Below are 63,791 nucleotides of genomic sequence, written 5' to 3' on the forward strand. Positions count from 1 at the left end.
ATCGAAAATCCTGTCATTATTTTAGTCACCCTCATACACCTGTCATTCTAAACCTGTATGACTTATATAGAACAAAACAGTAGAATCTGTATTCTGATGAACATTTGGGTTTCAAACAACATATGGACCCAATTTACAACTGTATGTAACAACATTTTTTTCTGTGTCTCACAGAATGTGAGTAAATGTTAATGTTCATTTTGTGGGTGAACTTTCCCTTTGACTTATATATGTGAATATATTACTGAATGTTGGACTGACAAAAATTCAGATTAAACATTTTTTTGGCATTCATAGTATAATCTATTTCAGATAATCCCAGCATGGAGAACAAAAAAAAACCTGTGACCTGTGGATGGTCACTTTATTGTCAACCAAACCGGCTCTACCTGGAATATCTGGCTGTTCTCCACCAGAACAAGCTGCACTGTTCCACCAGATCATACGCCAAACGTCTGGATATCCAAGACTAATGATCCAGAGCAACAATAAGGATGGATCTGCTGGCTCTGGGCCGGTTTAAAAGTGTTTCAGGCCAGATGACAGAACTGTTACAAAATATTACATTCATTGATCATGTGCAACCAGTTTTTATGCTTTGAAAACAAATTCATAATGATTTCGTTATATGATTAAGTTCTAGCATTCTAGTTTCTAACAAATTTTCATAAATGAAAAATAAATAAATAAATAAATGAAATTTATTGCCAACAAATTTATGATTTTGTTATAGTTTTCCAACAAAATTGTTTTAATGAACTTATGTGGAGTTAGATAGCTGTATTTCTAACAAACAAACATTCATAAATAAATAATTTAATATCAAAATAAATATTTAAAAAAGTTCTGAATAATTTCATTATAGCTACTAACAAATTGTTTTAATGAATTTATGTGGATTAAGATACGTAGCTGTACAATGTCTAGCAAATTTTTAATTAAAATAAAATAAAAAAAAAATTAAATTAACAAAAAAAATTAAAATATATATAATTACTTAAAATTAAAAAAGTTAAAAAATAAAAGGAAAAAAATAGTGTGTATATATATATATATATATATATATATATATATATATATATATATATATACACACACACACACACACTATATATATATAATTGTGAACTTGAGCAAGGAATTGTACAACCATTCTGAGTGGAAACGCTCCCAACCAATGTGGACAAAATCCAGATGTCTATGGCACAGTGCATCACTCAATCCATCACTGAACTGAAAATACCCAAGTGTCATGATAACACTCCAGTGAACACCACTGCAGAGGGATAATAAATATTCATTCATTCTGTTGAATGGGCTTAATGCTGTGCTTACAGTCCCTGCGGCGGACCCAAGTATTCTCCTCCATCTAAGTGGCATGCATTTTTAATACTTTTTATCACATTCAGGGGTGTCGAGAAACAACTGTACGGCAATTCAGGACCATTAACCACTCGAGGGAGCCGAGATAACATTTGCGTTAACAGGTGTTTAGCGCGCCTCTAGTGAAATGGCTCAACGGCTTGCTTGGTAATTCAAATAAGCGGACCACGCGCAACTGCAATTTGTTGCAGGCAGTTCAAATTTCACATAAAGCTTTCATGCCATGGGCCAGACCAACAAATTAACCCTTAGCAGGAGGGTTGAGAAACACAAGGATAAAATCAATAATGAAAGAGTATATTTCCTCAATGTGTTCCAGCATGTCACAATTGAACTGTAAATCAACCTTGAGATTGTTTCCTGTTGGGGTCAGCCACACATTCTGTCAGTCTATGATTGACCTTATAGTTGAATATTCTCATCCCCATTCCCATGAGACCAAGCCCACACAGAGCTCCCTGATCTTTTTCTCGTTTCCAGCTGCTGCCGGGTCACTCCTGAAGGCTTCGTCTTCGCTGATGGGTTCGGTCACACAACACACTATAACGACAACATTGATCCAGCCCACACAGGCGGCAACCTGCTTCGGTTTACTCACCCTTTTGCCCTCTTTCCCTGGGTGCTCCTGGTTTACCTGGCAGGCCCGCCATCTCCCTGGGAAGATGGGTAAAAGATCAGGGTTTCAGTTTTCAGAAAGTATTTGCAGCAATAAAGCAGGCTGGTCCAAATCTAGGTTTCCACCTATCCATGGTCATTAATGCTCCCAAAAACATGATTACATCAAGAAGCAACATTTATGTTAAATATGAGGACATAGCAGCTGGCTCTGCCTGAATGGGTTTACATGCCGGCACTTACTAAACTGCTGAGAGACAGATGTTTAAACAGCATGTTGCAGCTCATGGGTAAACTTCATTATGGAAGACAACAAAATAAAATGATGAAATAAAAAAAAATTCAAGAAAATTAAGTAACATTTTCATTAAAAAACATATTAACTCTAATCTTTATTAAAATTACTTTATCCTAAAAATTTTTTAAAATTAATAAATTTAAAAATTTAAAAATACAAGTTATTTTAATTTAAAATAACTATTTTCTGTCTTAATATATTTTAAAATGTAATTTATTCCTGTTATGCAAAGCTGAATTTTCAGGCAGTCTTCAGTGTAACATGATCCTTCTAAAATCCTGATTTGATACTCAAGAAACATTTCTTAATAATGTTCTAAACAATTTTTTTTTTCAAAAGCATTTTTAACACAAACAATACAAGTCTTTATAACACATTATAAAAGCCTTCACTGTCACTTTTGTGAAGCAATTTAGTGGCATCCTTAAAGGCCTTGAATCATGAGAATATTCTTTAATAATAATTCTGTGTGAAGAAACGCATAACACAATATTGCCTTTTTAAGAAAATTAGATATGAAGACCAATCACAATTTTGAATGTACGAATTACAACTGATGCCATCATTTTGACTGCTGAACATTCTCAACAATTAAATAGTGACTTTCAGCTGAAAGTCACCTCTACAGAAATGATTTTGAGTCTGTGCGTTAGGAGTTTCGGAAATTTGTGGAAAAAAAAAAAAAAATTCGGAAGGAGCACCATCAGATCTTTATAGCGGTGTTTAATTAAAACACACGGAATAAAAATCACAATGCTTTTCGCTCTGAATCATCAAATTCAGGAAAATCAAGGAAAAGGTGGATTTCAGTAGTTAGTGCTGCCTTACCTCCACGAATGCAAAATTCTCAAGAAAAATCTGTCAAATATGCACTGCTACTTGATGAAATTCAGTTTATATTATAACAAAATGAAATGTTTTTTTACCTGGTCCCCTTTTTGAGTTTTGCTCTTCAACCTAGAAGAAAAGAGGAGGACAAATTATCATGTATTTCATCAAAGAAAGACGGCAATTAACTTCAGCTGTGTTACCACTGTTTAGAACAAAGGTCAGGGAAACATATCTTTACAGCACACTGACCCACTGAAAGGACAAAACGCATGACCAGTCCACATATACACAAGACACACACAGACCAGCCTTTCAGATGCAAAGAGATGCAAAGTTGTCATCTTCAGCTGGCATCCTCAAAAATACTGGTTAAATGCTATTTAGTTTAAACATATCAAGAATTTCAGCTGCTAAAGCTTGTTAAATGTTTTAGACTTGAATGATTTTACAACTTGACTACAAGAGGGAGTGGTGATGTGGCAGTGTGTTTATCGGCTCTCACATTTGAATCCCTGGTATTCCTCCTTGTCCTCATAAATGTAAAACTTAGCATGAGTAAATAACTGTTTACACCCCTGATATAGTTCCGCTGGGGTTTAGTTTAATGTTTATTTACATAAAAGGGCAGATCTGCATTACTATATCCCTCACACACATAGAGCATACATCCCATTCGGGTGTCTTATGAGATGTAGTAGAACGTGTCCCTCATATAATGTGTGGATTATTATCTCTCTACTTGCAGGACACAATCTACCCTCCACAGTCTGTCCACACTGCTGTTGGTTGCCCCTGACTGAGCCTGTTTGGGCTCTTCTGTGATTTTAAATTGTTAGTTCTTTAGTTGTAGATAACGAGAATGAATGCAGTATTTTTAGTATTAAAACAACATGAAACATCACAATACCATTTTATACTTGCATTTTCATGTAGTTTTTTTGTTGGTTGCAGTAAGAGTCAACAAGACATGCATTTATTCAGACCAAATACAGTAAACGTAAAAAATACAGTTTTCTATTATAAAAATTATAATTATTCCCGTAATGCCATGTTGCTATTTCTAGATTTTCCAGCCTCTTCAGTGGTCACATGAATTCTGGCAGAAAATCATTCTAATATGATGATTTGGTGATCAAGAAACACTTCATTCATATTATCTTGGTTGAAAACTGTTTTGCTGCTTAATATTTTTGTGGAAAGTTGGGAGTAATATTGTGAATTCTCTCTCAGCTTTGAAATTCCTGTTTTACTTGTTTGGTCCTATTGTATAAAGATTGCACGTATCAGTCACACACCCTTGGAGCACCTTTCCTCATCAGCTATTGGTCATGTTAACCATTTCCTAAAACCTTAGCAATGATTCTCCATAAATTTCAGTGCTTAATGCATATCATTAATAATGCAGATCATGCTTCATGATAGGTTTCATTTAAAAAGAGTCTGTTTCTACATTGAGGTTCTAACATAGAGCTCTGAAATAAAACACACAGTGAGATGGCGTACCAGAAGAGTGTTCCCGGACCTGGCAGACCTGGTTTCCCCCTGCAATAGAGTCAAGAAATACAGCGGAGTGATTTATTACTGTGCCAAATAAAAGCAAGTCATCTAAACTGCAAGCATTCTGTTCCTCCAGTTAACAACAGTCATGGTCGCATTATAAAAACCCCAGGACCATGAAGGTCCATCTATATAGTCTATTAGCATAAATGGCCAAGCAGCTTAAAGGGATATTTCACCCACTTATTACACAGTTTTAGTGGCGATTATACAAAAATTATCTGACCACTGCCAATCAATAATTAAATATTTCAGAAGGCGTTGTGAAATACTGAGAAATTATGCAAATACAAATGTAAATAATACACACTTAAAAATTATCTGTACTATTGTATTTTACTCATATTTTTACATAATTTGGGGAATAGTTCACACCAAAAAGAGAAAATACTGTTCCGACATTTTAACCAAAAAAAAAATAAAAACTACTGGGACACACCAAGCCGACGATTCCTTAAGCCTGGGACACACCAAGCCGACGATCGGACTTACCGGTAAAAAAAAAAAAAAAAGGACAAAATTTTAATTAAGGAAACCATACCTTTAAGATAATAATTAATTAATAATTCTGTGAGGAAAAACCTGAGAAAAATCTATAAATAAATAATTTGACCAGGCTGTCCCTATATGACTGTGCTTATCCTTGTTCTTAAATGAAGGACTTTCATATATTCAAGGTTATAAAATACAAGCAGGAGATATCAGTTTAAGTCAAAAGGCCTTTGACAAAAACAGGCAGAGGCATTCCTCAAAAGTTCAATTTAAATCCACAGAAACTCCACATCAAAGTTTGCAGAAATATAAAAGTGGTGAACACCTAAAGATTTTGAAGATATTCATAGAGAATTCTATGGTTTGAAGAGCATGACGTGGTCTTTCCGACTGTCAGTTTTCAATCCAAACTAACGGTTATCCTCCCCCCCTCTGTGCTGACTGGGAGCATTGAGATGAAAAGAAGCTGGTTATTCCCTGCTCTAACGCAGAGGAGCTCATTAGACTTCAAGGCTTGAAAACACTGCCATTGGACACCAATTACGTGAGCATGCAGGGAAACAAAGAACCTCAATACTGTAACAGACCAAATGGGTAAGTAGTGGCCAGCGTAATTACAGAATTAACATTGTGATATATTGTTTGCAAAGCAAGTCCCGCTGTGGTTCTGGTGCCACGTGAAACGCGTGTGTCTGTGGTGCACGGTGTGTTGGGGAATCAGATATCAGAGTAGGAAGCTCTTTCTACAACTGTTTCATAGAAAGTCACATCTTCCCTGCTGTGAAGGTCTGTCTGGATGAGCTGGAAATTCTGGACCGCATTTTAAAGGAAAGTTCTAGATTAAAGGGCTATTTGTGTTCTACTAACCACATCTGTGACATGCCATCTGTTACCACAGAAAAATAATGTGTTTGTGAAAACAAACAAAAATTGGGTTTATAGTATAGTCATGCACTTAAAAGCACTGCACTGGAACTTATAAATAAAAAATAAATCCTAATAATAATTATTTTTGTACTGTCTTGCATTGAAAATATCATTTACAAACTTTAAAAACCACACATGTTATACTTACTCATTTAAAAAAATTAGTAAAATAATTTATTTTAAAATGTAAACATAATTTAATTTTAATTCAATTTAATGTTTATTTGGACCATAAACTTGCAAAATGTTTTTAGTCTTGTTTTATACATCCATATTTTAGGGATATTTATGAAGACAATTTTCTCTGAGAACATTCTTATTTGTCTTGCAAACAAAAAATAGTACAATATAATTTGGTTTCCCCCCTTACAAAAATGTGAGCTTCCACATTTCTGTTCTGAAACCCTCTGGAATGCCTTGCTCTATAGACTCCCAGTGTAATGCTTTAATGTAAACCATGTTATTTCAAATGTTTTTTTTTGCAAATGAACTGTCAATACATTCCTTCAATAATTACATACTAGTCACACTCCGCATTTTGCCTGTTTTCTTATGTGTTCTCATATAGTGTACATTATGTTTTTCCCAGTCACTACATATGTGAAGGCCAGTAATAAAAATTGATTCCCACATCCCTCAAAATGAGCAACATTTCATCAGTCCTGAATTTACAGAGACATTTTACTAACATGGCTAAACTCAGCACAAGCAATATAAGCTAAATGATCAATGAATGGATATAGTGACAAGTTTCTTTGTAGCATCGTGATTGTGCTTCTAAAAAAAAAGCTGAACAGTCGTGACATTTGCCAAGTATGGTAACCCATACTATCGGAATTGGTGCTCTCCATTTAACCCCATCCAAGGGGAAATACAGACAGCGTGAGAAGTGAACACACCGTGAACACACACCCAGAGCCATATTTCAGGGCCCGGGGAGCAACTGGGGGTTCAGTGCCTTGCTCACAAGGGCACTTCAGCATCGGTACTGAGGGTGGAGAGAGCGCTGTTCATTCACTCCCTTCCACCAACTCCTGCCAGCACTGAGACTCGAACCTGCGACCTTCGGTGTTAAAAGTCCAACCCGGGCTACCAGTCCAACCTCTCTAACCATTAGGCAACAGTCTGCCCCAATTGCATAATCGAAAAGATCCCAAACTTTTTTAACATTAGTGTAAATATTTTACTCAGAATATCAGCCAATGCATGTCCATTCATAATCTTTGGCATTGGAAGTGCCCATATAATGGCAGTTTTTTTTGAGGTTCCCTATTTTGTTTTGGAGTCTTCTACAATAAGGAAAACAACAACTTGCATGCAAGGGTCGAAAAAAAGGCTTTCATTTTCTCAAAATGTGCATTGAATATCATCTCATTTTCCAACTATCCTCAAATGATTTGTTCAAAGCAGTTCTGAGATTCAGTCTCTCTAAACCTCTCCTTTCTGTGACCCCTAACCTTTGCTCTGATTGGTCAGATGGCCAAGTCTGTTTTGATTGTCAACCGCATACAGGGCGTGTCGGAAACGATACACCCATTTAGTTTCATATTTTAAATCCCCGAAGAAAATATAAACATTCTATTTTTTATCAAGGCTAGTGTTTGGGGCGGGTCAAGTTGTTTGCGGTTGGCCAACAATAGAATATAGGCGGGGATTATGCAAATGTGGTTATTTGGGATTCAAATTACTGATGACTCTTTCAGGCTGTTCAGAGTAGATTCTTTCTTCTGGGAGACCAGTAACTTTATTTATCATGCACTTTTCCAGGCTTTAAACAACTTTGCAGATCATTTACATATACGGCTACACTGCACACAAGGCAAGATCGAAATGGCATAATAGGGGGCACTTTAATGGCGTTACTACGAAGAAGAACTGCAAATAGGTAACTTCTAAAATTCAAATATATCATTTCAATATGTACTTTTTTAACGTGTTTTATGCAGCTTCTGATAAAATGCTAAAATCATGTTCATACTGTACCTAATTTTTTGGTCAACCCTATTATGCAGACATTTCCTCCCTGTTTGACCTTCAGACTCATATTTAAATTCTAACAAATAACTATGATATTTTGCAAGTTTATCCGTTGATTGCTATGCTGAATATTGGTCTGGAGGCGTCTCTGGGGTAGTAATGGCTGGAAACTGGGCTTTGTTGGAAATATGAGTTCTAGAAGTTTAAGCAGTGACATTTTTCAAACTTTTAAATGTTCAAAATGATAATTAATAATAAAAAAATGTTCAGCCAACAAATTTGCAGAGTTTTTCATAAGAATGACTCACATAATAGACCTCTAAGGCTTGCAATGTACAGGTATATAAAAAATTTAATGGAAACTCACTGTCTGAAAAACATAGAGACTTCTGCATCTATCTCTCTCTGTGCTACAGTTTTGTTAAGGTTGGTACAAGAAATCAAACTTCGCAGGGTGGACTTCTTTATCACCTTTGGACCAGGCAGGCCTTGAGGTCCAGAATCACCTTTCAAACCCTGAGGAGACACAAAGAACAGGAGCCAGTTTAATCACAGAGTTGGTCCTCCTCACAGCATCCTGACAAACAACTTAGAGCGAAATTCTTACCAGTTAAGCGACAATCGTACAGTCTGATGTACCCCAAGTTAGGAATTCAGCAGGGAGCCGCTCCAGCCATTTTTTTTAGTAAAAACCCCTCCATGTCGGGACCCGTCCGAGCACAAGCGGCTTATCTCACTGATGGCAAGAATGAGTGGTCTTAGGTGTTGAGATGGCCTCATTTAAATGACAAATCTGTTTTCCCTCACTTCTGTGCTTTTTAGAGAATGATTTGCACAAATAGCACACCCTTAATATAACACAAACAACACACTCTCTTTCTCATGCGTTCCCCGGCTGGAGCCGGGATTAGGAATTCCCATCCCACCTGCCTTGCCAGGGCTTTGTGAGAGTGAAATCTGATTGGAGATAAGGCAAAACCCACAGGCAAAACGTCCACAAACTCCTTGTGCTGACAAGCAAAGATAGAGGACATGTGGGGGAAAAAAAATAGAAGAAGGTTAAGGGTGAAACCGCCAGCCCCCCCACCCCCCCACCCCCCCCCCCCCCCCACCGCGCCAAGAACACCAGCCCCCGCGTGGCTGATAAATGAGGCCTGACCCGCCTCCCACCCCCCTCGACAGGCTAACATTTACAGCAAGCTCCTTTGTTTAGGTGTGACACATCAAGGACCGCCGCAGACTACACAGAGAGAGATCTCTGAAATAAGTCACGAGGTTACTTAGAGAGCCCGGAAACGCTGGCCCTGAAAATACAGCTATTTAGCCTCTTAGTTAGGGAACTTTCGAGTGAGACTATTAATACTGAAATTATATTATTGCCAGATGAGCACCTCGCCCTTTTTTTAATGTGTTTCCAAACTCACGGATAGAGATGCGACTTCTTTATTTTATGATGGGAGGAGTTTGTCAAGACAGTTGAGTGAAAGCTCAGTTAAGAGAGCCACTAATCTGTAAACCTTGTCCATAAAACAAGATCAATACAAATAAGATGTGTAAATCTGGGCAAAGCTCCTTTTGCATCAGCTGTCTTACTAGACTCTTTCTGTGAGAATGATGAGTGTGAGGCTTGAATTTGAATCAAATTTTAGATATGTAATTTTCCGCACTTCTCATTCTCTTGCAGATTTCTCTTGAAAATAGCCAATGAAATTGCAAGAGAGCATTGTTACTTGCATACTAATTGGGAATAATGCGCAAACCTGCCGATTGGTCAGGCATGATTTCAATGAAAATTCAATAAAGAACAAAAACAAAAATTTTATAAAGAACTAAAAAATACATAAAGATTTAAAAAAAATTAAAGGAAAAAAAAACAAATATAATACTAATAAATAATAATAATAATATAATAATAATACAAAAATAACATTTAAAATTAAATTAAAATATAATATCAATAAAAAATACAAAAATATGGAAGAATAGAAATAATCAAAAACAGAAATACGTAATAAAATAGAAAAAAAAAAATGTTGTATCCCACAATCTGAAGCATTTATGCATTGCATAATGCATAAAGAAAATAGGCCATAATGCAGTATGTATAACGTGCAGTGTTCAGTAAGTTAGTGTTCCATTCTTCTCAAGATATCCTCAATCCAGCAAGCGATAAACTTCGGCTGAGGCTATCGAAGATAAATGTAAGAAAGAATCTGCACTGAAACTTGATCAGGATTGCAGTACTGTGAAAACGCAGGTGAAGGGAAGCTCTCACTGGGACGGACGCATGATGGAGGTTAGACCACGGCTTGCTCTTACAGGTGTAATGATGTATGTTTGCAGAGGGGTCTTGGGAGAGATGCACTCCTTTCCTGCTTTTTGAGCACAATGCTAATGACTCCTTGAGGGAATCATGTGCACCTTGTGTCCTTGTTGTCCCAACATCCCCGAGAGCAGCCCCAGTTAAGAACAGCTGCATTTGCCCTTTTCAGATGGAGGACTTGATTTGAGCTCCAGGCATACACGGCTGTTCACGACCTCGGGGAAAGAAGAGATGAGGATGGAGCAGGCCCGAACTACTAAGTTAGGACCTGGTCGCGTAGCCAAGTCTGGGCATTGTCGAGCACAAGCGAGGAGGTCAAAGATGGGTTAGAATCAGGGCTGATAATCCTCTTTTCCGGGGTCCTCTTCACTGCCAGTTGGAGGTGCAAAAATTGCCGCACGGGAGTCTAGTGCTCACAATTGCGCAGCTCGATAATTATGTACTGCACAGTGCACATCCTGGCTGCAGATACAGGCCCAGTCACAATACAAATCTGGCATCTTCCCAATACAGAGACACCACACAACACCAGAGCGGTCCCAAAAAGCTGTTTGGACGCAATGTAGCAGCACTATATATGAACTATCATCACATCAGATGAAATACTAAATCAAGAGGCTTTTTGATTTTGTTTTTAAAGAAATATAGCATAAATAAAACATTTCACAAAAAAGATTTTCATATGGAACCATGGTTCTACCTTGTAGTAAAAATAAATAAAATCAAAAATCAAAATGGTGACTATTTATTCTTGTTTTTCAAAATTTAGTCAATATATTTCTTACATTTGTTTATTATTGTTTTAATTTAAACATAAAATAACATTGCACAACCAATTGGTTAAAATAAAAAGGCTTTACCACAGGGCTTCAAATTATAAAACAGTATATTGAAAATTGAGTAGAAATCTGGTTATTCTGCTAGGACACCTGTAAGACTTTACAAACACTGACATTGGCAACAAACCAAAAACAAACAATACTACCAAGCGAAACCAAACAAACAAAACCAAATGAAACCAAACTAAACAAAACCAGGCAAAACCAAATGAAACCAAGCAAAAACAAAACCTAAACAAATGAAACTGAAATGAAAAACCAAACAAAAAACAAGATGGAACCAAACAAAACAAATCCCAAACAAACCAATCCCAACCCACAAAATCAAACCAAACCTTCACATTGGACACCAATTGTTTAAAAATAAAATTTAGTTCTGAGACAAGCTGTTTGGGAGTTGCCACTTGATTCAGTGCTTTATTAAGTGTGACTTAAGTGTCCAAAAGTGTGCAAATCTGACTATGTCAGACATAAACCGCTCAGCAACATAATAGACATCCTACAACACCTCAAATAAACATTACATTTAATGTGCAGCAACAGACTTCAACAGCATACTTTTTTTTTCAGCTTTTGATTGAGATCAAATTTTAATTTAAATGAAAACAGCCCATCTCAGAGGCACGCATTGTTTTAAGCAGCAGAGAGAACTGTTGAGCATGGCTGAATGGCAGGCCTTCAAAGACCTCTGGAACAAAGATCCAGTGGTTAGTAACAGAGATATCTCAAGTTGCTGGCCACAAAATGCCAAGGGGGGATTACGCCAGGAAATGCTTTTGGGTGAGTTTCCCATTTGCCCACTCAGCCGATTCATTGCTGCAAACGTTTGGAAGTAAGTATGAGCTCAGGATGATACTATCTGAATTAAACTTTCACTTAGGAAAACATGCTGGGCTTCTTCACCACTGCCACTGGAATCTGTCTATCATAAATATCACTGAACTCTACATTTCAAATAAAAAAATGTAAGTACGTTCAGTATAAAAAATGTGTGGGGTTGTTTTGCACAACGGTGCAATAGTATCGCGAAAACACAATTTTCCTATCTTTTATCATAGCACTGGACATCTAAATTAACGCTACATGTAACCTGTCATATTCTGAGCATAGTGTAACTAACATGCCATGTTATGCTTTGAGTGTCGCAACAGACAAGTTATAAGACTGCTTCATGCACAGTTCCATTCTGAACGCTCTCATGTAACCCCTATGGGCCTTAGATATCAGGTATTAACTTTAAAAGACTTAAATTAGTCAGCCATTAGAATGTATTGACTCAAGGTGGTGACCTCTGAATAATGCCATATGTCCCTTGAGGTACAGTAAGATTAAACAAATTTCTTACATAAAACATTTTCCCAGGTATTCCCACAGGAATGGCTCTCCAGCTGCTGCCACTTTTCACCCTTACAATCAGAGTAATGATACACAGCACCAGAACACACAGTGAAAGCAACAGCTCCATGGCAAAAGAAGAGACGTTTTAGCAGAGTTGTGGCTTTGCCGTCTGAAATGGAGTGTGATGGTCACAAAGACTGGGTGTCACAAAATACTACCAAGACAACTAAACAGACAATTAATAGAGGAATGAGATCAATATTTCATGTGCAGTCACTTGCAGACAACAACAAACACCTCTGCGACGCGCGATATTGTGGCGCTAGACTGGTAGTTTGATTCACAAAAAAATGGGATGATTCATATGGAGCTGTGTTCTTTTAGTCAAAAGGAGACTCGAGAGTGTAGTGGCTGAATTAGCCACAAAAGACTCTTGAATATGTTTTAAATACAGAAATTAGCAGTGGATGCTAATCATTGAAATGACGTAAATTGTAACATCAGTATCAGTGACGGTGCTTGCGTCATTGTATTCTTGGTGAAAAAGTGTTACTTGTGTTACATACTGAAGCAAGCTCAGGACTGTGAAATGACTTTTATACAGGACTCAACACATAAAAGTAATATATAATGTGAAATGTGTGTGTGTGTTGTGTGTGTGTGTGTGTGTGTGTGTGTGTGTGTGTGTGTGTGTGTGTGTGTAGGGCTATATAGTTTCTTTGAAGAAGAAAATTCTGGGTTTTTTCAAAACACATGTTTGTTGATACTACATAATTTCAGTGTCTTCAGTATTAATATGCAAAATTGAACACAATGAAAATAAAGAAAAAAACAAAGAAGGTGTCAAACTTTTGACTGATAGTTATCATATATATATATATATATCCTATATATATACTAATATATATATATAGATGTATTCCAAGCAATTAACCTTCGCAAATCACACTTTTGCCACAAAATGATTGCAGTCATGCAAAAAACATTATTGATAAATTTTTAATTCCTATTTCTAATTCATGACAAACCCCATCACAAACATATTCTTGAAATCTAGACAAAAACCTTACCTAATTTTATTTAGCTGACAAACATAAAAAACCCTAAAGGTTTAAAACATAAAATGCATGTAAATTATTGAAAATGTACTATATGGTATAAAGAGCCAAATTGTATGGTGTGTAGTTAAAGAAATCTGAAACCATAATGTGCATAAAGCTTCATGTTCTGTACAGTGAACTAAATTAGGGCATTGGTATCCTATATCTATTTGCACCAGTTTGATTATGTATTTTTAACACTAGGAACGATGTGAACAAAATATCTACATGCGATGCAGCAAAATCAGTGCAAATGCACATTAGCGGGTCTGCCAATCTGCAATCAACATTTTACTGTACAAAAACAAAAGCTACTTCTTAATTAATGTGTGATTTGAAAGCACTTTAATAGTTAAGGAAAGTGTTGGAAACTCGAAAGTTCTGACTTTTCCAACATCAAGGGCAATTATGTGAATGTAATGAAGGGTAAGTTTGAAAAATGTCTCCATTGTGTTAAGAAAATGCAGCATATTTTCAAACAGCAGCTGACAGTAGCTTTGTTAAAGATAGTTATCTGTTCTCCCCTGCATCCATTCAAGCACGCCTTTTTCAGAGAAAGTAAACTTGAAAGTCTTGGCCGATGCTATATACAATCCATCTGCCAATTATATCTATGAATTAGCCATTCATTAACTACAGTAAGGATTTTCCCAAGGAAATGTCAAAAGTATTCTTTGTGTCCTCACATCTGATACTTGCACACTTGCATTCTTAAACAACTGCAACTCTCACACTGACGTCAAATAAATACCACTACAATCGAATACACGCCTCTGCCCAGATTTATCAACAAACCGTGTGTAAAACACTGGCACAAAATGAGTCATCTCACAGCTGCAAACTAAGCAGCAGTTTTTACATGTCTATATTTAAGTCTAGTAAGTGAAGCTGAGAAGGTTACATCTGCCATAAAGCATTTCTGAGTGGAAAAAAACAATATGAAGGGATTTACAAAAAATAAAGGACTCTCAAATGAGAATAACTTCACTGATAACTATGTAACTAATAACTATGTACAGAAATTTGCATTCCGCCAGGATTCAAAAACCAGTTTGTGCACTTAAATGTTTTTAATTTTGCTTATTTATATTTGATTTATGCAAGAACATAATATAAAAATACCCTCATTCTAATATTGATGAAAATTGATTATTTTAGATAACCGAAAACATGCCCTGCAGCAAAGAAAATTAGCATAATACACACCCAAACCTTCTCCATGTAAAAGGACTCTTTGCCCCAACCTCTCTTTTTAAACAGCTTTGTTGTCATGTTAGCATGCGTTCTTGTTTTCCGAAAACAACTTTAAAATTATTCAAATTGTAATTTCACAGGCAGTTTAAAAGAAAAAAAAAAAAGTTGGAAAACACAGAAAGAAAAGTTGCTTACACACCTGGAATTTAAAAACTAGAGCATGAATGGTCACGTTCGCCGCTTTACGAGAACATTTTTCCATACTTTTAATTGGTTATATAAATTTAAAAGAAAATAAAATAGAGGAAGAAAGAAGAATGGATCACAATGGTCGGCCAAAATACCAGCAACCTCAGCCTCATTCCTACATTACATTTGGGATAAGCAACCAAAGGAGAAGGGCCTCCTAAAATAAGCAATATACTTTCATCATGAGAAGATGTAAACCAGATCTGACAATCTATACATGCATCTCATTTTTCAAGTACAGGAAGCAGAAACATAAAGATGTTGATTAGAATGAGCGAAAAAACTCTCTCCTGCCTTTACATCAAATCAGTGAGAACAGCGGTCTGTGTTAAAAGTTCATTTTCCAATCAAAGCTTGATCAGGAATTGGCCATGAATGGGTGTTTCTTAGACACTTTAATGGCCAAGGGCATTGAATGACATGGGAGCTTGTTTCAGTCTCAACACATTCCCAAAAGTATGTCCTAAATCTATCAGACGGGCTGTAAAACTGCTGTCACCCACAAGCAATATAATCAAGGATGGGGCCACTGTACCCTGGCCAATGTCCCTCACTGTATAGAAAAACAAAAAAAACCCCCGACAGTCTACAAAAGAAAAGATGACAACCACTTTTTTCAGCTTTCTCTCTCCATTTGATCCATTATATACAACCAGTCTGTCCAGAGAAAAACAGGTCATATGCAAGTATTATAAACAGTAAAGTGCTCTGTCCTGAAACTATACACGCCGTGGTAAAAAATAAAAATATAAACAAAAAAAAAAAAACAAGTAATCCAACTTTTTCAAAAAGCACCCAGTGGTACAATATTTTGTATTTATGTCCTGCAGTAAAATGTCTGTGGAAAATACGCCGAATGCATTAAGTTTTAGTGTATTATGAAAGAAGCCTATTACGAATGATTCATTGATTGTTACATCTTTTCATCGACTCTGGAATGTGTACAGGATCTACTTCCAGTGTTATGCTGAAACTCCTGCACACATTTTCCATACAAACAAAAAAACATTTTTTGGCCTAACCTGTCATTTGCTCTAGCAAAGAACGTTGAAAAAAAAATAACATTCAAAAAAACACATCTCTTTATAATTCATGGATGTTTGCTTATCCAACCGTTACAGTCTTGAATGATTAACAAGAAAAAAATTATATTTTATAAGTCAACCCTCCAAGAACACGTCTTGTCCGACTTTTTCTAAAATACAAAGTGGAAGTTTGTGTTTTTAATTTTTTATTAATAAAAATCATGATAGCCTGGAGTCTTTGCATGATTTACCTGCGATCTCTGTCTCTGATTGAACAAATATATGTATCTGTATAAAAGGGTTTCAGACACAGATCTCAATAACAAACTACAGGTGGTGTGGTCATATCTGCCAACACAAGACAACATGATGTAGAGCGATGCTACACCATGTAACAGTTTTTTTATTCGTACCAAGTTCATGACAATAGTCTCATTTGCTTTCATTCTAAAAAAACTATAGGATAACAGGTCTTTTGGCAATTATTTCTTCTGAACCTTAAATTGAAAATAGAGACATAACAGCGTGAAACCAAGGATCAGATGTGCTTAACCGGGTCTAGCAGGTGAGGGACAGCTGCATGCCTGACCTCAGAAGACGCTAATATGTTGTGACAGCAGCGAGAAAATGATGCTGAGGGCTGAATCATATGTTTGCACCGTCTTGCTGAGCATTTGGTTTCTACAAAACAGTGTCACGACACCTCTCAGTTACGTTTGATTCATTGGTGGATCCACCCGATCCAGACTATTTGGCCTCTGGTTCATCAGTGTTGTGTAACAATGCTGTTCTGTACCGTGATGGACAAATAGTAATGTGAATAACTGGCTGCCTTTCAATCAATAAGAGGCTGTGAATTTAAAGGGAATTCGCAAAGCTGCACGGAATGCCAAATTGGAATTTCATGAAGTTGAATTCAGTATGATACAGTGGATGTAATTACCAGTTTAAGATATGTATCAATAATCTCTATATCAGACGATGTTTCCAAAAACAACATCATATGTTACATGATACAGATGTAGCTAGTAATGCAGGATGCTAGCAACATCTATTTTCACAGTGCATAATTCTGGTTCTTTACTGTAAGCTACCCTGTGTGAGTGTTTACTAAACCAGCCCTGTTGTTCACTAATGAGAATTCAGAATAAACTGTTTAGAGGTTCTACATCAGCTCATAATTATTACCAGTTTCACTCTCGCTGTGATGCACAAAGTGCCACACCCATGACCCGCACCTTAGAGGGGCCTACGGAAAGAAAAACCCAAATCTCTCTCTCTTTCTTTACACTCTCTACAAGTCCAGTTGTGTTCTTACATGGTCGGTCTAATCAGTTGGCTGAGGTATTGAATTGGACCATTCGTATTACAGCACAACGTTTAAATTGCCCATCTGCATAAAGGGATGCAGATGAGATTTGCATTGCAGGTCATTGCTTACTGCAAACTCCTAACAGAGCTGCATTGGTTTCCAAAGCTACAGCAGTCTATTGCAAATAGTGTTCGTTTATTTGGGCGTAACCGCAAAAAAAAGATAAAAAAAGAACGTAGGAGGAAAGGGAGTGTTTGCTTTTTAGAAGTACTGACAGCATGAACCCAGACTCCACTATAGCCGTGACTGTTTTGCAAGTAAATCAATATTAATAGCATGAAATGGAAATCAAACTTGTGAATTCTCCTGCATTCAAGGTGATAAACGAAGGCTGTTTACCTTTTCCCCTGCGATGCTCCTGCACTCCACGTCCAGGCCAGTTTACCCATTCACCAGAAGAAAACTAAACTAGATTCCTCTTTTGTGAAAATACTTTTCCAGTGTCTGGCAATGCCAGTAAAAGAATAGTGCTAAAGCTTAAGTAAAGCTAATTTTTATGTTACGACTGATCTGCAAAAAAAATATGTTTTAAAAATTGATGAGCCAGAGTGAATGACAGTGAACTGAATCCTTAAATACTGCAAACGAAGTTTTGAATGGTTTTTCCCCCCCCCCTTCCTATCAGAAAGGTCACATGGTTTTTTTTTTTTTTTTTATAAAGCATTTTACTGTTTTTGTTTTTAAAACAGTTTAAACGTTTTAATGAATTTACATCTTTTTTTTTTTTAAACAGTCAAAGGTAAAAAAAAAAAAGATGAAAAATGATTTTTACTATTTTGCAGTGGATTGCACAGTTGAAACTTTTCAAGTTCAAGTAAAGACTTTTTCAACAGATTGCTTTCTTACAGTTAAACAAATTCGAATGTCCCATTTTATTGCTACTTATTTTCTCTTAAAGCCGTACTAATGTTTAAAATATCTCAAATTTGGAGGCTGGTATTATGATTTATTGAACCAAGCCTATTGTCTGATATTAATTCATTTATAAACTTTCAATCACTTGACAGCCTAAATATAAAATATATAAAATACAGAGAGCTCAAAGTCTGAAATCGATCTAAAAACCATTAAACAGATTCAAGCTAAATAAGGGTGGTGAAGAAAAAAAGGAATTTCCAATTACAGCATTGCCTTGCAAAGCACTATTAAACCCACAAAAAAACCATTTCTACTCAACAAATAGGCCATATCAGTTTAGGACCTTAATATTTTTGACAGCCTAAACTCCCAGATGTCTTCAGTCAGAGTCCTGTTTAAACTTCACAGAACCCCAAACTGCATGGCCCCATTTCCAGCAGCTATAGCAGTTCCAGTAAGTTATTTCCCTTCAATCCAAAGCCTTTTCTCCCACAAAAGCACCACGCCGATTTAAGACGTCTAGAAAGTGAAAACCGATCAGTCCGAATACAAAGGAGGGGTAGCCAGGAATCCCTGCATCATATTTTTCACCGGGTGGGGCTGTCCAGTCATCTTAATCCCAAATGACTGATGAAAAAGATCCCATCGCAATAATCTGCTTTTCCAGGTCTCTCGAGACACCCCCGACTAAATATAAACCTTTCTAGCAGATTATACTTCCATCCTGGTGAATATCCACGTGGCATACAAAAGCAACACTTTCACAAAATGCCTCTCAAACAGAATGGAACAGCATTTGTGAAGAGAGCTAATCATAACCTACAGTATATGTGAAGACCACCATTTTCAGAACAGGAACAGAAACGCTCGATATTGGAAGGCCACTTTGTCGTGTTGTCACGATGCGTCTATTCAAAGTTCTCTAGAACACCCTATACTCTATTTTAAGAATTCAAAAAACATCCATTTACTCACATATACTCACCTTGCTGGTCAAAGAAGACTTCCATTCCTATCAGGAGAACCGCCTATACCCTCGCCACCCAGAAGAAAGGCAAATGACTTTATTTTTCAGCAGAAAACAAAACACCAAAATGCGGTGGCCATCAATACAAATGGGAACAAATACAGCTCTCACAGTTCATCAGGTTGATCTAAACAGAGGAAGGGAGTTCTTTATGTGTAAATTACTGCTTGGGAAAATTTACAAGTCGGAAATGGAGGAGATTTGCGATAAAACTCAATTAGGATAAATGGTGTCTCATAAGCGAGGTTCACAGGCAATTTTTCCCTACAGACGTTTTCTTACAGTTACAACGGTAAATAAAATTTTCTGGTATATGTGTCCACGTCTGCTGTGAAGCTATTAGAAAACTTAAAACATGCCTAAACTTTAAAAAACAAGACTTTGTGAAATTCCTCTAATGGACACACAATGTACTTTCTCATCGTGTTTAATATGCAGCTAAGCTTTTTTACTTCATAGATAAACTCATAAAAGGACCTCATAAATGAAGTATACTGTGTATCGTTATCAAGTATCCCAAGTAATGGAACTTCAAGTCACCACACTACTTGACTCCAGTTAGAGTTTGATGGTTCTCTAAAAAAAAAATGTCAGGTGTAGAATTTTCACTCAGAAATTAACTAGTAAATTTCACAAATACTTACAAAAAAATGGCAAGTACCACACTGAATTACACATGAAATTGTTAAGTAGAAAGACTCGACAATTGGATTTTGTTATAAAAACATGCTCTACTCTCATTTAGAACTTTGAAAAATAATTTTGTTACGGTGCAATTGAACGGAGCACTCAGTGCTTTAAAAACTCACTAGCTGTGTTTTTTCTTCTTCTTGACACCTGTCCTTTGTTTTTTTTTTTTTTTTAATTCGTGGTGAAAGAAACCAAGTTTTACTTTTAACAATTGTGGAGAACCTTTTCAGTCTTTCTCACTTTCCAATTTTTTCTCTGTTCAAATTCATGCATGTTACTTTTCCAATTTCTTAGAAATGTCTGTTGAATTTACTAGCAAATTTCTGAGTCTAAACGGTTTTCTTCTACACAGTTTTGTTTTGTCAGTTGGATATCCTAAAAACAACGCACAAAACTCTATTAACAACCTAACATAATTGTGTACAACTATTCTACCAGTATCAGTCAAAAAGTTTGGTGGCGAGTAAGACTAGAATCAGCATATTACATTACTAATGGTTTCAGGAAAATTCATATTTTGCCCATCAACAAGTTTACTAAATATACATTTTAAAAAAAAAAAAAAAAAAAAAAAAACAAAAAAAAAAACAAAAAAAAAAAAAAACTTATTCAAATGAAAACCGTCTTTTTAAAAAATTATATAATATTTTAACACTATGACGGTATTTTTGACATCTAATATAAATGCAGCACTTGGTGAGCATTAGAGCTTTTTTGTTTATCTCCGAAGCCACTATTCTGGGAACAATTTGTGTAGAATTATTTATTTTACCCCTATTTTTAACAAACTATTGTTTAAAAACAGCAAGGATTAACAAAGGCTCCCATTTGCCCACCTTAAGTATTTTTTAAAATTCCGCCAAGTTCTTCCAGGGCTATCTGGGATCTGCCATATGCAAAGGAAAATTGGTCAAAATCAGGTTTTTTTTTTGAAGGCAGCACTGAACATGAGATGTGATACCTTTACATAATTGCCTAGAATAGGTAGCCGCTCACTAGGTTTGAAGAACAGTTTTTGGGGTAGTGACATCACACTGATTACTTCCACTTCTAGGAGAATTCATTTTCAAGTGGTTTGTCTTATCCTGTTAGGGCAACTACAAGCTCAACTTGTTTTTTACAGCCCAATCAAAGTTATTCACATGAGAGATCTTCAAAACATACTGCAGCGAACTAGTCAGGATTCCAATCAATTTCCACCTGTCACACAGTTACAGTGAGATTCACAGGATTGCTTTCGCAATTTCTGCGAGCTATCCTGCTAAAAATACGTTTATTGACACCGCGCCTGGCATGTTATGCTAAAAGAATTTTCCTTCTAACATGTCCGGGTCTTGGGGTTCAATTGGGTTGGAGCCTCATTATTACCCCATGAAGACACTGGCAAGAAACTAGGATGTAGACTAATGATTTCTTGAGCACACTTGATGGATAAAAATTCAAATCTGGTTATAGTGGCATCACATGCTTACAACAGGATAAAGCTGAAAGCCTCTTGTTAACTAACTTCCAACTACCCAGCCACAGCCTATGGCCACGCAAAATACCATACCTTCTCTCCTATTTAAAAAAAACGGCCAGTCCTGTCTTTCCTGCATCACCCCGGACGAAGACATGGCAGTTAGGCGTGTTGGTGAGACAATCCCGTTATTGAAAAACCGATTAAGTAAGTGGCTTTTTTGGAGGTCTAGTGCTCTGCACGTCCCGGCCGCCGCACCATACAGCTGTACAGGGCTATTTGTAACACACTTGTGCCAGCAAGCTGCAGATCTGGATCATCTTACTTGAGAATTGGGAGGCTACAAGATCAAGACCCGCCCGTAAACCTTGTTTGACGTGCCTGAGATACATTAGAGTCAAGGGTTACTAGAGTAAACACTACTGCAAGTCTGTGTTCCATATGTTGTAGGGGGGGGGGGGGGGGGAAGTACTAGGCAGGGATATTTCAGAAGGGTGCTGCAGGATATTGTCTTTTTACAATTGTAATTGGGCATGGCACGGGACCCACTTACACTTAAAAAAGCGACAATCAATTACATAAAGCAAAAAAATAATGAGACAAGCACAAACGCTGTCACTTTTCACCTTAAAAACCACGCGTGAAACTCCCTATTTTAACATACAGTTTCCAAAGAATACTAGGATAGGATTTAAGTAATTTGTGTAATGCCATTTAAAAACCTCCCTCCGTTTACATACATAATGCAGAGCATGCGTCGTTGATCCCCAATTCAGGTTTTGATGTGCCAAAAATCACTCTGGCCATTTTGGTTTTTTTTTCTAGTGAATATTGGATTAAGAAGGATGAGAAAGCAAGCTCCTTAGGATGAGAATGTGGTCTAGAAAGTATCATCTCCATAAGAACAAACACCCGCCCCGTTCATTGCATTTTGGACGTGTTGTGCATTCAAGCTAGTATCTTAGGATTCCTAGAATCTGGGGTTTCACATCTGAACAGAAACAACCTCATGGCGATTAATCCCCTCTTCCTCCCTCAATCCATGAAACACGCTTGCGGACGGGCAATTTTTCAAAAATCGCTGGGTTATGAACTCTTTACGAGACACGTTCGAAAGTGATCCACTAAAAGGGTTCTTTGTGTGACTCAACTGCCATTCCCGTCGTGGTGTTGACACACCATTATGTGAGCCGTAATAGCTCAGAACCGGTATTGGTCAGCCACAGCTATATTGCAAATCGGAAGCATTTTAATACTTATCTTTTGGGCATTTAAAAATATAATATAGATAGTATAGTATGCAAATTCAGAAATAAGCATGAGGATCATAATGTTTTATAAAACAAATAGATAATCTAGTATTTCTATATATAATATGATATAATCTAAATTATATTACTCATGTATATACTATACTAATCAATATATATATAGATGAATAGATATAGATATATATATAATATATATATATAGATATCTATATATCTAATATAGATATATATATAGTAAACTTTAGCGAGTATTAAGTATTATTAAAACAACACACTTCCTGTTCTACAAATAATATATTAACTGCCATACGAGTCCATGAGACAATCCATAGGGAGTAAACTTAACAATAGTTACTGTGTCTCAATAAATAAATACATAATATACATTTAAAAAACCAGCTACTGACAGACCATATTGGTACAAGGAAACAGTATACAAGAAGCAGTGCAAGCCAAGCAATTCAATATAGTACGAACTACGATCAGCTAAGTTTTTTCAGCGGTGGTACGAATACAGTCCTATAAATAGAAGATTTAATTTATCCCCCTTTTTCCATTTGGCACACTGTGACTACTGTAAAGCAGCCCTGTGCTAATTATTTACATATATATTGGTGGAGGTCGTAGTCCTAGTGGTTAAAGAGACAGGTTTACACTCCTAACACTTAGGGTTGTGGGTGTGTCGAAGTTCGCGGGGCCGCCAATTACCAGAACTGGAGTTCCCGTATGAGGCCAGGCGCAGCCGATATCCCCAAACTGCTCCCCGCGCGCAGCAGCATAAATGGCTGCCCACTTGCTCTGGGTTTGTGTGTCACGGCCGTTGTGTGAGTGGAACTTTGGCAGGGTTTACAAGCAGAGCACGAATTCGGAGTATGGGTAACCATTACTTTGGCTAGTGAGGTCACGAGCCAATCACTACACTTATGAACACCTCCAATGCATCCCTGCCTCCCGCAGGAATAGAACTTTGTGCATTTCTTCTTTTCTTCGCAAAAAAAAGAAACAAAAAACAAAAAACACAACGTCACCCAAGACCAGTTGTGTTTGGTGATACCTTACATTGCCCAAAAAAAAGCCGTGAACTGTACCGTTTGGATTTTTTTTTTATACCCAGCTTGCGTGTCCTATGGGGATAATGCCGATGTTTCTATTGGAGAAAGCACGGTAAATACGAACAGCAACCAGCGGCGAGCACTCCGAAAATATTCACACCAGCCGTAACAATTCATGGTGCTTCGGTTAAATTCATGTACTGCCGCTTTCAGGGTTTTCCAACTTCCATAAGTTCCCATATTGCAAAAAAATGATGGGTCAGCTTTCTTCTCTCAGAGCTGGGAGATAAGCCTTTTGGTTTTCGTAGGACGTACTGTCAGAAACTGGGCTTAGATTCTCCCTACAGGTTTATTGGTAATGAGTGGCAAATGCCATACAATTAGTCTTGTGTATAAACCCAACCGATTTCATTTACATAAGGAAGCCACGTGAATAAAAATGTAAGTTTTTGGAACTTTTTTAGGTTCATGTTTTAGTAGCTTCTGAGTCAAACAATATTCCAGTATAACTACTGAAAGATGACAAAAACATGGGCTATGCAAAATCTATCTAACCAAATAAATACGATTGACTTTAACAGGGAGGGCCTAAACAACTGTTTTTGTGCAAATAAAAAGATTAATCTGAAATGGGCTAGCATTGAGCCATAGTCAAAAATGGTTCACTACCTAAACCAAAAGATAGTGACTCTATAAAAACAGAAATGTTCACAGAAAAAAAACATTTGGCACAAAAAAACTGTTTTTTTTGGTTGTTTTTTTGTTTTATGCATTTTGTCAAACCAGTTTTATGGAAGCGTATCTTAAATTGGGAAACTAAGTTTGTTACAATGCGCTTGGACAAGCAATTCATTACAATGTCGTTACAAACACCTAAACGCCCACTAATTCGTGTTTGGGTAAATGAGGTTTAAGCCCTATAGTGTTGCACAACGAGTAAATTTATTAGACGAATTATATCAAACAAACTTTAATGGAATCATCAATTTCATTGAGGTTTAGATCACAGTAAACACATTCGAAAAGTCTTAACAACCTAACTGATACCAATATGGTCCACATGAAGTGTCAAACTGCTCCTGGGCTGCTCTGGTGGGGCTGGGGGAAACAGTCCCTTGATTAATGAGCTGTAAGGACAACCAGACAACAATGTAAGAACAATTGATTGGTAGAGGATAAATGCTAAAAATAAAAACTCAAAAAAAGGATACCCCATGGGAAATAAAAAATCAAGTTGTTTAATGTACATTTAAAGTCCATATCTCTCTGCTGTGAGCGTAAATTGATGCCACTTACGTTGGGTTCCCCGACTACGCGGTTCGCTGTGTCCAGAGTAGACTAACAATGCAAGAATATTTTAATTTTAGATTGAGAAAATGTCCTCAAAAATGTGTGGTCCAAACAGTCTCTCGCACAGATTAAAATACTCCAAAAAAGTTGAACATTAATCAGGCTTTTACAAGAATGGACCCAAATTGACGTGTTCACTGCAGTCTTTATAGTATTCTCTTTGTCCAATTTTAAAATGCTTTCGAGAATTTGAAAATATCCCTTTGCCTTATCCTATCACTTACATATGCAACAAATTAAGGTGTGGTCCCAGACAGGTTCTGACACTAAGCGCTGATTAAAAACCCACCCATACCCCATGACGACACCAAAATAGAAGACAGATATGTAAGAATGTTTCATTCTACATTAGTACAATGGGAAGTACAACATTCCCTGTGATGACCTATTGGACGCTTTAAAAACTCACGTCAAATGGAGATTTGACCCCCCCCCGAGTCTCCCGACACGCTTAAAAAACCCGATCCTAGACCACCCCATAATCCCATGGGATTGTCCACTTATTCCACGGGAGCTGTGTTCAAGCCTTCCAACACTGACAACCTTGGAGAACATGAGTATGGCCATCTATAGTGAGCCACAGAGAGAGAAAACAGCAGCCTAGAGGTCATGAAATGCTGAAATTAGCCAATTATCCAGCCTTGTCAACTGTAACACTACTGAGATTCCACTAGCCCAAAAATGATTTTTGTTGTATCAAACTCAGAGGCTCCTAAAAAAGCATAAAAATTCACTTTCACCTTCACAGAAGACCTCTATTAAAATGTTACATTCGTAGCAGTTCCGCAGCATGTTGATCACGATGGAAAATTGCCTCATACATCTCACGCTGTCCACTAAGTAATAAAAATGTCATGTTCTTGTTCCACAAGGTAATTACAAGTTCCGTTTTCTATTAGATAGAGAAAATACTGCATCGCATTTGAGGTCAACAAATTAAGGCCAAAGACACATTTAGTTTGACATTGAACAGGTCATTTCCATGGGAATCAATGTGAAATCTGAAGCAGCAGGCGGCACAAAATGCAAACAACACAAATTCATAGGTTAAACCACCTACTGCAACAAGCTTGTTGCTCAAAACAGAGCAATTAACTGAAGAACAGACATTTGTCTGATCAATTTTTATATGCATAGTCTACTATTCCAGTTTCAACAAAGGCTACAGTAATGCAACTGTCGCGTGCCAGGATAATTAAAAAAACAAACAAACAAACAAACAAAATCAATAAAACCACAGTCTCATTTCCTACTGGATTGGAAGGGGGAGCACAATTTTGGCAGCACTGCACTAATTATGTATCAAGAGAAAGCAGAAAATTCCTCAGAAGGTTAGTCCTATAGGAGTTTGAAAAATATATTGGGCTGCTTGTTCTCAAAAAGTTACGTTTCTGAAGTTTCCACCCGAAAGAAGGAGGGAAAGAAGCCGCGAGTCCCAAACTAATGCAACAGCTTATTGCTCAAGAGTCTCAATGTCTCTATTCCCAAAACACAACAAACTAAGTAGGCGCTCATGGCACCCGTGAACGAGGGCGTTAAAGACCATTTGATTACATAGAACAACAAATCATTCAGCTGTTTTGCAGGCTTGTATGGATTCCATCAGCTTGCAGTGGCTTGAATCTCTATGTGACACACAAGGAATGGAAACCATGGCACACTTTCACAGAGAAGCAAAAAATCAGGATAATAATATCTCAGATATTTCCAAAAAAAAAAAAAAAAAAAAAAAAAAAAACCTAAAGAGCTACTACAAATTATATATAAGGCACGAAACATTTAAACCTTATTAAAAAAAAAAAAACACAACAAAATCATGAGAAGAAAACGCATGCCATAAATGCAATTATTTTAAAACAAAACCTCGACTGAAACCTAGAGATTGTAGAGTTGTAATGCAGACATGAACTCTGTGTCATGGGCTTCTTTTAAAAAGAACAAATTTATTAAATGTCACGCTGGAACAAAGAGAACTTCTAAGCAATTTTGTGGTTATTAAAGATAAAAAAAAGAATTGACTTGAAAACATATTCCCTTACCATCGTCTCCTTTATCTCCCTTTTGTCCAGAATGGGCCTCCCACCCAAACCCGGAAGGGGGGGGTGTGGGGGCCGGAGCCCTTGATTTCCCCCCTTTCAAATTAATACCATAAGTCACATTATGCAATTGTTTGAATATGCTAAATCCAGCTCTCTGTATCAGGTCTAAAATGCTCTCACGTGATCAAAAATTCAACAGAAGAGTCCTAGCCTGAACTCTGGCCTCTCTTTGTAACTTTAGAAGGGGGCGGGGGGGGGGGGGGGGGTTAGCTGAACATGCCGTTAGCTTGAAGCGCGCCCACCTGATGGAAGTGGGCATGGGTCTGTGCCCATGACACCCCCTTATTTTTGTGCCTTTAAATAAATATGCTTTGCTAATAAGCCTTTTATTTCTGCCTCTGGCTGTTGTTCCAGGTATACTCGACTGCCATCAAAAATGTGCTTTCAATTACCCATTCAGTTTGCATGGCCGAAAGCTGATTTACCCATGCACCATTAAACCTCAGGATGATGCATTGTGGAGGCACAAACTCGCTCAAATTTAAAAAAAAAAAATCTTCCCCCATGGTTTAACTTTACCTTCAGAGCAGAGACAGTGGCATCGGTCGGTGGCGCAGCTGGTATTGGCATGTACCAGCGAAACATGGTTTAGCAGAGGTGTCTGGGGAGTGAAGGATGTGACCAATGTGGGAAGCGCGAAGGCTGGGGGTTGGTGTGAAGGTCACTACACTCGAACGTTCACACTGGTCAGTTTTTTAAAAATAAAACAGCATGGGACTACTGTTAAATTCTTAAAATATAGACCAAGATAAATCAATTATCTACTATGGAATTTCCTTGAAGATGGGCTTTCATGGGGATTTTTACTCATTATGCATTCATAGTTATATATACATACAAAATCTTCTTGTGAAATCCAGAACTTCTGGGGCACACTTGAGCTACCATAAAATCATCATCATTTTTTTGAGGCTACTTTTAGTGAATTTTAATTGGGAATAGTGGTCAATAATTGCAACAAAAATACACTACCGTTCAAAAGTGGGCATTTATTACAGTAAAAAGAGTTTTAAATATGTTACACACAGTTTAACTCCTGTTGATGGCACAGATGAATTTTCAGCAGCCAATACTGGTCATTGTCCACATGATCCTTTCACAAAATCATTTCGAATATGCGGATTTATTGTTCTCAATGAATCCTTACTATCAATCAATGTTTGAAAAAAAAATTTGTGCTGGCTAATCATATTTTTAATTGGAACACCTTCATACATTTATTGTTTACCAAATACAATATCCCTTTGATCAATTTAATGTGTCCTTTCTTTAATTAAAAAGGGTGGTAGTTGATCTAAATAAAGTTAGTTTTAAATAAACTAAGAAATATATAATTAAATTAACTTTATCTTATCATTTGGCAATGGAACTGGGTTGTCTTTCTTCTTTCTTTCTTTTTTTAAATTTTCTTAAAGGGGTCATCGGATGCCCATTTTCTACAATTTTGATACGATTCTTTAACCCTTTAGCGGCGTACGATCCCACCCGTGTGATTAGCTTGGTCTGGTCCCGTGAAGAGTACGATCATCCCCCGGTGTGGGTGTTGGTTAGGAAAATTAGAACTTTCAGTTGAGTCCCGTCATCAACTGCTGAATTAATTTAAATCCGCTTTCGCCCCGCTTTGGCTGGGCGCAGAGCCAGATCAGACGCGCTGAACGCTGGATCATATTATCACAAATATTCAGTCTTTTTGCAAACCATATAATGCTTATTTTAGGTTTCAGATATATTTAAAAACACATAAGTTCTCTAGCAAACCCATTACATTTAACGTTTGTAAAAATCACGCTGATTGTCTATGGAAACGGCAAATAATGACGCCCTTACAAATGCATAATTTGACTACATGTTTTAGAGGGTATTGATATCATATACAGATTGTGTAGGTAACTATAAAGTTTACTCTGCCCTTCTCCGAGTTTTACCGGAGACCTACTTTAATGTAGAGCATTTGTTTTGTCGGAGGAAAGGGATGAAGACATTTGCTGTGTTATAAAGGTATCACCACAGCTCGTTAGCTTCAGCGGTGAACTAAACATGGGCGGGCGCCCATGACCCGTGATATAGATCAAACTAACAACCGGTCGATATAAAAGTGTGTGTAACATTTGTTTTTACTACCAAATATATTTACTTTGCACATAGCTTCAGAATCGGAATATCAGATTATAACCATAAAATAGTGAGCATGTTTTGTAGAAAGTATTTTTGAACTAAAAACAGGAAAAACGAAATAAAAAACGAGCCATGTGTTCTAAAAGCGATAAAATAGGACAATCAGGATTCGTAGCTTGTGGAGTGAAGTGTATTGGCTTGGGGACAATGAAAATCACAAAGACAAGCCATGAGACTCGTCGCCATGGAAACAGTTAGGCCGGCACAGAGGGCACACTCTAAATAACGGTCCGCCCCTGAAAAAGACCCTCATCTCCCCGAGCCGGGGTCTCAGCGTGCACTATTTTAAACTCAAAACTGTGCGAAGGGTTAAGGATCTTAATGAAAAGTCCTGTATCATAGTTTGGTTTGTAAAATATTTCTCAATGGTAGTGCTAAAAAGACTCTTTCAAGCCAAGCCGTTTTGTAGCATTTTTTCTTTAACTGTTTTAATGAGCTCTGCCTGACCTCCGCCCCCCGCTCTATTCCGAGCTGCTCTCTGACCGGCTAGGTAACTTAAAACCACATTCATCGTGAAACGGGCGTCTTTCAGGTCGGCTCAGATGTTCGGTAGTGTAAATAGGACGGACTTGCATATGTTTGCATTTAATATACAGATCCAACAACAGAACACCTCAATCAGGGTTTAGGGCGATATGTTTGAGTCTACATCATTCTGCTCCGGCGGAGTGATAACAATAGCAGACTGAATGACAGCTCACTCAGCGGGGGGAGGTCTAAAGTAGGTATACGCCGTAGGATCCAATATATAGGAGGTGGTTTGTTTACACCAACTGCCAACCACACATTTCAGTTCAAACCAGCTTGTAAATTTGGTTTTAGCGCATGTAGCCGTCCGATGACAACTTTAAGTCACACAAGAATTTTTAATGAGCCATGGAAGGAACCTGAACTATTAAGAGGAAACAAAACTGTAATCTTAATTTTTTTCCATCCCTACTAATACCCCTGTAAATTTAGCTCAGTACACTGCACAGCCCCTCAGAGTTGGTTTGCCCCTAGGCAATCATCTGTTGCCTTAATTACATGACCAGCCCCCAATGGCCCCTTCCATGTGGGAAAACCACCTAAGCTAAGAAACATTATCCCCAATGCTAAGAAGGGGGATTAGCACACAACTGTAGAGACCATGTACCAATTACAGCATGTGAGGAAGGAATGTGGATTTTCTCTAATCCAATCGTTTAAGACAAAATGTTGCCTTTAATTAATCAGAAATATTGACCGGAGCAACTCGAGCGGACTAAGAGCTGATGCCCTCACGGGCTTTGTCTACACAGTGAAAACGATCGATCCCAAGAACCCAGGACTACCATGCTCCGGATTCTATTCCATAAACGGTACATCTTTGCACTACGCTCATCGGATGGAATTTTAAGGATCTTGCGGCCGTTTTCAAAATGGTGCAGAATAAAACGGCTGAATTCAAAAGGCAGAATTGCTATGTATCCTTTGCATGAGAGAAGGAAATCCCATAATGCCACTGCAATGAGTGATCCAGTGAAAAACAACAACTGAAAAAATTGTTGATTAAATACGAGAAAGATGATTCAACTTAAAACTTAAGTCTGTTTCTCAAACAAAACTATCATTGGATCGACTGTCAGAAAATAGGACAATAGAACATATAATGGCAAAAAGCATAATAGAACTTTTCGGTATAGGGTTTTTCTATGTTCTTTTCGCAAACTTGACTAATTTCAACAATGGATCTATTTAACCCAATTTCTGTGCCCGCACAATGTATTTATATACTCTTATTAGTATATATCACATTCCATCAGACTCCTGAGCAATTATAGTTAACAACACCAATTAGTATATGCAAAAGATCAAATGTGAGGTGAGTGGAGTTTGTAATTGTTAAGTTGTGGTCAGGGGATATGTACAGTAACAGTAGTAGTTACTATACTATGTCTTTGAAGTCTTTGAAAACTAACTATACCTCATCGTTATTCGTTTTTGCATTCAATAGCAGTGTTGAAATGACCTGGCACCTTGCCCTGTGTCAGATTTTATTTGATAATTATGTCATGCCCATAATTTTAGTGCAAATTAAATTAGGGGCTGGTTTGGAAGGATCATCGAGTCATTATTAAACATAAAAACCAAAAACATCGTTACCGTCAAACTCCGGCAGGAGAATCGCAGCAGACCTGTCCAGGTCGGCTATTCTAGCATCACAGAAGATCAGAATCTCCTGAAGTTCAATCTGTGAAGGTAAATTGACATTTAATGGACACCGAACACACGTACCTGGTAAATAAAATGAATGAGTACCCCATTTAGTTTTCACTTGCATCAGGTTCAGACATGAAGTTAGTGAAGTAGTGAGCTACCTCAAACTATAAGTGGCTTCCACCATAGTTTGGTTAGGGCTTTAACAATCACTAACCTGTACTAAAAGTACTAAGCTTTGCATTCATACTCCGATTTAGCAAGTGATGAGAACCTCTGTCCACAACTTACATCCACTGGACGGCCATCCTCCACTCGAGTGGTGATGAATGTGCGTCCGCTCCGCTCACGTTCATGCCCAGACCTTTTCAGCAGTCACCTGACGCCTCAATCAATTTGCAACAGTCCAGGTAGATAGAGACCGCATTGCTCTCGACCAGACACACCCAGCTTGTGAAACTTGTCGATCAAAGAGGGCGTGCAGGTCTCGATTCTTGAACACGTAGAGGAGGCTGTTTTTCAGAAAACCCTGAGCCAAAAACTCGACTGTTTTTTTTTTTTGTAGCTCCATCCACTATTAGTGAGGCCTAAATGAAGGAGAGAAGAAGGGATGAACAGTAGAGGTGTTTAGGTTAAGAGAGAGAAGGCTGACGAAGGTCTGAAGTCTGAAGCGATCACATGTGTGCAAGAGAGTAGCATTTTATATAATGATCATTGTGCCAGTCTTGCAGGAGTTCTTGGTTTTGAACATACAGGTATAAATAAAATCTTGGATTTTTTTCACATACCTGGGTATCCTCCACCTTTATCAAAGATCTGCAGAACAAACCAGCGATCTTTCTTTGTGGTTTTTTTCTGAGCCGGAACGTGGCAATGATGATGACTGTACTCATGAGAAAGTCCATTTGGGGAACACAGATCTTTATAAAAGAGACAGGACATCAACATATTCAATTAAAATTGATCAAAATAAAAAGTAGAACAATAATAAGTACATGACCGTTCACCGATTGAGGCTGAATAAGTCACAGTAAAAGGTTAAAAATATTTAAAAACTGAAAGTATTACTATTTCAAATTACTACTGTTTATCTTTTTTGATATATTTTTTAAAATGTAATTTTATTCCTGTAAAGCAAAGCTGAAATTTTCAGCATCATTACTCCAGTCTTCAGTTTGTCACATGATCCTTCAGAAATCATTCTAATATGCTCATTTGCTGCTACAAGAGAAACATTTCCTCATTATTGAGAATGCTGAAAACTGCTGTGCTGCTTAATATGTTTTTGTGGAAACTATAATGCATTTTATTAGGATTCCTTGATAAATAAAAGGTCAATTCTCTAATAGATTTAAATAACAGATTAATAGATTTTTTTAAACTGACCCCATCTTTTGAACAATAGTGCATATAGAAAGAAAAGGAATAAAGACAAGAACTAATGAATAATAGTAATATGAATGGACAATAAATGAATTAGTGAATTGTTTTTGAACTGACACATGACTGGTCCAAACAAATGGGTCGAACAGACTCAAACAAATCAGAGTTCTTAAAGGGGTCATATGATGTGCTGTACGTGAAACTAAGAACATTATTTTGTGTATTTGGTGTAAATGAAATGTGGTTTATGCGGGTTGTTTTTTTCTTTTTTGAAGGTTAAAAAAATAATTTATTTTCTACATACTGAATACATTATTGTTTCTCCTCTATGCCCACGCGCCTTTCTGAAAAGCGTAGTTTTTAAACAAAGCTCATCGTTTCTGAAAAGCGAGGTGTGCTCTGATTGGTCAGCTATCCATTGCGTGCTTGTGATTGGCCGAAATGCCTCAAGCATGTGACGGAAATGTTACGCCCCTTGTCATACTGTGATGCATGTCCGGTCAGAACACCGGTTGGCTTTTTGCGACAAGACAAAAACAATAAACCCCATTACAAACGAGGCTTTCGTAGCATCCATCCAGTAGGACATAATTATGGATTATAATGACTTATACTGTCTTTTTTTTTTACGCGTTGCGTTGCATCGTGCCGTGTTAACATAAACCATGTCTGCATTTGTGATCAGAGAAACGACAAACAACAAAGGCGCTACTCTACACACTGCTCAAAACTCGTGTTTGAATCATCAGTGTCAAATTCTTTACATATGTAAACGTACTTACAGAACTGTGGGTCAGCACAGTCGGCATTGTAGTCTACTCTCTCAGGATCAGGAAACAGTCCTCCATAAAATGCAGTGCACACATCTGAATATTTGGGTTGAACCTGTTCTGGAAGACAGTGTTGTAAAAAAAACAACTTAACCATGATTTCTAGTTGTGTCCTCTTTTGGAAGGCCAAACAAAGTATTTTCGCTTTCACAACGAAACACACAGCGTCTCCACAACATGGCGGCGGCGGCAACAGCGAGAATCAAAGTTACGCCTTCTTTCTTTGCGTGTACATTTGGGCGGCCTTATGCAAATCTTCCCAAATCATGACGTAGAGATGTGGGTGCGTGTTTGTTTTAATGAGCCGTTTTAGGAGGGCATGGTCAAGTCTGAACTTTTATAAAGAATATCTCTTTGGGGTTTGAGACTTTAGTCTTTGTAAACTTTAGGGATATTATCTATTCAACAGCTTGTAAACACTCTAAAGAGAAAGGAAAACTTGAAATCGCCAATCATATGACCCCTTTAATGCTGCATTTGAGAGAACAAGAATGTTCTAGATATCACATGTTTAATTACTGCTTCAATTCAGCAGTAAAGTGCTATTTTTATTTAACAAACACTTCAATAAGCCAGTGCATTGGCATCAATGTTCTCCTCTGTATTTTTCCTCTTTAGTCTTTCCTGTAAGATTTATCAGATGAGTTTACATAAACAGATATCATTCTGTTGGGCTATTGTGCGAAACTACAAGATGTTTTCACTCGTCTGAACAAAATACGCAGCACTGCAGCAGTGACTTGAAGCAAACTCATGGTACAAGAAATAATGTCTAAAAATCTTCTATCCAGTTATTAAAATTGTTGAAAAGGTAAAGGTTAAAATATAAATTGTTTTTAAGTGAATCTCATAACACTGTAAGTGTTACGGAAGGATTTCTCCCATTTTCCTTTTCATTTCTTTCACACACTATTTGGTAATTTTACTGGCATTTCATCAAACACAATCAGCAAAAACGGACAATGGGAAAATCTCATGTATATAATACATTTAAAAAGACAGAAGAGAAGGGAAAAACAAGAAAGTGAAAGAGAGAGAGAGAGAGAGAGAGATCAGACTTGCAAGAGAAAATGCTGAAAATGAGTTTCTTTTCAAATAGATCATTCTCTTATTCTCTCTATGCACATCTGCATAGCGTGTCTCCTCCGCCTTCACAGGCACAGTTGGGGAAAATGCACATTATTAAAATGATATACACTCTGACTGTACATACTGGCAAAATCAAATGCTTTTGTATAAGAGGAAGACACTGGGAGAGAGGCTTATGAGAAACCATTTCTCAAAAACGAATATTATCTGGCTTTAGAAGATATGGCAATGGTTCATACAATGAAAGAATATTCTTAAAGCATCTCCTATGCATTCCACACAGTCAGTCTTCTTGGAAGAGCTTGACGCCTTCTGTAAAAAATTCCATCTAACATTTATCTTGATAAGGAAAAGAGGGCAATAACAGGTTGAAAAAATGATTGCGCGTGAATAAAGTCTTCTTTGGAATTGCTTGTAGAGTAATATATTTCATGATTCCAGCCCTTAAATTAGACTTGATATGACCAGGCGGTGGAATGGACTTGTGTCGAGTGGAGACCTCATAAGTGAGTGCAGTGTTTTGGAGAGCGACACCAAGACCTGGGCACCGTGACATCAATTCAGCTTCATCACTGAGCTGTTAAATAGGGACAGCAGAAGCCATATGCCAAATAGGATGGGGATGTAACACTCTAATGCAGCCCATATTAAAACTAATCTCGTCTGAACATACAGATTAATATAAGCAAACAAATGGTGCATGCCATTGCTACAAAAATGTCAATGCCATTTTTGTGCATTCCCCACAGTGGCCTAAGCTTATTCCCCCACGCTTAACATTATATTATATTATATTATATTATATTATATTATATTATATTATATATATGATACTCATATTATATGTATATTATATATATTAAAATATATTCAAATATATTAAAATTAGGGCTGTCAAATGATTAATCGCGATTAATCGCATCCAAAATAAAAGTTTTGTTTACATAATATAGTTATGTGTACAGTGTATATTATTATGTATAATATAAATACACAACACCATAACAGTATATATTTGGAAAAATATTTACATGTATATACATTTATATATTTATATTCTTATATTTTATATTATATATAAATATATTTAATATATAAACATAACATATTCTTCTTAAATATATACATGCATGTGTTTTGTATTTATATACACATAAAAAATAATACCCAGTATACACGCATATATTAGGTAAAACAAAACTTTTATTTTGGATGGCGATTAATCGTGATTAATCATTTGACGCAGCACTAAGTAAAATATATATAACAAATAACCATTCAGTCAAGCGTGAAAATTTGTTGTGCACCTCTAGTGGCACTACACAGCATTGCAAACAATAAATAACAATGAATAAAACATCACACATTGTCTTTTACTGTCAGTGGTTACAGAAAATGCTACCCCAAACTTGAGCCAGTATTATTTTGTCCAAACAAACAGACTGCAATTCTGTTTGGTGGTTTTGTGTCAAATAGTGGTGCACAAAGTTTTATTTTTGTCCTCAGTGCAAATATAGATATAGATGAGAAGAGAGAGAGAGAGAGAGAGAGAGAGAGAGAGAGAGAGAGAGAGAGAGAGAATAAGAATACTGTATTCAGCCACATTGAAAAGGCAGAATTTCAGCAGTGAAAGGAACAAATATGTGATAGGCCTACTATGATTAGTGCCTGTTCATCAACCTTTCATTTCAACAACTCAGTTAGGACTACCAGGCAAACATTATGTCACAAACAATTAATATCCATGAGCAAAGCTCTTAAGCTTTATATTGTGCTTCCCCCAACACTTTTCAGATCATTCCCACACCCTTGCCTCTCATAAAAACGAATACCAAACCATGCAATTAGCACATCTTAGCAGAGTCATCTGTGAAACAACTAATGGAAAATAGTCTGGAGGAGTGGGAGCCTTCTCTTTCCATGTGAAACGTATTCAAAAGTGCCGACGGGGCCAGGCAGCATTTCCTGTGAGTAAAGTGAGAGATGTTTGGAGTTTGTGTGCTGGGGGCTCTTTGACCCCCTTCTCCACCCCCACATCACATCCAGCTGACTAATGCCATCACCTGTAAGAGTTCAGCTTAACTGAGGTCTGGCGGGGTGGTGTGTGTGAGTGTGTGTCTGTATGGGGGTCCGTGTAGACAACTAGGCATTCTCGTCTCTCAGAAGCGGCACTCCACTTCCACCCAAGGAGACTCACAGTTGGTCCCTGAGGGCAGGTCTGAAGCAGCAACAGATAGATAGAGCAACAGATCACAAATCATCTGACCCATGGCTCCTGCAGGGTCCCGTGGAGCAAACAGTGTGTTTAAAGTTGTAGAAAAAAAAAACACACTAAAAATATCCTCCTTTTCCCTGTGCAGATGACTAGGTGTTATTTTTCACTGGTGAAAACTCGTGGAGGCCGAATCTTTACGGCCAAAAACCAGCAGATGTGCTTGAAAACCTCAGAGAATAATCAGTAATACTGAAACTAAAGACTATGATGAAACACAAAGGAACAAATGACCCACAAACGTTAAACAATGTACTACTTTAGTGTGCAATTGTACAGTGTATATAGTGGCCCCCAAATCTTGGACACTTAAAAAAGGATTAATCTTATTAAACAAATTATCAAACCAAGCGACATTTGCAAAAACAAAATTATGATAGACCTTTTCTCACAGCCTCTTCTGGAGATTACATTTAACTAACTGGTCTAAAAGGACATTTTAAATGGATTTATGTAGTCAGTTTCTCCCTCAAGTTTACACAGATGTAGCCCATCACATTAACTAGGAACATACTGAAAGTGTCCAAAAGCTTCACATCTTAAAGAAATAAGTAATGAGATGCTGTGTGGTACAGTGATATTAATCACAGGAAAGGGTAAAAAAAGAAAAAATACTGTTTTAAATCCATTAAGACTTTTATTCAACAAGGACACATTTAATCGAACAAAAGTGACAGAAAAAGACATTTACAGTTTTTTTAATGTTTACAAAAGATTTCCTTTCCAAAAAAATGCCAGCACTTTGGAACTGCCCCTTTGAAAACTTCCCATTTAAAGAATCCTGAAAAATGCATCACGGTTTCCACAAAAAATAAAAACAAAAATATTAAATAAAATATTAAGCAGTATAACAGTTTTCTTTTTTCAACACTGATTATACTAAGAATTGTTCCTTGAGAACCAAATTAGCATATTATATATAATTTCCGAATGATCGCATGACACTGAATTCAGTTGTGGCACCACAAAATACATGTAGATTTTACAATCTATTTTTTTATTATTATTATTATAATTTTAATATATATTTAAACATATATTTTACAAATACTTTTATTTTAGTGGTTTACAAATTTTTCATCCATAACAAGGTTCATCAAAAACATGAAAAAAAAATCTTACTGCCCCCAATCCCTCAATGTTCAATAGATTGTAATTTAGGTCATTATTTAACTTAATTTAGCTAATTTATCTGAATTTTTCAAGTGTTTACAACATTTTCATTCTGCTTGGGAAACGTACCTGTGCTGTATTTCTTAAATGAATGTCCCTAGGTTTGATACATTGTGTCAAAACGCTTTTTGGTCTTGCTATAAAAAAAAAAACAGTTGATAACTCTAAACTCAAAAATAACCACTGGAATGAAGCTCAACAACAGGAAAAAAAAAATCGTATTAAATCATTCAGGAAAAAATAATTATAGTCAAAAAAATGTGAAATTAGTAATGTTCACAGCATCACAATGAAGAAGCAAAAAAGTGTAAACACATCCTGTTTCTTCTGAGAAGTCATTGTGTTTAATGGTAATTTGTATTTAGGCTATGCATTTAGTAGACCATTTTATCTAAAGACCTGCATTGCATTAAACTATCAGTTCATATATTTCCTGAGAATCAAACCCAAGACCTAGGCGTTGCCAACACCAAGCTCCACTGTTGGAGTTACAGGAATGTAATGACAACTTTTTTTTTCTTTTTACTTTTTGTCAGATGTTTTTAGTACAAACATCACACTTTTATGTTTGTGACATAATTATCATAAGTCATGGCACCACCCTATTTTGTTTACGTTTTACTGTGACGTACGACCGATTGGAACGCTTTGAGGTCGGAAGTGGGGAATTTCAACTCTAGTCTTCCCACCCTTGACTTAGTCTGGAACTTGCCACAATCCCACCAGCTTCTCAGCAAAATACAAAAGAGTTCTTTTGAGCATCAATCAGAGCTCTTTGGACTCATGAATATGCTGTGGGTTCATGCGGTTTGGACAGCTGACCTTGACGGAACACGGCCTACGTAACTGTACATGTCCAAGGCTGTTAGACGTAGATTAAAACATACCTGAAAAGTCTAACTAAACACAGAAGCCTTCTGACCTCGGTGTCACCCTTGAGCTGTATGTTATTAAAGTCATTTTAAGGCAATTAATTATACAGGACATGATTCCCCATTACTGCTTGATTCTCTTTCTAGGCTGTACTCCATTACAGTCACCTCTCTTTCTCCTTGGTCCGAGCCCGCTGCCCAATAATTTTGCTTCTGCAAATTAATTTTGTCGCAAATTATTCAACATGTCTCACCTCACAGTTTATCCTTATTAGCCAAGGCGAGGGGAATTATCCCCAGCAAGCTCGTGATATCTGGGTCATTCCATGTCAACACACCATTAAAAGCATACAAGACATCTCCTGATTGAGTTTCGACCGGGTGCGGATATCAGTTTAAAAAGTGAAAGCAAGCTCAACACCATCACCCATGAAAAATATTGGTTTGCGTCGCAGAAACCCAATAACAGCCTGGCATATTTTTCGAATCTTGAGTGGTATATAACTCATGCAAACCTTTCTGAGAGAATGCCAGTTGTTCAGCGAGGCAACCTGCGCTCTGTTCCATACAAAGATTTATATGAGAAGCTGTCAGAAAGTCTAACCAAAACACGCAACATGTGGATGTGGGACATTAATTCAAACTACCATCATAACATGCTCATCACAGCAGCGATTCTGCAAGGAACTGTCCTACTTTCTGCTCTCCAGATGCTAGAAAATTCTGCACCATCGTTGATCACATCCAAACTACATAAACATCAATATGGGATACCCACATTTGCTGCAATAACTTTCAGCTTAGTTAACATTGTTTTTTAGACAAAGCAATCCTGTGAATGATGTGTGGAGTGGAAAAATAAATGGCACAATATTACAAACCACATCAACATTTGCGGAACTTACTCTGTTGGTTTAAACAACGGTTTTTTAACTCCCCCCAGTCTCAACAACAGCCTGTTGTCTGTCACCCGTGCCTTTTCTGAGAAAGAAACTTCTCGGGCTAAATCAAAACCTGTTAGAGAAGAAAATGGACAAACATACATTACATTTATGCATTCGCCAGACACTTTTAATCCAAAGCAACTTACAGTACATTATGTAAACATTTTGGGAATTGAAAATATGACCTTAGCGCTGTTACCTCCATGTGCTGCTAAAGGAACGACATTAGCTTTAGGCTAAAGAGATTTTCAGTAAATGTCGTCCCCTACAAACTGTTGAAAACACGTGTAATCTTTTATGTGGAATGATTAGTATTAGCAAGGCAACACTAGGTGAGCATAAGAGACTTTCAAAAACATTTAAAAACATCTTAACCCCAAACTTTTTGAAAGGGTATATATCCATCTTTACACCTTTCACAGTGACCCATGATTATTGTGTGCAGCCAACAGATAGCAAACACTCTGATATACTGTATTTCACAGAACCACATTTCAACTTGCCTACAATTTGACAGCATTCGTTAGCTGGCTTGCAACTAAGAACTGGCATTTCCTTCAGGAAATGCAAAATTAGCTGTATAAATTGGTCTGTCAGCTTCAGCCATGTGCAACATTAGGGATGTTTTAAACAGCCAGTTTGATGTTTAACAGCACTGCGTGAGGACAAGCTGTGCTTGATTTCCATTTGTTATATACAGTATTCTTTGTTTGTACCTGTGAATTCTCTGTGAATGTTCACATTGGTATGCCAGTTCTCTTCCAGCTTAATGGGTGGACATGTATGATCTGCAGAGGAAAGGAATATTATGCGTCAATGAAGCCACTGATTGAGTTTTAAAAACTGTTAATGTACAGAGAAGATCACAGCTAGTGTCACACTTATTACTCCACTGAATAAGGGTAGGTTTGTTTTTGAAAATCATGTTTCATATAGTCATGTACCTTTAAGTCTTTACTCCAAAAAAAAAAAAAAAAAGCAATTTCAACAGTTATTGCCCAGGAAAAGTTCACTGAACTTTTGTTGTCACAATGAGAATCTGCCATTAAACAGCCAATCTCCTTAATGAATCAAATACTGTTTCCAGGTCCAAGCTTCCACTCCACTTTCAAAATGAGAATAATACTTTGAGACTATTCATTTTAGCACACCTTTAAGCTAAGCTTTTTTTTTTTTTAAATAAATGTGGTGTACGCTACAGTCGGCGGGCTCACAGCATCCTGGACACCAATATTTTATATACATAAAGAATAAATGTCTTTCTAACTAAAATTTCGGTATTGGAGATAAAGGTTAGATTTTTCAGTAGTACTACAGCACACTGTGAGTGTATATAAAACAGTTTTTTGTTGGCTTTTGGGATCTGATGAAGCATTTGGACATGGGGAAACTGTGACACATGACTTCAAGCGCATAGAGTGCAAAAATGCGCACATCCAAGTTTTTCAGCACCTTTATTCCGGAAATATTCTAAGAGAGTGATGAACCAAACCATCCAGCTACCAGGTGAATCAGAACATTAAAAATTTGAATTTGAAGGGAAAAAGACAACAGGTATAAGTTTGTGTGTGACTTTTTTAATGAGGGAAATAAATACAATCACCTAAAAGCATTGTGACACAACAGTCAGAAATAAAATGACAGATAAAACTATTGATTTAAAGAGTATGTATATAGAGAAACAATATCATTTTTACATTTATTGCAAAACATACATATTTATATTCAAATATTTAAGCATTCAGAGCATAGAAAGTATTACATAATGCATAGCTCTTGGCATGATTTGCTTGTTTCAATTCTCTGATTGGTGGATGTTTTTTTTGCAGATTTATGGGTAATGTATTTTTTTCACCAGAAATTACGCTGTTAAAAAAAATGTTAAAACAATACCATCTGATGGCTTCAGTGAAAGCATATACTATTAATTAGCAACCTCGTAACTCACAGTAGTTCTGTCTTTAACAGGTTATAAGTTAAAATCCATTCCCCTATAGAGAAAAGTAATAGATTTTTTACTTCCAAAACCCAACTGTTGCACTTCATTATAGTCTTTTCAGCAAAAAATAAATCAGTAATACAATTATGAAAAAAGCTAAATTATAAAAATGCAACATCCAGAAACATAAAATCATTGTTTTGGTTGACAGATGTTGTAAATTAATAAACTGTATAAAACTAAATTTTAAGCAAATGTGACAACTTGCCCCAATCTGATATTTAAAACACCTGTTTGTTTGCCGTGAGAACACAATTCAAAATGTCAGTAAAAATCCAACTCAATTATTAAAAACAAGTTTAAAATCTGAAACTCATAATATCAAGCAAGGATGAAAATAAATAATGGTTTTATTTCATAAAAAGCTTACTAGTTACCGAGATCCCAGTGAAACAACAAGCCCCAGTCTCCCCTCCCATGACATTTGCAGCCTGATATTTCTGAAGTCTGAATTCTGCTTCATCAACAACAATTGCCCCCCCCAAAAAAAGGATGCTCACACAGACAGAAATGCAAAAACACACAAACATATCTACATCCACAGCCGAACACCCGCACAGCATTAACAGAAAATTCCAAAAATCAGCACATCTGCTGGCAAACTGCAGACTCTTAAGGAGACGGGACCCATGCTGCAAATCCTCTCTAAATCTCTTCCTGGATGTCACGCTCGCACAGTGGATCACAGGAGATAGCAATTCACTCAGCTGGCAAAAATATTGCTTGCCTGTCCTCTTGTTCAGAGGACTCTCATTCATGGGCATTTGCGCTGTGCAATAATATTCCTTAATCTCCCCAGGTTAATCTGAATGGGGCCAATAAAGCAATTCTATCGGACACATAACACCAGAGCCGGATGTTTCCTGGTGCCTGCTGGCTAATGCCACCCAGGTCAAGGGCTTGAAGCCATGTCCTCGCGAGCAGGAATTTCAAATAGCTGTGCAAGAGTCCCTGCTTCTTAAAAGAGGGTGCGTAGTCTTTCATCACGAACAATTCATTTGCATACAAGGATTCCAAACAAGAAAGCTAAAACAGCATGCTAATTAAAGGTGAGGACAGCAGCGCTCTGCACCAGAGTGGTGAAGTCGCCACCGAGATGAACAAGACTCGAAAAAACAACAGATAATCGCTTCTATTCAAACCTTTTGTAAACGGACAAGCATAAGCAAAGATCTTGGTGCGGACCTTTTGGTGACAGCATACATACCTATCCTCTCATTCACTGTCATTCCTGAAGTAAAAGGAATGGAATTTACAATCCACAGGAAAACAGTCCATCTGAGACAGTGAATCATGTCGTCTTTGGCACATGAGAAAGGGCCCCTTGAAAACCTAGAAATAGAATACAAACGTCATTTTTTAACAACTCTTTGATGCTCTTCTGGGTAACGCAAACACCACTTGTTACTGTCTGAATGATGAATGATTGCACTGACTTCACAATTCAGTCACTTTTTAATATGTTTTACTCATAAACAAACAGATTTAAACGAACTTTAAAAGTCTTATAATCAAGAACACTCAGTATCAAATGAAGACGGTTTACTCTATCTGATAGAACATGTAAGAAAATATCATGTTTTGTTAAAATCCATCTAGCACTTCAATTATGTGGTGAAATGTCTTAAAGCAAAATGTCAGGTGTGACATTTCACTCCTCAGAATAAACTCCAGGCCAGAGTAAGTTTCCAGCATGAGGTGCTTCTGGGGACCCAGTGCCAGATTCCTGTAAACCAATATGATCCGTTACCCACCGCTGACTGTTGTTATTGAGCTCTTAAGTAACAGGGCAAACAAATTGCGCTAAATAATTAAACACTAGTGCTATGGAGTTTTGAAACACATGCAGTTTTGTAGGCTACAATCATCAGTGCATCTCTGCATATAATCATGTCGTAAATTGGTTTGTTGGGAACTTCAAACTCAAGTTCAAAGTTTGAACTTTCAAATGAACATCAAATAGTGATATATTAAAGTTTTAAGTGTTTTTTTTTTAAAAGTTCTCTAAGGCTAAAAAATCAGTTTTGTAAATAGAATATAGTATTCTAGACATATTCTATTGTGTTTTACACAATGTCAAGTAGTGACTGAACACTAAAGTTAAAATCAAAGTTTCGTCCAACATTCATGAGTTCAGTGCACTTTTCACCCACTTTTAAAGATTTTACTGATTAATAAAAGCAAGCTGAAAATCTGAAAACTCATCATATATCAAGCAAAAATTACATTTTTGTTGTACAAAACAGATTGAAGCAAATAATGCTATTCTTTAGTCACACATGCTGATTAAAATTGTATTATGTTGAATATTTGTACTTTTAAGAATTAAATTTTACTCAAGATTAACTCTACTTAAAGTAGTCAAAGACAACACTTTGCTTTCTTCGTACAATTTTTAAACTTAAAAACATGATTATGAAAAGTTAAATCTGCACTTTTGTCATCTAATCATATAGTAAAAAACAGTTATCTAGATAAAAGAAGCAGTACATAATTTTATCTATGTATTCGATGTGATGTGAAGCTAAAAAACTTGAGTTTTCAATATCTGATATCAGCATATTAATCCATCAATAACAGTGCTAAAACACCTTCAGTTGCTGGTCCCCATTGACTTCAACACTATAAAAAAAAAGCCCAAAACACTATGCAAGTCAATGAGCACCAGCAAGTGAAGGTGAACTATCCCTTTAAATATAATATAACCAAAAGCGCTTCTTAAAACTTGACTAGCAATAAACAACAATAAAACACAACATGGATTAATGTGCTTAAAAAGCATACCTACAAATATTTAATTTCCACATTTGCTTGCCAAATGTGTCATGTACTAGTCAAGAAGAGCTACTGTTTACTGCAATTTCTCTGATGATACATCAGCAATGCTGAACATTCAATCTCTCTCTCTCTCTCTTTCAAGTACACGAACGCCGACAGCAGCACAACTCAGATGACATCTAACATGATTATTAAAAAATGACACCGAACACATAGGCTACTCTTCGAAAACACCTACAACGTCACAGCAACCAAGACAGATGAACACCGGCTACTTACATTTGCTGAGAAAGTTTATTATTCCAGCGTAAACACACACAGCAAAAAGCAAATCCTGTTTGGATAATTAGCGCATTTTAGGCAGCTGTGGGTCCAAAACACACTTGCAAATAAAAGTGAGAATGAAAGCTCGTGCAGGAACCGTGTCCTTATTTGTCGCACTGGCTGACCCTCCCACCCACTCATTAGAGCAGCACACACCCAGGACGGACAGGACACTCTGAGGGGCTCCCTGTGGGAACACGCTACAGTAGCCTACACAGGGTACTTGACCAATAGCAGGGGTACTAACTTTTCTTTTCAAATTAGAGGACAAAATATAAAGATAAACTTCATATAAAAAGAAGGAAAATGTATTTTTGTCTACATACTGTATATATGCCTATATACTTAAGTAAATATGAAATTAATAATATGAATATAATTGTATAATGTAAATATTATAATATAATTATGCTGACTACTTCATTAAATATTTCTCAAGGGATAGGTTGATTCATAGCGCATACTATAAAAGTCATAAATTTAAAATAAACTATTTTTGATACACAAAACACAAACATTTCTAAGCCAACAGAAAAATTAGCTGGGGTTTTAGCTGACAAATATTTTAACTAAATGTTAAAACTTTGAGGGGGGGTTGTTTCATTTTTGAGTTTAAGTCTTGTCTTTTATTTTCTGAAGTGTATATAGTTTTATTTTGTATATTGCACTGTATAATTAATAAATCTGTAAAATAACTGCTTATTACTGGGGCATTATCCATTAATTTTATGCACATTTCCATAAACTTAACTTTTCATAAAACACAGTGCAATACAGTGTAAAATTCAAAATACAGATAAAACACCTGTAAAAATTAATACAGAAAATTCTTCCATATTTCAGTACATTGTGCCCAATTTTTATGGCTATGTATGGAGTATTTTTTTTTTTTTTTTTTTTCCCATGCACTGTCTTGTCTGTTCATTTTTTGAATGTGTTTTGAATGTGTTTCACTCTATACACGCCACATTTTTTTAAATACAAATATTATAGAATTATTATTAAACAAAAGTAAAATAAAAATGATATGTATTTGAATAAATGATATATTGAAAGCATACACAATGCTTGCAAAAAAAAAAAAGCATAGGATTTGAGTCAAAATTGATTTTGGAATAATTGATTTTGACACTAATGTTGATGAAAATGTAAATGTATATATATATAAAAAACTGTTTAGTAAAAATTTAAATGCTTTTTTAATGTTTTTTGGAATATTAATTCATAAAAGAATCATCAAAATTTTTTTGCATAAACTATTAGGCAACAAATATTGTTTTGAACATTCATAATAATAGGCAACATTAAAAATAATTGAGCACTAATAATAATTGTGCACTAAATCAGCATATTAGAATGATTTCTGAAGAATCATGTCACAATGAAGACTTGCAATCACAGGAATAAATTATATTTATCATTTCAATTATATATGATTTATTCCTTTGATCTCTTGATCTGCTCACCAAAGTTGCATTTATTGTATCAATAAAACTGTAACATTGTGATTGTGTAAATGATAATTTATGATGTTATGTTATATATATATACTAGTATATAAATGTACTCTTTCGGTTCTTTTTATTTGCTGTGTAAACAAAAAGGTATTACACCTAATTCTGTTTCTTTGAATTTCTCAAAGCAAGTTCACCTATTTCAAAGCCTAGACGGCCAAGAAGTCACATGAAAACATTCACTTGTTTACGCATGAAAAGATGAACAAGGAATCTGTTAAAAATTAAAAAGCGTAATCATGTATGATTTATCATAATCCCCCAGTAACCCCTTTAAATCTTTATACACAAGTTTTATCAGCAGACATCATGTTCATCTCTAGACTGATGATGTGTCTTACAGTAATTAATTCACTTTCAAACAGACTCTTAGTACATGGATTTTAAGCTTCATTCTCTTATAGCAGAGGAATACACAAACCCCTTTTCTGCTCCACTTTGGTATGTGATGCCGTGTGGTTCCCAAACAGCATGTTCTGTGTATTCATTCAATTCTTCACATTTAGAAACTTTCTCGAAGGCTGTTTTCCTGGCAAACAAACATCCCGATCCACACATATCAACTGATATCAGACAGAACACTTGTTTTTCCAACGCACCTGCCAATAAAAGAGACATCCTATTTACATTCTCCTCAGTTGTTGCATATTTCTCACTATTGAAATGTCTGTTAGCTCAATGCATCACCCGGAGCATGGGTTATATTACTCTTTCTTTTTGCCATATGGTTTGTATATTTTGTACACATGCTTTGTTTCCCCAAAGTGCTTCTCAAACAATAGCTCTATTCCTGTTTCATGTAGCTCCAGTTTGCCAGTGAAAACTAAATAAATGGATATTGCAAACAACTGAGAACAAGAGGTCCTAAAAACCTCATTCACTTTGCTGCAATGGTGATCTCACATGCCCATTTATGCAGGTCTAATGCAAAAGCAGAAAGACTAAATGCAGCCTGTCAGTGATGGAAAGCCAAAGTCATTCACTGAAATTGAATTCAACAGATATACTAATATAAAAAGCTCACATGAAGCACAGGGTTGATGATTTTCTGGAACAACTGAGATAATTAGACTTGTATGAGCAGTCTAGATATATTGCTTGATTCATTTTAGCAGATTTAGACTTTTAGAATTTGATTTACAGGCCAAAATAGTATGCTTTAACTGTGAATATTAAATTTTGTTTGTTGTAGTTGTTGGGAATTTGGTTATGAGACATTCTGGGAAGTACAGTAGATATAAGCAAGTATAAGATATAATAAATGGGCCACTGAAAATCTGCCTCATAAAATTACTGAAGATGCAGTAGGCTGCTTATTTAAGTTCATGCTGTGTTTAAACCATTAAAAATTGTCATCATGCTCTCTGTTTTGTACTTCCAACTTCTCAGGTTATTGTAGAAAGGACAAATGAGATTGATAAAACAATAGCAGCTGTGACCCAGAGACTAAATGAAATCAAGGTATTAGATTCAGTATCTCACAGTATCTCACAGCTAATGGACGTTTCCTGGTGCCTATCAGTCTCCTTGAGACTAGACAATACAGTCTGTAGTGCACTTATAAAGGGAATGAGAGTGTATATCAGTGCTGAGTGTGCATTTTAAAGGATCCTGAGAGAAATGAAACCTTCAGATATTATTTTTAAAGAGTAAATTCATAGAAAAAATATTTTTTGAGCATGGCTATTTCGACCATTAAACATAAACATCAGTCTTGTGACAGTACTGCTTATAAGTTGCTATATTTAGCTTCTAAAAGCTTTGTTCATTGTTATCATGAGATAAGCAAACAGTTTCATTCCTGTAGCTCAACTGGCAGAATATAGTAGCCTATTAGCAATGTCAAGGTCAAGGGTTTGATTTAAAGGGACTGCATGGCTTCAGCAAAAGTGTACAGCTGATGCACTGTAAGTTGCTTTGGATTTACAGTAAGTGTGTTCCAACTGTACAAATTAGAATCTTGAGTTTACAATAAACGTTTCAGTGTTGCGTGTCATTTCCTTGCAGCACAGTTTGCACGAGGACCCAGGTCTCATGGCCAGTATCATATATCGGGGATTATTCTGTGGCCACTTGCTCTCCTGCCTGATCACTTTGCACTGGTCTTTAATCACTATAGCAACTGTTTGAATGTGCCAAAGTGTGTAAAGAGATACCATGTTTATATAAAGTCCAGATACCTGAACAGCAAAAACAACATTCACAGAAACAAGTAATGCAGCTAGTGACAATATTGGCTTTGTGACGTGATTGCAGTGTCATTTTTTTCTAGATTAAAAATAGCGATGGCTGTATTTGAAATAGCCTGCTGAATTTTTGACATTTTCTTTGAATCCTTTGTTTTGAATCAGTTCTTTGAAGCACATAAACTAACCAAAATCTAACTAAAATAGCAATTAGCAAAGAAGGCTTCCTTATGTACTGCTTTGAAATTTTAGTTTTTTTTTTTTTTCTAATAAGTGAACCAGTATTAAATGTATGGTTGTATTATGGTGACTCGGGGGGGGGGGGGGGGGGGGGGGGGCAAGGGTTCATCTTAGTTTGGTGATGTTTGGTTCACTTAGTCAAAGACTATAGAATACCCTTAATAGCCTTAAAGGGACTTTGACATAGTTTTGTCGTGGCCACGAGATATTACGTTCATGGCCCCTGCCCCCCCGTAAGTTACACCCATGGGCGGGGCTATTCGTTTGTCTGACCAATCAAAGACGTTGGAAGTGTTCGGGAACACCTATTCCACAAATATTAACACAGGTATTCCACTTGCATTATATATTTTGCATGGATGACATCAAATTTAAAACAGTCTTTAGCAAATCTCCTGTTAATTTCAGTAACATCCCACCTTTCCTGTAGTCCTGCCCTGTCAGTTTTTCTGTGAAAACCAGCTCTTGGTGTGGATTATCACTGAGAAGAAGGTTATTCATTTACACCTTTTACACTGGTAATTATCCTCATTAAATCAAACCGGATTCCTTCTCCTGATGTACAGCCAAGCCATTTAAGGAGATAAAAAATTAATTAGAAACAGCGACAGAAAGCAGATTATGTTTGATGAATCTCGATGAAAAGAATAGCTGAGACATTTTCCGGAAAATCTTAGATCGCTGGTTATAGGCTTATCATTTGGTGTTAGAATGCATGGATAGTGTGTTTGTGCGTGTGTGGATAATTGATAATGTCTGTGCTTTATTTAGAGTAAACTCTAACATGATTTATCATTCCGCACTTAAACTATAGTAAAGACACATTCATTGTTCACAGACGTTTTGTCTTGAAAGTGATTATAGGAAAATCTTTCTATCATAGATCACGTGTGTATATTTAGACACACATTGTTTTTGTGTGGTGTGTTTAAAATCCAGATGTATGACAACGAATATGTATTTCTTGATTCCTTTGTTGTAGGCTACTTTAAAAACACACAGTGGAGTCCTGCTTCAAATTACTTTTCACCTGTGGATGACCTCTAGTGAGATCTCCATCTCTGGAACAGCACTGACTCGCTGCCAATCATCTGCGTGGTAACTCAACTCAGAGGTTCAAAAAGGTGGCACTAAATGGAGGTCGATAAAATTAGGTAATTGGTTCTGAGATCTAACACTTACAGTTTTGTGGTTATGGAAATAGTCTTGATTACATTAAGGGCTTAATGGCTCCCAATGTGTCACTCAGTCAAAATTTGGCAAGCAGGTACACTTGAAGAATATCTATCACTTACAGTTTTGTGGTTATCATTAAAGACAACTGGATCATGAATTCATACATGGTGGATCTCAAATAAAGAAAAGGGAAATTAAAATTTAGCAAGTAACATAAATTATTTCAGAGACACTTGGGCTAGATATAAGAAGAGTGTGGTTGGATAGTTCCAGTCAAAACATAAGCACACTGTCCCAGCAGAAGGGCTAAGGGATTTTAAGAGATTAAACTTTAAATCTGAGAAGCGATTTCTTTCTCATGAGGCAAGAATCAAGACAGATGGTCATTTTATTTTTGAAAATCCATTTTCTCCTTTTTTCTTGCATAGCTCAAAAAATCACTCACAGTATAGGTGGTTGATATTATTATCATCTATTTATCATTCTCTTTTTATTTGTTTTTACCTACATTTTATTTTAATTAAAATCTTTTTTAAAAACTTTTAAAAAATATACTTTTTTATTATTTATTTATTTAAAAAAAATGTTTAATGTAAATCACCTTAAATTACCATTGTGTACAAAAGGTGCTCTGTAAAAAAAAAAAAAAAAAAAAAAAAAAATAATAACATAATAATAATAATTTATGAAATATTTCTAAACAATGATGTCGTCAACAAAATTATTATTTTTTGTGTATAATTGTATTTTTCCTTTAGGTATTTATTTTTGGACTCATTCACCGACTTGGGCAGAGTTCTCTAAACAATGATGTCGTCAACAAAATTTTGGCAACTAAAGTAATAAAAATAAAAGAATTCTTTACATTAATGCTAGAGTCTTCTGTGTATATATTGGTAGGGAAAAACACATGAAACCTGCTGTTTCTATTTGAAAGACAGCATTTTCTTTGCTTGAGAAGCAAGTCACCTAATGTAGCAAAGTCACCTCCTATGTATAAGATTAATTAATTTCATTGTGTAAGAGGTACTAATAGGACCGAGTCGTGTATCGTAGTAGTTAAATTGTAAAATGTAAAAGTCCCCCCCCCCAACCCTCAAAAAACCATTAGTTATTCAAACTACTTTTTATTGCAAAACTTAACCAGTGCAAAAATTCAAATTCAATCACAATTTAACAATTGTGTGCGTTTAGCGCACAGAATCAAAAACAGTAAAGGAATAACAATTTAATTAGAACACATGAAATGTCTTAAATCTGTGACTAATATTTTGAAATTAACATTTATAAAGTGTTCTAAAGTTTTTTTAGTTTCTAATATTAAATGATCTAATCGAGGTATAATTAATGTATGTAAAATATAAAAAATGTAAAAATGTTTAGTTTGTAAAAAAAACCACAAAAACAAAAAAAAAAAAAAACAAAAAAAAAAAAAAAAAAAAAAAAAAAAAAAAAAAAAAAAAAAAAAAAAAAAAAAAAAAAAAAAGTTTAGTTTGTTTTGTATTTGAGCCAGAACCAGATCTCGCCTAAAAAATGTAAAAATGTTTAGTTTGTTTTGTATTTGAGCCAGAACCAGATCTCGCCCGTGTGTTGTGTGACGTCGCCGGTCACATGGCGAGCGTCAGCCGTGTTGCAGGAAGTGAAGCAGTCATGGCGACCCCTGTCGCGTTACTCTCCGAATCTGTGCTCGGATGGTCTATTTTCACCATTGTTTTACTGGTGAGATACATGAATTACCCATTATAACTTGTATTTACTAGTATTACGTTGTTGGACGCGGTATTCCCGCGTATATTCCGTCACGTATTATCCTGGTCGATGTGTATCTTATACTGGTACATATAACACAAAAGTTAATAGATTTGTCTAACTATTATGATTATATACGCCATATTATCAACCTGTTTATGTTTACAGCTACAGTATATTTGTAGATTTTTACTAAGTTGTAACACTGAACTGTTTTACTAGAAATAGATGTTACTAAAAATAGATGAATAGATCCCTCCAATGTCTATAATACAGTGCAGTTCAGATTCAAGTACGAGTACATGTGTTATTAATATTAAAACGATTTTACCTACCATATTCTTTTATGTATTATTTTATTTTATGTCCTTAATCGTATGGGCCACACTTACTATTACTATTTAGGGGTATAGGGATACTATTACTTCATAGCTTTCTTTGTTTGAGGCGGGACTATCTGTTTGGTGACCAATGGCTGATGGGGGAAGTGTTCAGGAAATTATTATTATCTTTTTTTGCTGTACTATTTAGTGGTACAGACATACCGCACCTTTAAATATAATCTGTTTTTATTCTACCTGGTCGAGGTGTTTAATTAAAGTGCCGCCTGAGTCTTAATTTTCTAATTAAAGTCCTGCTCAAGTTTAATAAGTGCAAAGAGAGCAGTTTTTCCTTTTATATAATTGGTTCGGTGCATCCTGATTTAAATGCAGAGCGTTGGGTCATTATCTGACCAACAAATCAGGCAGAATCTTATACGCATAGGGCTCTTAATTGATCTTGTCTGAAAACAGCATCCGGTAATCACAAGCTCATTTTAGCTGTGTCCTGAGAGCTTATAGAGGATGTGTTTGGAATACAACATTTCACTCTGAAACTAGTTCCTTTTTAAAGTTGGACTCTATTAGTGTTTGTTGTTGTTTTGTTTTATTTTGTTTTTAATGAGGTACGTGATACTTTTCAGAGAAACTGTCTCAGAGGCTCCTAAATCTGTAGGCCTTTCTTCTTCGTTCTAAGAGAGGAGCTATTGACTGCTAGGCCAGAAGTGCAATATTGAATTCCATTTCAAGTTATCTAAATAGCACTTGTAAGGCTTGTATGGCCTTTAAAGTGAGTTTGTGTTATGAGAAGGCCAGCTGTCTGTTATAACACTCATCAGTTTTACACCAGAGAGATTTAGGCCGGTTAAAACACAAAATCTATGTATGTGAGTTTAATAAATGATACATTTATGCCTAGCTGATATCCTTACCTGCTCTCTGGTCCAACTCATATGTTAAAATTTAAATTAATTAAAATAACTAATTAATAAAAAAACAAATAAATAGTATTTTAGTTTTGTAAAGACATTTGAACATAGACAGAATTTATATTTGTCTACAAAACTAATTTCAAGCATTTAACCGTTAGGCTCAGAAATCATGGGACTAATGGTATTGTACATAACATTAATTTAAATGGATTATTTTGATGCAATTCCCATATTGTCCCCATGTATCCTCAGGTCATCGTGGCCTTCTGCTGGGTTTATATTCGGAAATATCAGAGCCGGCAGGAGAGCGAGGTAATCTCCACCATCACTGCGATATGCGCTCTGGCCATTGCGCTCATCACGTCGGCTCTTCTTCCAGTTGATATCTTCCTAGTGTCCTTCATGAAATACCCCAATGGCACTTACAAGGTAACCATAATCCTGTACAGAGATGTTGTTTAATGAAAACTCTAGCTCTGTAGCTCGATTATCCATGTTCTTCGTCATTGTTCATTTTTTCATTGTTCAAAACCAAAGTAATCATATGATATGAGAGCTCTGCAAAATAAGTGATTTGGATGTCTGGCATGAATGTTATTGTTATTAGTAGTTTATTGTCACCACTTGTGGATACAATGGTTTTTCCTTTCTAAAAGATCCCATTATTCAATCAAATGCAATAAGAAGAGAGATCAGTACTTCAGATTTGAGTTCACAAACTGAATTGAGCACATCTTTCTTTTATGTTGAGACTCAAATGTTCTAACGAGATGGTTACTATGGCAACTGAAAGGCATAATTAATGAACCCACAGGCCCACCATTCTTCCTTACGGATAATGAATAATTAAGCACAGAATTACCTCCTCTGACATGAGATCTTTAATGAGTGCTTCACTTAGAACTTCTGTGTAACTTGGTTCCTCCTTGCGTACAATGAAAGCACATTATGACCCCGAGCCTGTCAAGTTGTAAAACGGGAAAAAGTACACTCAAAAGTAATTAAGACAACTTTTGCAAGTCTTCTGAAGTCAAACAACATCTTTGTGTCAGACCGATTGAAATTTAAGCTGTTATTCACTGATAATTTTCCCTTTTTTCTGTAGCTCTCAAATCTAATTTGCACTTCCACATTTTTAAACTTTGCCAACATATCAGAACCAATAGCAATTTGGAAATGTACACAAATGAAGTATTCTAGCTCAACATCTTGAGGTTCAAGAAATGTATTATACACTATTTAACATATACTACTGTATTTTCATTTTTGGGTGAACTGTCCCTTTAATTGGAGAGCAGGGGCAGAGACTTTTGATTCCAGTGTTTGTATTTGATTACATTACATTACAGCACCATGCACTTATGGATGTCTTTGCAAAACACATGGAATGTTGAATAGATTTAGGCCAGACATGAGGTTATTTCCATTGTTTAATAGTCAAACATGTTTTGACTATCAACAGTTGTCCGCCGAAACGGTTGATCTATAAATAAATACATTAGAAATATCACAGAACACACCGGCAGTATATTCACCAGGCAGTGTAAATCACTACTCAAGTGTGTATTGTCCAGAATAAATTGAGATCGACAGACAGTGCTGGCCTGGTTTTCATTTGAGATAATGATCAGCCCTAGGAATGTTAAAAAAGGGCTTGTAGAGGTCAAGACCAGATATTACTTTATCAGAATTAGACAAGATTCATTACTGGTTTCATTTCGTTAATTGGAAGTTGAGGGTTTTGAAGTGTTCTGACGAAGACAGACTTGCTCGATCATATCAGAGATCATCTGACTAGATGGAGGAGGTTAACCTAAATAGATTCTCAGTGACTCTATTGGGTTAATTAGATCTCTGATGAAGCGCTGATCTTTCTGTACCCCCCTTCCTCAAAACACTTTAACTTTTAATAGATTATCTTGAGTCACAGAGCACTGTAGTGTAATGTAAGAGGATGTGCAATGCTACAAACTGTTTTGTAAACAGGTTGCATTTGTCCATTCAATAACACTGTCACTGCAAATATGCAGATAACGTAACTATTAAGAAATGTGCAGTGTGAAACATAAGCAAATGAATACCCAGGATTAAATGTTAGTCTCAGGTTAATTATGAGTAGTTTGAAAACATAAGAATTCTATTTACCTACAGTATAGAATTACCCAGGGTTAACTATTTCAAGTTTTAAAAGCAATTTATAGCAGTTCAGAAATATCAAATTTAGGGTTATTAGTGGTGTTTGCTAAGGTGAACTATTGCTTACATAGAGTTTTACAAGGATTAAACTTCATTTGTGTAACGAACATAAATAATATCTCAAATTGTGTGGGTTGTTGAGTAGGGTTGTGTTTTTATTGAACAAATTTATCAACATATCTAAACAGAAGTATGTAGTGGTCAACCGATATATCGCCAAGACCGATATATCGGCCGATATTTGGCATTTTTCAAATAACGGCATCGGCCGATAAGTTTTTCTGCTTGGCTGATGTGTTCGAGGCAGGACTTTTATTTTCAGCGCCTGAGCGCACTGTCTAATACAGATAGAAGTCTGTCTAATAATCAGATAGAATGGTTTAACAAAGGAATTAATGTATACAAAAAGTATTATAACGGTTGCTTTTATATTATTAGTAATAGAAAGGCAAACATTATAATACTTTCCATACCCGAGCTAAATAGGCCCAAGAATATGCCAGAAATGTGAAGTTTTGCTGTCGACTTGTATAAGACTCATTTGCCCTTGTTATAGAGCATAGAAAAGTATTTATTATAACTGTTCTAGGAAGCTTACAGCAGATTCTGATGAAATACGCTCACCCAAATGGGTGGGAAAATGTTGCTTGATAATCGTTCTGAAGCTCGCTGTGATTCACGTCGCATAATAAATCAGGCAGACAGGTGCTTTTTGTTGTAGGAGGTTGAGATGGAAGGAGCCATCAAGTCTTGGATAAACACGTAAGATTATGGCAGCGATCTCCTTGGCTCCGGCCTTCCGGTAATCCGTTTTTCTGATGTGACGATCAAATGTATCTCTTCCTCCAGTCGAGTAAGCTGGCTTAATGGGCAGAGGAACCTTCCCGACTAAACATCTTCTTAATGCAGCCTGTGCACGTAGGACTCTGTAGGTTTATTTCTGTTTCTCTGCCCTAAAGAGATTACAGCAATGATTGACAGGCCTGGGTTTGGCTAATGAGGATGCTGTCTCAAATGCTAAACTTGTAACAGTGCTAGAGTTTTCTTGATAAATTGTTGTTAAATCAGGCTTGGTTTATTCTACAGATCTTTGTTATTCTGTGGGTGTTCTTTGGAAACCCACAAAGCTGATCTGTTTAAACCAGGAGACAGATTTGTGGCACCCGCAGAGGCCTCAAGAAGTATTTGGACACTTAAAAAATAGACCCCCCCCCACCTTTTTAAATATAGCTAATATTTGATATAAAAATAAGATTGTAAATAAATATGTTTTTTTTTTATTATTAATTTATTTCTTCCGCAAGGATGCATTAAGTTGACCAAAAGTGACAATGAAGATATTATTAATGTTACAAAAGATTTTTATTTGATAAAAATGCTGTTCTTTTGAACTTTCTATTCATCAGAAAATCCTGAAAAAAATTTATCACGATTTCCACAAAATATTAAGTATCAGCATATTAGAATGATTTCTGTAGGATCATGTGACACTGAAGACTGGAGTAAAAATACATAAAAACAAAAACTGCAATAAAATGAATATATTATATTTTAAAATATACTGAAATAGAACGTGTTTATTTTTTATCATAACAATATTTCACAAAATTACTGTTTTTACTGTATTTTTTATCAAATAAATGCAGCCTTTGTATGCGTAAGAGACTTCTTTCAGAAACATTTAAAAATCTTATATAAATAAACGCATACACTACCTTACTTTGTTTATTTATTTATTTTAGATATTAACAGAAATACCATGATGAGTAAATATAATAATTACATTTTCATAGGGCCTATGGTTGTGGACAACTTGGAATATCAGGGAAGTTTAAAATTGCTCATTACATGTTTGGAAAACTGGAAAATTAATCAAATCTTAAAAAATGTCAGCTATTACAGCTAGAAATTTGTCTTTGTGAAATGATTCTCCAATAATCACAAGTAATTGGGAACGTCATTGAAATTCATAGGTCAACATATATTTGTGAAATATCTCTTTATGTCTCGACCTGGTTATATTCATAAAGGCTGACAGCAAGTATCCAACAATGGAATTATGTTTTTCTAGTGCTGGTGTAGCAATTATGGGTTTGCTCTTTTGGCATGATGAAACGGTGAGTTATGAATGTGGTATGGAGTTCATCGAGACAGAGAGTCAGAGAGAAAGAGAGAAAGGAAGAGAGAGAGAGTGATTTACTGCGGCAAGGCAGACAGCAATTCTCTGGCATTTGGATCTACTCCGAGAACCTGTGAGTCATCAAAGTGTCAGGTCACGTTTTTGATGGAATTTCCGACACATTGCGAATAAAAAACACACTGCACCTAGATAGCCACTTCTTTGTATCACCACTATCCCGTGGCACCATTTGAAGTCCTGTCATAAAAATCATGTTTTACCTCACTGTATAGAGCAGTATATTTGTCGGTCATATTTTTATCCTTACATGAGATACAAATCCTGCATTTTATTTTATACTGCACTGTGTATCTTATAGGACAGTCAATTTAACATATTAATGTAGTATTATTAATTTACAATATATAATTAATCATGCCACCTGATATTCATAAAACACCTGTTTAATGATATGGCAATAAAGTACAATTTATTGATAAAAAAGCAATTTTTTTTATGTCTGCCACAGTAATATATTTAAAATTATATAAAATTATAAAATGAGCATAAGCTATATATATATATATAGCTAATATATATATAGCTTATGCTCATTTTATATTATTTATATATAATTTATAATAATATTACTAAATATATATATATATATAAATAAGCGTATGCTCATTTTATAATTTTATATAAATATATATAAATATAATTAAATGTGCTTTTAAATGAATCAGCAGTAATGTGATTAATTTGATTAAAATATTTTTTTAATCAATTGACAGCCCTGTAATCGAAAAAAGGTTAAAGATATATCATGATGTGATTGCACGTATGCACAGTGTATGTCATATTTTTCAAACTTTTTTTTTTTTTTTTTTTTAAATCCAGGAATGGGCGGCAGGCAATGAGACCAGGCAGCAGATCGAAGACACAGTTTTGTATGGCTACTACAGTAAGTACTAAATGACACTATTTTGGTGCAGTAAATAAAATTTTCTTACCTTGCATTTTAGGAAATGTACCATTCATATTCCTTCATCATCTGCCCTTATTGTTTGAGTTTCATTGTGGGAGCCGGCACAGTCCGGTCCGCAGCTCATCATTAACATCCATTCACTCGGGTTATAAAATTATGGCGTGCACAATGTTGCATTTGCCTACAAAAGCTGTCAGTTCAGTTGCTGCATGGTTTTATTTGTGTGGAACCGTCCTGGTGAAATTAAGCTAAAATGAGTGCAGTTTTCTGCTGAATAAATCTCTTGTCTGCGTGTGTAAAAAAACGCACTAGTAAGTGACCTTTTCCTTGAACAAGGTCGGAAGGACCCATGAACATGGTTGAACTCAGCTTTTTGGAACTGCATTCTCTCTTTATGACTTCATAGCGTTAAATATGTCTCAGTGACATGCATGACTTTAATTGAGTCCTCCATTGCTTCCACTTTAAATAATATCTTTTAGGAATGCTGGGACAAGGTAACATAAAATTGAGTTATGGCACAGTTGCTTGATTATCATTAGAGTTTGCAAACAGATGCTGCGCGGAACAGGCCGTCAGTAGTAGAGCGGCACGGCGTCTGTTGAGCAGCGCCAAATGTGCTAGAGACGAGCTGTCAGCTAATACAAACCAGCCAATCAAAACCCCTCTCTTCCATAGTCAGAAAAGCATCAGAAGATTAACAGTAACTGTGCAGGTAGACACGTCGCAAATCCCTTGTCCAGCTGTCGGCCCGTGTTCTCCTAGAACAAAACAAAAATATGATTTTATGCTCAAAATTGATTCGATCAAGTCTATAAGATATACTTTGAAAACAAAACTTTTGTTTTCAGGAGAGATTTGTGCCAAAACATACTGCAGGGAAAATATGCTGTTTGGTAGATAATGTGACGCATTTACTTGCAGTGCGTTTACTGCAACATTGCAGAGTGAAAGAGAATATTCAGTGTGAAAGTACAAATTATTAATGGCATAAAAAAGTATATTATGAAGGGTACTTGTTAAGGCTTACGGCTCATGCTTATGAGCCCTAACCATAAAAATTAAAGATTGATGTTTGACTTTGCCTGCATATTTGTGCTAAAATATTTCAAATTATTTGGCTTGATGTGTAGTGATGTAATTTTACTTTTCTAGGTGTTTTTTTTTTCTCTTACACTGTTCAGATGATAAAATCTTCTAAACTTATATGAAAGAAGAACCTGAGTTTCCAGAACGTCTTGAGACGTGACTTGGACCGATAAGCAATCAGAAACCACCCAATCAATGTTCAATGAATACTTTAGTAACTGCCGCATAGTAACTACCTTTTCCTTTTTCTAGGTTGTTTAAAGGAATGGCTCTGTTATTTTTACTCACCTTCATGTTGTTCCAAACCTGTGTGACTTTCTTTCTTTTGTGGAACACAAAAAATATATATTTTGGTAAATACATTTTTTTTTTTTTTTTTTTTTTTTTTTATACCATAGACTTTTATTTTATGTACAAAAAAACATTGAAAATATTCTTTAAAAAATGTTTTTTTTGAAAGAAAGGTCACTGTACTTTAAATATAATTTGTTTCATACGCACGGCCTTGGTAATGTCAGCAAAGTGAGATGCAGAGAAAGTTTGCATTTTTAAGAAAGTCTTTAAGACTATAAAAACAACTATTTTTGTTCCTTTCAGAATAATGTAGTGATGAATTGTGCACAATGAGAAAAGTGACATTCATTAAGACTGCATCCTTGGACTGAAAACGTTCTACTTAAGTGGTTTAAAATGATCTGAGCACAGAGAAGCTGGAAACATAACCATGTATCTTGTGCAAAAATCTTTTTCTTTCTACAATGCATTGATAACGTATAGTTTCTGAAGATCAATTAAATAATTCATACAAAACAAAACAATTGCCTGCTGGTGGTATACTATGTTTTTTTTTTTTTTTTTTAAACCCATAAAACAAATAGCTGTGGCCTAATGGTTAGAGAGTTGGACTTGTAACCCGAAGGTCGCTGGTTCGAGTCTCGTTGCTGGCAGGAGTTGTAGGTGGGAGGGAGTGAATGAAAAAGCGCTCTCTTCCACCCTCAATACCCATGGCTGAAGGCATAATGAAAATGAAAATTTTGTCGTTAATCACTTACCCCCATGTTGTTCCAAACACATAAAAGCTTTTTGAATGAAAACCTGGAGGCTTGAGACTGTCCCATAGACTGCCAAGTAAATAGCAGTGTTAAGGTCCAAAAAGGTATGAAAGTCGTCGTCAGAATACTCCATCTGCCATCAGACGTGCAATCTGTGTTATATGAAGCGACAGGAACACTTTTTGTAAACGAAGAAAACAAAAATAACGACTTTATTCTATAATTCCTTTGTCAAGGGTCTTCTCTGTGTCTCTCCATATCACCGTATGCTGTGTATGCTCTTCTGTGTCATCCGTGCCACAAGGATGTGCTGTTTCTACATGTATTTAGCTTTGATTTTAAATAAAATAGCGCATCCTTGTGGGGCGGATGACACAGAAGAGCATATGACGATATGGAGAGACCACAGAGGAGACCGTTGACAAAGGAATTATTGAATAAAGTCGTTGTTTTTGTTCAAAGACGAACAGAGCTTTTACGGGTTTTGTAATGACATGGGGTAAGTGATTAATGACAAAATTTTCATTTTGGGGTGGAGTATCCCTTTAAACCCATGACGTCCACATCTTGTGTTGTTTAACACTATTCTTATGATGTTCTCCTCATACTTTGTTTCTTGTGTTACATCTCTTCCTTTTTTTTCTGTGGCATCCACAAAAAAGTCTGATTGCTTTATTTCTGGGTTTTCTGGAAGATCAGGGATTGTTCCATGCTGACTCTGCTCAAAGAGACACCGGAATGCTGCATTTGTACTTCTAAAAGAAAATGAAATTTGAAAAGAAACGTCGTCCTGGTGTGTTGTGTGGTCCTCTGTTGAGGCATCATGCGTGGAGGTGGGATTTTTTTTTTTTTTTGTGGGAGAGTGATGAAAAATGAGATACTGGTGATTTTGAGTTGCTTAAGAAGATTGAGGATGGGGAGAGAGGGCCGTCTGATGACGTGTGTGATTATGACTAACACAGCCTCAGCTGCAGAACGATCTGTTCACTAGAATAATGGTTATAGGGTGCAAATACGTAGGCGTAGACTTTGAAGACCTTTGTGTGGAAGGGGTTTGAGTAGATGAGTTATGCCTGTGAATAGGTGCTGTATATGTCTGAGTCATTCAAGAAACAGATGTTGGAACAGGACTTCTAAAGTAAGTTTTTCTGTAAGATGCATTCTTAAATATTTATATCTAAAATATCTCAAAAATATCTTTAAGTTCTTCTAAATTGCTTTGTCCCATCTTAAGATGAGAATGAAAAAGTAGTCAATATGAAAAGGCATCAATGTGCTGAAAAAATTATGAATATTTAATTCTTGATGAATTCTATCAGCCTAATGTCATCTCTTGAACATGGCTCATGTGGAAACTCATGATGTCATTTCTGCTTAATGATCCTATTTATAAATAACAGATCAGTATTTATATATTTTCAGGTAAATATGCAGTGTGTGATGGAGGAAGCCCAGCATTCACTGGCAGATAATTTTTTTTTAGCATATGCTCCTTAAGTCTGAAAATAAATTTAGATTTCATATATTTAAGGCTTGTATAGTACACAATAGTCAGTTTTGCACTTTGTTAAATGTGGACACCACAAATGGTATTCTTGCATGGAATGACTCGTTTTCAGTTTCCTTCTTTTTTATTTTTATTTCAAATGCTACCATCATCGAGAGCACTGGGGTTTATTCAGCAGAGATTTAATGTTTGCTTTTGTATTCCTGATGACAAATGTTTGACTTTCTTTTCGTTTGCTCTTCGAGCTCATCCCATTGTCCGTCGTGGGGATGGGCAGAAAGAAGAAACAAATGTCTCATCCAGAGAAACGCAAGCCAAGCAGGAGGAGGAATAAGAAGGAATTTGAATCTTTTGCAAAAGTGTGGTGTCAACACCTCTCAAGAGCTCATCAGAGGAAAGTGCCTTTGTTCTTGGAAAAAGATGCCGCACGCTGCCTTTCCACCATCCGCCATTAACACTCAACCATCTGAGCATTGGGTATTTGCATTAAAATCACCTGCTGCAGTGAAATCTAATGGTAATTAATAGATTGTCCTCAATCTATAGCTGCATCATGCAAGCTGCTCCCCGCAGTCTCTCGCTCACAGGTCATTATACTGCGATTAAGGTATGTAGATTGTTTTCACCACAGACATGACTGGCAGTGCCTTCAAACGGAATATCTGCTGCTGCTTTTTTTTCTTTCCTCTTGGTGGCATTTTCGTTCTGCTGCAGTTCTTGAATTAGTCGCATTGATTGAGGCCCCCCCTCCCATCTCCGCATCATGTGCAGAAGAGATTTCCTAGCAGCCTGTAGGTGGAGATCAAGCTCCATCTAACACAGCAAAAGCCGAATCCAATACATTTGAGGAGACTGGCAGGTCAGAGCCTCAAAGGCTTCTTTACAAAGCAGAATCTGAGATCCCTGTCCGCCCAGGTCTGTGCAAACGGAATAATTAACAGCCCTAACCTTTATCCCGCTGCAGTCTGTGGCGATCACCACAAACTTGTCCTGAAGGGAGGAAGGATTGCTTTCTTCTGAACAGTTGGACTCTACAGACTTGGTTGTAATTATTTTTATTGCAGTGTGTTCCCTTTGTCAAACATGCTAATCACGCTTGATGTCAGGTGCACAAAAATTCAGCGTTTTTAGAGGGCGTCATTCGTATCGTAACATGAAGCCCTCTCAACCATCCACTGACATGCTTAACAGCCCCTTCAAGAGGTTTTTTGCTTGTTACAGCCGCTCAGTTTTAATCAAACTCTCTGCAGTGCTGTCATGTGTTATGCAGAAAATGGGTGGTGTGCTTTGTTGTACGACGACACTTTACATTGTAATCATGTGACAGCTTACAAACCCTGAAATATCTCGGTTCAGCAAATATGAAATGAACTTCTAAAT

The 63,791-nt window shown here is 36.3% G+C and overlaps 1 protein-coding gene and 1 pseudogene across 1 annotated transcript; one reads left to right on the top strand and one right to left on the bottom strand.

Annotated features, from left to right (window-relative positions):
• Positions 1-31,627: 31,627 nt before the first annotated feature.
• Positions 31,628-45,331, bottom strand: LOC122147327 (annotated as a pseudogene).
• A 6,723-nt stretch (positions 45,332-52,054) lies between these two features.
• On the top strand, positions 52,055-58,837 carry LOC109100962 (lysosomal cobalamin transport escort protein LMBD1-like). The gene is made up of 3 exons (XM_019114395.2): positions 52,055-52,178; positions 53,713-53,889; positions 58,676-58,837. The coding sequence occupies exons 1-3, from the start codon at positions 52,071-52,073 to the stop codon at positions 58,748-58,750; spliced, it is 360 nt and encodes a 119-aa protein (XP_018969940.2). The 5' UTR covers positions 52,055-52,070; the 3' UTR covers positions 58,751-58,837.
• The last annotated feature ends 4,954 nt before the right edge of the window (positions 58,838-63,791 follow it).

The sequence above is a fragment of the Cyprinus carpio genome, chromosome A13, assembly GCF_018340385.1.
Source record: "Cyprinus carpio isolate SPL01 chromosome A13, ASM1834038v1, whole genome shotgun sequence".
In the NCBI taxonomy this organism is placed as follows: domain Eukaryota; kingdom Metazoa; phylum Chordata; class Actinopteri; order Cypriniformes; family Cyprinidae; genus Cyprinus; species Cyprinus carpio.

Coding starts and splice junctions, on each gene's coding strand:
- LOC109100962 (XM_019114395.2), top strand. CDS start 52,071: ATGGCGAGCGTCAGCCGTGTTGCAGGAAGTGAAGCAGTCATGGCGACC. Junction 52,179..53,712: donor TTTTCACCATTGTTTTACTG/GTGAGATACATG, acceptor ATGTATCCTCAG/GTCATCGTGGCCTTCTGCTG. Junction 53,890..58,675: donor ACCCCAATGGCACTTACAAG/GTAACCATAATC, acceptor TTTTAAATCCAG/GAATGGGCGGCAGGCAATGA.